Here is a 59,752-nt window from a genome sequence, read left to right as displayed (position 1 = left end):
GGAACTCCCAGTTTGGATCCCCCTGAAAAGTACCTATTTCCTTCAGTACTTTACATTTTTGATCTCAAACAAGCACCATGTGCCCTTCAACACTTTCCGGTTTGGATCCAAGTTCAATTCCCTTGAAAAGCACCTATATCCTTCAAAGCTGTGGAGGCGTCCCTCCAATTCCACTCCTCAGTATCCCAAGGATCTATCAACCTTACTTCCTTTACACTTGCAATCCTGCTCATGACACTAATTTGTTATGAACCCCAAAAGGTTCCTGTTCTTTTGTGCAGAGCGTTCAAGGTAGTTTAGACCAACGAGACATTTTAGAGACCAAATTTGGTTTTAACACTATTCCTGTGACATTTATTGAAATACAATCACCACAAAATCACATCAGAATCATATCGAGAGAGCTGTCACACACACAGGCCTTCTCTGGATGAAAATGATCAGCTTTCCTCCAAGAAGGTGCAGACGTTCCCGTTGGCCACGGATCAGGAAGCGTGCATGGGGTCCCCTGCATTTATAGGCCCATGGACTGGATGAACTAGCGGAAGTAATCTCGGAACCATTGGCAATCATCTTTGAGAGTTCTTGGAGAATGGGAGAAGTTCCAGCAGATTGGAGGAGGGCCAGTGTGGTCCTAATCTTCAAGAAGGGAAAAAAGGATGACCCAAACAATTACCATCCAGTCAGACTCACGTCGATACCGGGCAAGATTCTGGAAAAGATTAAGGAAGTGGTCTGCAAACACTTAGAAACAAATGCAGTCATCGCTAATAGTCAACATAGATTTATCAAAAACAAGTCATGCCAGACTAATCTGATCTCTTTTTTTGATAGAGTTACAAGCTGGGTGTCAGGATCCAGCTTCCAGGCCTTGGGTTTTGGCGCTGGAACCCGGGGTCCTGACGTAGAACATTGATAAGACTCTTACAACTGTCGACCTCGAAGGACAACGGCTTGTAGCTTGGTGGGAATGTTTGTGCGGGGTTTCGACTTGGCAGGTAATGTACTTTCAAATGAGGGGGTGTATATATAAGGAGGGACCAACTGGTGCCGAGCAATCTCGGCTTTTCACATGTCCATGTATCCAGTAGTAAAGTTTCTCGTTGATACCAGAGTGCATTCCTGTGTCTTCATTGGGAGCGGCTACTGTGAGCTGACACTGGGTAGATGCGGGGAATGCTATGGATGTAGCGTACCTGGATTTCAGTAAGGCCTTCGGCAAGGTCCCCCATGACCTTCTGGCAAACAAAGTAGTCAAATGTGGGCTAGGCAAAACTACAGTTAGGTGGATCTGTAATTGGTTAAATGGAAGAACCCAGAGGGTGCTCACTGATGGTTCCTCTTCATCCTGGAAAGAAGTGACAAGTGGAGTGCCGCAGGGTTCTGTCCTGGGCCCAGTCCTGTTCAACATCTTTATTAATGACTTAGATGCAGACAACTTAGGTGCAGACAACACCAAATTGGGAGGGATAGCCATTACTCCATAAGACAGGAGCAGAATTCAAAACGATCTTAACAGATTAGAGAGATGAGCCAAAATTAACAAAATGAAGTTCAACAGTGACAAATGCAAGATACTCCATGTAGGCAGAAAAAATGAAATGCAAAAATACAAAATGGAGAACACATGGCTCAAGAGCAGTATGTGGACAACAAGTTAAACATGAGCCACCAATGTGATGCGGCGGCAAAAAAAGCCAATGGGATTTTGGCCAGTATCAATAGGAGTATACTGTCTATATCCAGGGAAGTCATGCTACCTCTCTATTCTGCCTTGGTTAGACCACACCTAGAATAATGTGTCCAATTCTGGGCACCACAATTGAAGGAAGATATTGACAAGCTGGAATGTGTCCAGAGGAGGACGACTAAAATAATTGAGGGTCTGGAGAACAAGCCCTATGAGGAGTGGTTTAAAGAGCTGAGCATGTTTAGCTTGAAGAAGAGAAGGCTGAGAGGAGACATGATAGCCATGTATAAATATGTGAGAGGAAGCCACCGGAAGGAGGGAGCAAGATTGTTTTCTGCTGCCCTGGAGACTAGGACGCAGAACAATGGCTCAAACTACAAAAAAGGAGATTCTATCTAAACATTTTTGTAAGGAAAATGTTACAAAAATGAAGTCCTGCACAACTTTCTCATTTCTTACCGGGGATAAAGGACAGGTGTTGGCATGGTTGTGAAAGAAGAGGGGTGTTTAATCACATGATATGGGAATGCGATCAAATGCAACTATACTGGAGAATGATTGAAGGGGAAATCAATAGAATGTTAAATCTACAAGTAATAATAGCTAATAGAAATATATTGCATGCAAGAACAATAGGAGTGAATAATATACAAAAAGAAAAATTGGTTGACAATTTACCTATTCTCTATACTTGCTTTATGTATTGTATTGTGGTAATATACGAGGTAAAGTATTTTTTAAGTAAGGTCCGTTTGAACATAAGTACACAATGAAAGTTTATTTCAAAAAAGTAAATTTATTTTCACAAAGTACATACTCCACTCTATTTTTCGACATAGTTGCCAAGTTTGTTCAAACACTTATCATACCTCTGAACCAATTTTAAAATACCCTCTTCATAAAAACTTGCCGCCTGCTCCGATAACCAAGAGTTCACTGTAATCAAAGAAGGGCGACCGGAGCGGTCCTCATCATGGACGTTGTCACGGCCATCTTTGAATTGTCGTACCCACTTACGCACTTTGCTTTCACTCATAGCAGTATCACCGTACACTTCACAAATCTGTCGATGAATTTCTGCAGCAGGCAGGTTCCTTGCTGACAAAAACCGTATCACTGAGCGAACCTCACATGTGGAGGGTAAGTTGATAGTCTTAAACATTTTTGAAGCACAGAACAGAACCGTACAGGTTAGCTACAGGGCGGAAACTGAGCACAGTTGTTCCCGAGGCAATCTGCACAACGCACACGCTCAGTATGCGCACGAAATACTAGTGTCTACAACAAAACGGACCTTACTTAAAAAATACCCCTCGTATTATCTCCTGATCAGTACAATGAGTAATGATTTAGTTTTATACACACCTACTGGTAGTCTCTTGATCCCAGGTTTTGCAGTCAAACAATAAAATAAAACATTTAGGACTAGACCTCTTCCACAAATGGAACAAAGTCCAGATCTACTTAAATACAGTATGCTGTTATGATCAACGCTAATAAATTAGGAACTACTAACAAAAAGACCACAAATAAATAGATATTTCAGATAGAAACATTAGAGAACAAAATCCCTAAGCTGATTTTACAGTAACTTCTTTTTAAAAGTGTTTGGTAAAAATATAAGCATGTGTTTAAGCATTCCAGTTAACATATGTAAGAAAACTGAGGTTCTCTGTGTGTCCCGTCCCCCTCGCCCAAAAATATCACATCTTTTAAACATATACAGCCCAAACCATTTTTGTAAGTAAGGCAAATGTTTTTCGAAAATACATATTGTAAATAGGAATTGAAGCCTTTAAAGGTATTACTAATACAGTACTTGAGGATGAACTATTAGTCTGTGCATCAAAGAAATATCTGCTCCTCTTTGATTGGGAAATATTAGAGAGTCCACTGTATGTCACTGAGTTCTGCAGGATCACCCAGGCCACCTTCAGCTTCCAAGTAATTCATAAAAGCAGCCATGGCTGTGTCGTTTCCACACACGGCATCAAAATCTAGCTGAGAAGCATCACCTGGCAAACAGACCAAGAAATATCACTGCTTTATATGTCACAACAAAACCTCAAAACCAGTCTATTTTAAAATATCCTGCAATACTCACTTTTTTTTTGTATCTGCACTTGTCCACACGACCTTATAACCCACACTGGGCCAGAGGTCACTCCTGGACATCTGCACAATGTTCAGAGGATTTCAGTCCATAATGTGGGTAAAAACTCGGTTTTACCCAACATTAGGAGAAGTTCACCACAACTCAGAAGCAAGCGAGAGTCCAAAAGTGGCAGGCTCAAACCCAGAACCTCAACCAATGGCTGATACCAAATGAGAGACTCCCCCCTGGGCACACAGAGGACTGGGTGACTTGGAAGGCGCTGAACAGACTGCACTCTGGCACCACGAGATGCAGAGCCAACCTTCAGAAATGGGGCTACAAAATGGAATCCTCGACATGCGAGTGTGGAGAGGAGCAAACCACTGACCACCTGCTGCAATGCAACCTGAGCCCTGCCACATGCACAATGGAGGACCTTCTTGCAGCAACACCAGAAGCACTCCAAGTGGCCAGATACTGGTCAAAGGACATTTAATCAACTACCAAACTCACAAATTTTGTAATTTTCTGGGGTTTTTTTTTTTTTTGCATTGTTCTGTTAGAAATGTAATATAATCGACTGGTTGCACTGACACGATAAATCAAAATAAATGAATAGCCAAGGGGAGCAGAAGAGCATGTGTGTGTGCATGGGCCTCAATCCACCACCTATGGCAGCCCAGTTATTACATGGTAACTGATTACTTTAAAAGAATGAAAGCAACACTGCTAAAAATGAAGACATTTTTGCTTTCATATTATTATAGAGAGCCTTATGACCCCCCCCTCTCAAAAACAACAACAATCCAGCCAATCTTTGTGTGTAAATAGGGAAGCAATAGTGTTGTGGTCAGCTCCTTTGTATTGATAACACTGGTAAATACACATTCGTTGCTTCAAATGTTAGCCCTGTTTCTGGGTATATTTGATCTGCTGATTCCAAAAATGGCACAAGTTTTTTTCCCTATTAGCTCCGGGTTTTGAAATACAGAACATATGCCATTTACCAGTTGCCATCTGCTCACCTATAGGAAACCATGATAACCATATCTGAGAAATGAGAGCTGATGGGGTCTAGCCAATGCAATGGATGCAAAGGTCCACATGGACTAAACTGGGTTAGCCACACTGCCTTTGTAAGATTGTAAGTGTTGTTTGCTCAAATAATGACAGGGTGAAAGGAAGCAACTACAAGCAATAAAGAAAATTGTGGAACCACTATGTGCATTTGTTTTGGTCTAACTCAGGGCCCTTCCACACAGCCCTATATCCCAGGATATCAAGACAGAAAATCCCCACATATATCTGCTTTGGACTGGGTTATCTGAGTCCACACTGCCATACATTCCAGTTCAAAGCAGATATGGTGGGATTTTCTCCCTTGATATTCTGTGATACAGGGCTGTGTGGAAGGGCCCACAGTTAAAACACCTCTTGCTTTGTGTTTCTCAGTCCAAATAGCAGGAGGACTGATCATTTCAAATTTTTAAGAACTGAGAAACACTCAGTTTTGCAAATTTATCTCTTACTAGCTGTCCCCTGCCACGCGTTGCTGTGGCCCAGTCTGTTGAGCTGGAAAATAAAGTAATGAGAAAGTGTTGGTTTCTAATATATGTAATTTCTTTATGCTTGTGGGTAAACAGTATTTATTGCTGTTTCTTTGTCAGTGTTGTGGAGAGTGTCTGGTTTGCCTACTCTGGAACATGCAACATATAATTGTCCTTCTTCAGGGGTCCCTTTCAAATCTATGATACTATATCTGTGTGTGTGTGAATCATATCTCTATCTGTCTATCTATCTATCTATCTATCTATGGCTGGATGGCTCTTTGTCAGGAAAACTTTGATTACATTTTCTTGCCCTGATGAAGGTAGTTGGATTGGATGGCCTTAAGTATTTTCTGTTGGTCATGAGGTTTCTGTGTGGAAAATGTGCCTCGATTCTGTCGTTCGTGGGATTCAGAATGCTCTTTGATTGTATGTGAACTGTGAATCCCAGTGACTACAACTCCCAAATGTCAAGGTCTATTTCCCCCAAACTCCATCTGTGTTCATATTTGGGCATATTGAGTGCTTGTGCCAAGTTTCGTCCAGATCCATCATTGTTTGAGTCCACAGTGCTCTCTGGATGTAGGTGAACTACAACTCCCAGACTCAAGGTCAATGCCCACCAAACCCTTCCAATCTTTTCTGTTGGTCATGGGAGTTCTGTGTGCCAAGTTTGGTTTAATTCTATCATTGATGGAGTTCAGAATGCTCTTTGATTGTAGGTGTACTATAAATCCCAGCAACTACAACTCCCAAATGACAAAATCATAAATTTTTGAGTGATGGTCACTCCTTGTGTTGTGATACGTTTTGTTGCTAAATTTGGTGTGATTTAGTTCATTGGTTCTTTTGTTTTTAAGGTACTCATTATGCACAGAGCATTTATATATATATATATAGATGATGATTATGATTCATGAATGATGATAAAGATAGCTTACCGAGAAGAGGCTCATTTGTAGGAAATGAAACAGTGCCCTGATTTTGCCTTGAAGTTTCCAAATCCTCTATCCCTGAAGGGTATAACTGAGTAAGTTCTTTATTTGGCACCTGAGATCACAGGGAAAAAAATCAAACTGTTGATAATAATCAAATTACAGGTATTAAAAATGTAAATATTAATTATTACAGAAACATTAGCCAAATAAGGCAATTTTGTTTACAGAGAACTGATAAAATAGTAATTATTCTATAATTGCAAATTGAACGCTCACCTTTTTAAATTAAATTACAAAGCCAAAAGTGAGGTGCGCATTAGATTAGATGGTGCATTACCATCGCACACATAAATCCGCCTTCCCCCCTTGTTTCTAAATAACTGATCAGTTTAATTACATCAGATGAAAGGGAAATACCTAGGTCAGCTGCATTGATGGAAACATTTCTTCATTGTTATCCACAATCCCAATCTGTTAAGAACAGAAAATTTTATATGTGTACTCAAAGTAGGAGTGTGCAACTGTTGGGAGTTGGTAGACCTCCTTGATCCAAAGCATAATGCCTATTAGATTCAAGGAGGCAGTAGTAAGACCTCTGTTAAGGAAACCAGCACTGGATCCCATTCAATTGAACAATTACAGGCCAGTATCAAATCTCCCCTTTCTGGGCAAGGCTCTAGAGAAGGTGGTGGCCTTGTAACTCAAGAATTTTTCTGGAAGACACTGATTTTCTGGATCCATTTCAAACTAGTTTCAGGCCTGGTTATGGAACTGAAACGGCATTGGTCACCTTGGTGGATGATCTACGAAGAGAGCTAGACAGGGGGAGTGTGTCCCTGCTGGTTCTCCTGGAACTCTCAGCGGCTTTCGAAACCATCAACCATGGTATTCTTCTGGGCCGTCTCCCTGGGATGGGGCTTGGAGGCACTGTTCTGCAGTGGCTCCGGTCCTTCCTGGAGGGCGGACCCAGTTGGTGGAGCTGGGGGACACCTGTTTGACTTCCTGGCCTGTGTGGTCTTTCAGGGTTCGGTTCTGTCCCCCATGCTGTTTAACATTTACATGAAGCTGCTGGGAGAGATCATCCGGAGTTTTGGAGTTTGGTGTCAGATTTATGTGGATGACACCCAACTCCTTCCTACTTAATGCCAAGGATGCTGTTCTGGTCCTGAACATCAGTTATCAGTAATGGACTGGATGAGGTCCAAAAAGCTGAAATTAAATCCAGACAAGAGAGAGGTACTCTTGGTCAGACATAAGGCAGATCAGGGTGTGGGATTATACCCTGTGTTAGATGGGGACGCACTCCCCCTGAAGACACAGGCCCGCAATCTGGGGGTGATCCTGGACTCATTACTGACCCTGGAACCCCAGGTGACAGCAGTGGCCAGGAGCGCCTTCACACAGTTAAAACTTCTGCACCAGCTGTGCCCATACCTTGAGAAGCCTGACTTGGCCATGGTAGTCCAAGCCTTAGTCACATCCTGTTTGGACTACTGCAATGCTCTCTACGTGGGGCTGCCTTTGAAGATAGTTCAGAAGCTTCAACTGGTCCAGAGATCGGCAGCCAGGTTACTAACTGGAGTGCCGTTCAGGGAAAGAACCACTCCCATGTTGCGGCAGCTCCACTGGCTGCCAGTCTGCTTCCAAGCTAAATACAAAGTGCTGGTTCTTACCTTTAAAACTTGGCTGTTCCAGTGTGCCTTCAATGACTGAATGATTCCCTGAGCTGACCAAGCCCTGCAAATGCCCTTGCAAGCACTTTATTTCTCTTGTCAGTGAAATTAAATTTCACTTATCCCCCGGATCCCTTGACTAGATACATTAAACTGCTGTCTCACCAAGTGTTTTAATTTTTTAATTTGTTAGAAAATTGGTCCTGCCCACTGAGATTGATTTTATATTGTTGATGTGTTATTTATAATGTTTTGTTTCTGTATTTTATCTTCTATTTTATTTTTTATTGCTGTGTTTTATTGTATATTGATGTATTGTATTGTGGGCTTGGCCTCATGTAAGCCGCCCCAAGTCCCCTTGGGGAGATGGTGGCGGGGTTTAAATCATATTATTATTATTATTATTATTATTATTATTATTTATTAAAGCCCTTAATGGCTCAGTCCAGACTATTTGACAAACCGCATCTCCCACTATAGACCAACTCAGACACTGCGGTAAACGGAGGAGGCCCTCCTCTCAGTTCCACCCCCATCCCAAGCACGGCTGGTGGGAACAAGAGAAAGGGCCTTCTCTGTGGCTACCGCTCACCTCTGGAACCCCCTTCCTAAGGAGTTAAATATGGTCCCTTCCTTCCCCACTTTCAAGAAACAGCTGGCTTACTGGCTTACAAGGAGTAGTAGTAGTTGGTAATAATTAACTCTGATTAATAGTTACCATCCATATCCGTGCACTGCTCGTCCCACCAGCTCAACAGATGTCTTAAGCAATGATTAATCTATTTGCCCCAAGGAACTGGGAAATTGTTGTTTCTATTCAATATTTGATGTTTTGTCTTATGTGTGTTATAACAGGCTGTGTTAATTTAATTTTAGTTGCTATCATTCGTGTTTATATGTTGGATTGTTTAAATTTTGTTAATATGGATGTATTGTTGTTGTATTTGGGCATTGAATGTCCCTACAGGACAGAAGTTTTATTATCATTATTCAACAAGAATCGGCAGAGATTTTTTTAGATTACAAAACAGCCTTTCCTGGACAGAAAAAAGCCAGGAGGGTGGCAAAACATGAGAAGGGAGGTCGGGCGCACAAAATGTGAAATTAGGTCATCCCCGGGGAAATTAGGTCATCAACATCCCTCCTCTCTTTCAGAAGGAAGTTAAAAACCTGGATAAGGGACCAGATAGATACGCTTTGGGTACGCTGGCAGACAGATAAAAGACAATGACGACCAGAGTAGGAAAGGACAATGATAATGCTGGATGGATTATGGATTTATGAATTGGCGAACGTTGACCACAAGATGATTTTATTGCTGCTATTGTATTAATTTGATTGTTTTAACTAGTTATAATTGTTGTCGTTATATTGTATTTTGTATATTGTATTAAGTGAACTGTTGGGCATCGAATTGTGCCTTTTGTAAGCCGCCCTGAGTCCCCCCTAGGGGGTTGAGAAGGGTGGGGTAGAAGCAATCCAAATAAATAATAATAAATAAATTTGTCCAAGGAGCTGCTGATGTGGAGAGTTGTTCTTCATAGTTCCAAGCTTTGGCTGGCAACAGAATGTCAGAGGTTTATTTCTTCCTCTATTAATGGACCCCTTCATACACTAATGCATACAGCATGAGAAAGAAGTTAGAGAAATTTCAGCTACTGAGATTCAAAGCACAAATAATTCTTAATGGTCCATAGTTTATGCATACTCACGTTACTACAGCTTACTGTTAAAACTGGGGGAGAAGACTTCCTCATAAGATCCGATGGACTTAATTCACCAGTAGATGGAGAAGTACGTGACCTACACACACAAAGTAACATTTAATCCTCGCTAAAATGCCTTCAAATGATGATTTGAAATAGTACCTCTGAAACAGGACTTGATATTTTTCATTAGCACTGCCATGTTATAAACAAAGATAAAGATATTAACTTAAATATATACTAGGCAATTCTGTTTGCCCGGAAAGAATCGTAAAGTGAAATTAAAGCGGCTGAAAAACTGCTCCCACCTAAGTTGTTTGGCATTGAGTCGCCATGGGGTTTGCAATGAAAAGGATTCTGGGACCCCTCCAAAAATGGCACCATGTTAACAGGGCCATATGCACTGCAAACAATTCTTTCTGTGTCTGAATTTTGTCTTGATAGATAGGCGCAAGGTACCAACTTTATCTCTGAAGGTTTTCGCAACAAAATACACAAGACAAGTCTAAGGAATGGCCTATTTCCCTGGCTTATTTGGAAAAGGAAAGCAATACAACTTTGTTGGTCAGGAATTTTGGACATGACATTTGTTTACTGGTTGACTCATAAATTTATGGTAAAGGAAATGATACTTGTTAAGGCCTTGGTGGTGGGGTTATGTGTTTGTAAAATATTCATTGTTTCCAGCTGTTAATGTATGTAAATAAATTAATTTTTTAAAAGGCTGGGTAGCACTGCTATATAGCAATAACCATCTAGAAACAAAGAAGATTTAAGAACCAGACTACATACACTATATTGGCAACCAGGGGGAAAAGAAGCTCAATTTGATAGTTAATAAAACATGGTTTTAATTTGCCAAATACGGTCCTTTGTGCCACAATGCCTTCCATACTTAGTTAAGTACAGGGGCAGAACATTAACAGAAGTACTTGAAATATCAAGCTAGCACCTGTTTTATATTATTAAGATGCTTAAACAAGGGCAAATTCAATTTTAACTTCCATTTTTCTAAAGTAAGATTGATTCAAGAGTTTTAAAGCGAAACTGTATGATTGCTTACCTTTGTAAATCTAAGACTTCTTTTGCAATCTCAGTTCCTATGCTTCCAGCCCCAAGTACAGTTCCTATAGACATCCCTGGTACACTGAGGAATGATGGCTTCTGTGTATCTATGTTTTCAGAGAAAAAGAGAAGTTGTGTATTTTGGTTAAATACCGGTTTACAGCCCATATCTGTTTATTTAAGGAACTGATGTTGCTTCACTTCACTTGCATGCCTTTGCCATTTTCATTTGCAATCCAATGGCAGGTATTGCCTGTTTTTTTTAATGACCTGACCCAATAATTATCTGAAAACTAGGATAAAAATTACAACAAAATGATAATCAGTATAAGGGTAGCTTACTCCCATTGAGGTATAATGAGATACTTTAACTTAAGTGCAGACACAATGCAATTTCAAGTGAGGCAAATGAATTAAGTTATTTTGGTTCACAGACTAGGTTGCTATACTCCTCTGTTGATTCAGTTTACTGGGATTTATGGTATGCCCCCAAGTGCCTGTTTGGACTCTTATCTGGCCCAGATGCCAGGCGTCATTTTTTAAAAAAGCAAGTGTCTCTTCTGTTTAATGGCATTTATCTTTATTTCCCTCTGCATTTCCCCCTGTGAATCAGGTGGCAGTCACTCTTAGTGACTTCTTGTCATATTTTGATAGATTTGTAGCTTTCTCTCACAAATAAAAATCTGCTGGTAAAAAAAAAATGCAATATAGTGATCTGATAGGAATAAAATAGCAATACAAGTGTATATGCATGGCAACAGATTGCTGTTATTATAATTTACCATATATTTTTATTGTTTTTGCGTGCCTTCAAGTCATTTCTGACTTATGATGACTCAGATCACAGGGTTTTCTTGGAAAAATTTGCTCACAAGGGGTTTGCCTTTGATTTCCTCTGATGCTGAGAGAGTGTGACTTGCCCAAAATCACCCAGTTGATTTCCATGGCTAATCATGGATTTGAACCCTGATCTTTCAGTATGCTACGATCTCATCACATTAGGTCTGGGCTCCGTCCTAGGACCCTTCCAGGATGAAGCCCATAGGAGCCCATCACTTGACGCATGGCTACTTCCAGTGGAAGCTGTAGGATGGAGCTCTGACAACACAGGAGGCTTCCCATCTTCTCATTTGGTATACCGGGAAAATAATGGGGTGAATCCAAGATAACAGGTTCCCTCGCTGCCTGCCGAATATGCTTCACTGCCCCATGGATGTCCCTTCTTTCCCCTGGCTTGAGGACATCAATGTGATGAGGTCCCTAGTGTGACATTCAAACCACTACATTATGCTGACTTCTTCTATGATTGTCATAATATAATTAAATAAAAGTTCAAATTAATGCTACAAACAACTCAAACTACTATACTATTACTACTAATGATTGTTGTTGTTGTTCATTCGTTCAGTCGTCTCCGACTCTTCGTGACCTCATGGACCAGTCCACGCCAGAGCTCCCTGTCGGCCATCACCACCCCCAGCTCCTTCAAGGTCAGTCCAGTTGCTTCAAGGATGCCATCCATCCATCTTGCCCTTGGTCGGCCCCTCTTCCTTTTGCCTTCCACTTTCCCCAGCATAATTGTCTTCTCTAGGCTTTCCTGTCTCCTCATGATGTGGCCAAAGTACTTCAACTTTGTCTCTAATATCCTTCCCTCCAATGAGCAGTCGGGCTTTATTTCCTGGAGGATGGACTGGTTGGATCTTCCAGCAGTCCAAGGCACTCTCAGCACTTTCCTCCAACACCACAGCTCAAAAGCATCTATCTTCCTTCGCTCAACCTTCCCTAAGGTCCAGCTCTCACATCCGTAGGTTACTATGGGGAATACCATGGCTTTGACTAGGCGGATCTTTGTTGCCAGTCTGATGTCTCTACTCTTTACTATTTTATCGAGACTGGACATTGCTCTCCTCCCAAGAAGTAAGTGTCTTCTGATTTCCTGGCTACAGTCTGCATCTGCAGTAATCTTTGCACCTAGAAATAGAAAGTCTGTCACGGCCTCCACATTTTCTCCCTCTACTAATGGTAGCAGTATTTTATTTCTTGAATTTATATCTTGAATTTGTCACACAATGCCATTTCTGTGCCAAAGCAAAGTCTAAATGCCAGGCTGAAATATATCCAAGTAATTAACATAATTCAGTAGTGTCATGAATTCATTCAGGACTACCATTCCCTTCAAACATTTTGCTCCAAAACAGGATGGTACTAATCAGTCAATCCAGTTTTTTAAAGTAAGTGTGACTGCAGAAAAGACATGGAAGATATAAAAAAATGATTTGCCAGAGCCATTGTTATCCTCCACAAAAGTTTATGACAGCATTCAGTGTTTTGAACTCTAGACCGCTAAAATCAAAGTGAAATCCAAATGTTGATTTAAACCCAAACCAAGCATTTAAGAGCACTAAACAAAATTCAGATGCAATGTTTGTGAGATCGGTTGCATTGCATAGCAGGATATATACATATAAGCCATTCAATTGAATGGCTTATTGGCCTATGCATTTTGACTAACCCTGTATTATGCAGTTCATAATAAATTCTTCTAGGATTGCTATTTGGAGGGTTTATAGAAATGTTGCTCTCTTGAAACCAGTAAACGTATTCAATAGGTGTAAGAGACAGTAAGAAACACTTGTGAGGATTTGGGGAGACAGGAAGCTATAATTGGCAATGTATAGAAAAGTAGGCCACGAATATAATGCACTTGCAAGAGCGAAGGGGAGTGACAGTGTGTTTTCAAAGGAAAAAGCTGAGTGGAAGGAGGGAGAGAAAGAATCCTCGTTTGAAGGAAAGGAAAGAATCAACGTGACTTAAAAGAAGGGCAAAATAAATAAAATAAAGCATATTACATATAAGTTATATCCACAATCAAGAAGCAACTGTGGGACTGTACATTAAGAATTAATTTGACGGAAAAATAATCAGTTGAACTATTAATTAAGAAATTGATTGAGAAGCAAATACATAAAATACTAAAGAGCTATGCATATAATTAATTAACTAACTGCAATGAGGAAAGCAAGCCTTGACTGACCTTGAGGTAGAGATTGTTTTGTCTATGAAGTGCGGCAGACATAATAAAAGCTAAAACCAGGAAGAAGCAGGAGGGGGAGAAAGGAGAAGGTGGAGAAAGACGACAGAGAGGAAGTGATGCTACAGAGAGGCTATAGAGCTAGGCCAGACTCAGTAAAGGAAAGATAACAGGGATGCCACAAGAAAAAAGAGAGGAGGACCGGAAGAGAGAAGAATCTGAATACAGCTGAAATAAGACATAAAACAATGGGGTGAGGTCAACAATAAGATGAAAGACGTGTGGTGTAAGGCCTAAGAAGAAGATTTATAGATTAACTAAAAGTCCACAACCCGGAAGGAAAGAAGAAGGATTAAAGGAATAAGGATAAAACGAGACAAAGATACCGTGTAGGAACAACATAAGGTAAAAGGTAAAGGTAGTCCCCTGACGTTAAGTCCAGTCATGTCTGACTCTGGGGTGTGGTGCTCATCTCCATTTCTAAGCCGAAGAGCCAGCGTTGTCCGTAGACATCTCCAAGGTCATGTGGCCGGCATGACTGCATGATATAGCGAAGAAATTAATAGAACCAGGAAGCCTTTATAAAGGAAAGTGAAGGAGGCTTGGAAAGGGCTTTAAAGAAGATGGAAGAAGAAATGAAGAAAGCAGATAAACGGCAACTGAGGGGAGGGGAATAGAGAAATAAAGGAAAATAAAGGAAGATATAAAAAGAGAGACAAAGGACCCGGGAAGGAACAAACGGAGCAGACAGATGACAGGGCAGAGACTTATCTATAAATGACCAAAAAGGGGTAAATTTGACTGCCAAAGTAAGTGGGACAGACTACAACTGTATACTAGAAGTGGACAAAATAAGAAAACCATCCAGGGGTGAGTAACGCTGAAGTCAAAGAGACTTAGAAGCAAGATAGGGTAACAAGAGGATCTAACATCCAACTTTTGGAAAATTGTAGTGACAATAAAAGGAGAGATCAGATTAGTCTGGCATGATTTGTTTTTGATAAATCCATGTTGACTATTAGCAATGACCGCTTTTGTTTCTAAGTGTTTGCAGACCACTTCCTTAACAATCTTTTCCAGAAACTTGCCTGGTGTCGACGTGAGGCTGACCGGATGGTAATTGTTTGGGTCATCCTTTTTGATGACCCAAACAATTACCGTCCGGTCAGCCTCATGTGGATTGAAAAATAAACAAAGAAACCAGGAAAATAAGGAAATTCAGCAGAAAATAGAAACTATGAAGAAAGAGCTTAAGATACATCCAAAGAATAGTAAATTAAAGCAGGAATTGACGCTCCTTAACAAGACAGAACAATTAGCGGAGGAGCTGAAGTTTATTAAACAGTATCATTTCCAGAACGCAAATAAGCTGGGAAAATGGCTGACGAGGAAGATGAGGAAAAAGAAGCAAATGCAATGCATCACTCAGATAAACGTGGGGAATAAAATATACATGACAGATGGAGAGATTCTAAATCAATTCAACAGATTTTATGGTAAATTATATAAGAATTATAAAGAAGAAGTTGTTCACTACTTAGAAGAACAAAATATTAAAAGATTGTCGGAATCAGAGAGGGAAGTATTAAATAAGGAAATTTCAGAGGAAGAAATAGAAAAAGCAATAAAGAAACTGGACTCAAGTAAGGCCACAGGGCCAGACGATTTGACAGCAATTTACTATAAGACATTAAAGGAGAAATTGATACCCCATTTAAAAGACATAATGAATCAAGCTCTCCACACAAAGAAGATACCAAATTCATGGAAATCTGCAAACATTGTGATGAGACCTAAAGAAAATACGGACTTAACCAATGTGAAAAATTACAGGCCAATCTTACTGTTAAATACAGACTATAAAATCTTCACCAATATACTGGTAGAAAGACTGAAAATCTTCCTCTTAAATTGGATAAAAGAAGAACAAACAGGCTTTTTGCCAAATAGGAAAATCAAACAGAATGTAAGAAATATAACTGACATAATAGAATATTATAAAACCCATAGTCAGAAAGAATTAGCAATTATGTCTATTAATGCCAAAAAAGCATTTGACAATCTGAACTGGGACTTTTTAAAGCTGTTACTGAAAGAAATGGACACAGGTCATTATTTTATAAATGCAATTCAAGGAATCTATGAAGAGCAAGAGGCCAATATTTGGATAAACGGACAGAAGGCAAATAAAATAAAGACTCAAAAAGGAACTAGACAAGGTTGTCCACTGTCCCGACTTATATTCATTCTAGCATTGGATTTACTCTTGAATAAGATAAGGGAAGATGAAAATCTCAAAGGGGTGAGAATTAATGAGGAGTCTTACAAACTACAAGCATTTGCTGACAATCTTATATATACGGTGGAAGATCCCATAAGCAATGGGGATAAGTGGCTAAAGAAAATTGAAATATCTGGAATCAAGATAAATAAGGAGAAATCGAGGATTTTAAACAAAAATATGAACAAAAAAGGCAAGAAGAATTGGGAGAAATTACAGTGGGGAAAGACAGTGGGGAAGATAGTGGGGAAAATCAACTATTTACACTTAAGTATTATGGCCAAGAATTCGCAATTATTGCATAAAAATTATGAAAGTAAATGGAAAGAAATGAGGAGTAACTTAAAGAAGTGGACCTCCTTAAACTTATCCCTATCAGTAATTAGAACAAACATCCTTCCAAAAATGATGTACTTATTTCAGAATTTGCCAAAAAGAATGGAATAAGGATTTAATTAAATTCGTTTGGAAGGGTACAAAGCCAAGGATTAATTTCACAAATTTGACAGATGAATGGGAAAGAGGAGGATTTTGATTACTGGATTTAAGCCTACACTTTGAAGCAAGCTAACTTAACTTAATTGGATAAAAGACTGGATAACTTTACAAAACAAAAAGATCTCGACATTGGAAGGACATGATCTGAGGGCAGGTTGGCATGTGGATTTGTGGTACGAGAGGAAGAGAGTGGAAAAGAACTTTGGAAATCATTCAATACACTCAGCCCTGCTAAAAGCTTGGGACAAATACCAGAAAAGACTATGCAGCAAAATCCCATTATGGGTATCACCTCTTGAGGCATGTCAACGAAGGGAATTAGAGAATGGCCTATGCATCATCTTATTTTAAACAAAGGGAAAGAATTTAAAATAAAGACTCAAGAAGAGTTGAGAGGAAACTTTGGGAAATTATCCTGGTTCCAGTACCGTCAAATTAAAGAATATTACAATAAGAACTGTAAAGTAGGATTTGAAGAGACGCAATCAACTTGGGATAATGTGGAATAGAAAACTAAAAGATACCTATGTTTATGATTTAAAAGAGAACTGGCTAAAAATGATGTATCAATTGTACATGACCCCAAAGAAGATAGCAAAATTTACTAAATTTACTAAAGACTATAATTGCAATTGTTGGAAGTCTGAGAAACAAGATGGATCTTTTTACCACATGTGGTGGTCATGTGACAAAGCAAGAGGATTTTTGAAAGAAATTCATGAACTATACCAAAAAATATTGAAAGAAAAATTCCCAATGAGTATTTTTATTAGGGATGAATTGGAATACAAATAAAGACAAACTCTTCACATACGCAACCACGGCGGCGAGGTTAGTCTATGCCTGGGTATGGAGACAAAAAGACTTACCATCAAGAGAAGAATGGATAGAGAAAATGCTAGAAATTATGAGCATGGTTATTATTAGTCTTCAAGTCACAAGGTAGATATATAAAAATAGCAGACTGGACTCCTTTCACAGAATGGTTGAAGGAAAATAAAGTAAAATTATTGATCTAAAAAGAAGAAAGCTGACAGAAGATGCCATCACTGGAGATACAACAAAAAGGTCTATAAGGAAAATTAAAACCAATGGAAGCACAAACCCTTTTTGCACCTCCCCCATATTTTCCACCCCTTTTGACACATTCCTAGGGATTACCCCCCTCCTTTTCTTTTTTCTCTTCTCTTTTTCCCCTTTACTATTCCTCAACTACCCCCTCCCCTCTTCCCCTATGTTTAACCCTTTTCTCACTTTTTAAATGTAACTTGGAAACTTATAATAAAATATTATATACAAAAAAGAGAGAAAGAAAACCAATATCTGTTAAAGAAGAAAAACAACATCTGTCCAAAAAATGACAGTCAGCTTGTTTTTGCTGGAAAAACAAGCTGTCAGCCATTTACAACCATTTAGAACAACAACAGCAAAAAAAAATTGTTAAATAAGAGGCCTTTCTTACTATCAAAAAATGTGGTAGTGTGGTTACCTGCCTCTTTCTCTGAGGGACGGAGAAGATGGTGTATTGGCAGAATGGCAGATTTGCAGGGAACGCGATCTGGCCCACATTTGATTCTCTTCTCCAGGAGACAAAGGAAGGAATGGTAATGTATACATGTAGAGTGAATTTTTATATGTGTGTGAATGTGGAGTAAAATGTAATATCCCCTTTATTTGTGTAACCAATGGCACTAGCTTAGTCAGTGTGTCTAAGCTACCAAGATACCTATCTGACCGCATCTCGGCCTATGAGCCCACAAGAACTTTGAGATCGTCCGGGGAGGCCCTGCTCTCGATCCCGCCTGCCTCACAGGCGCGCCTGGCGGAGACGAGAGACAGGGCCTTCTCGGTGGTGGCTCCTCGGCTGTGGAACACCCTTCCCGTGGACATCAGACTGGCTCCCTCCCTGATGATATTCCGCAGGAAATTAAAGACCTGGCTGTTCAACAAGGCGTTCGAACAAGAAGTGCAATAATTGGTAATGACGACAGGAATGGAACAATGGAAAATGATACTGGATTGTGGCTCAAACGATGAGACGACGTGAATGGCTGTTTGTATTATTGATATTGCTGATGTTTTCGATAATGATGTTTTTGGTTACTGCTAGATTGATATTTTAGATTGTGTCTTGAATTTTGAACCTTGTTTTTCTATGTTGTACACCATTGTGAGTCGCCCCCGGGCTGAGAACAGCGGTATATAAGCAAAGTAAATAATAAATAAATAAATAATTTCCTTCTCTGTAAAGTACTTTGTCTTGCTAGAAATGGCATAAAATAACCTTTTTAATGTTTAAAAAGTATTCATGACACTGTCACCAAAATACAGCATAATGCAATGATAGAACTCATTTGGCTTTTATATTTATGCTTTATGTATTTTCAAAGTAAGAAAACACACTTGCCTTCTGACGACAGGGAACTGCAGGGTAGTAGTAGTTCTTCATTTGATTCATTATGACCTCTAAAAAGTATCAACATAGATATAAATAACTTCAGTTCAGCAGGCTACAATGAGAGACTAACGAAGATAAAAAGCATTCTCACATGTTGAAGAAGTGGCTAAAAAGTGACCTCATTGAATTAGCTTATCTCCCTTGCTTCTGTTACAAGGAACTGAATTGTGCATTATACAGGTCAGTGCCCCAGTATGTACTACCATCACCTTGACATTTAAAGGTTACAGTTTTCCAGAGCACATTAAAAGACATCTATCTAAAACATGTTTAGGAGAGAGCAAGTAGTCTTCAGAATCCACTGTGTACCCACAAGTCAGTGTATTTATTATACTTACTGAACCCAAAGTATGTGCGTTTGCGTGTGTGTGTGTGTGGGGGGGGGGGGTCCTCAGGAAAATACAAATGTTATCCAGCAAGATTCATGTAAGTTGATACAACAGAAAATAAAATATTTTAATGCTTCAATAAAATATAACATCTCTTGCTAGACAGCAGGAAAACCAACAGTTAGCTTAGAAACTAGGATAGGCATCAAAAAAGTGGGGCTCTAGCATACAAAGTCATTTCCACATTAGGAAGATTAGCAAGACAGAATTAAACTATGCTAAACAATTAAAATATAAACAGGAGAATAATGACTTCCATTAGCAAGCCAAAGCTAATTACTAGCAAATGCTTTTCTTCTTATATTTTATATATAGACAATTTATAAAAAATATAAAAAATGCAATTTATAAAAAATATAAAAAATACAATTTGGGTAATTTTGAATAACTTACAAAACGACTGTATTGATTGACACAATATACTCCAGTTCTTTGGTCCATGGATTTATGAAACTAAACCACTGACTTTTTAATGTTACAAACGAGCCATCTTTTGCTTTGAATTTATAGAAATCTGTGAATATTTTTTCTTTGCTCTGCAGCACTGGAGGGAGAAAATATATGTAAAGAAAACAAATAACAGATTATTCATTATTAGTCTCTCAATTTTAAACACTGTTCTCCTCTATGTATTACACAGATGACATATGGATTGCTTACCTGTAACCATGTTTACACATAAGCAACCCATACTTCTCCATCGTGGTCAACTGTGAATCGCACATATGGTAGACTAGTGAGTTATTAGCCTTGGCTGGTGGGCGTCATGCCACTGCAGAGAAGAGGACTGCCCATCAAAAGGCCACATCTCTCTTGGAGGAAGTACCCAACTTATAAAGAGACACAAAAGTCAATGGTGTGGACCAAGTTGCTGCCTGGCAAACAGCATCCAGTGGGACACCTCTCAGGAAGGCCGTAGATGTAGCCACCAACCTCATTGAGTGGGCCTTGACTTGTGAAGGTGGATCCCGACCAGCCAGAGCACAATTTCTAAGCTCCAGGTAGGGGTAACTAGGACTACAGAAGGCTTAATGTTTTTAAACCCTTTGAGACCCAGAGATATTAATGGGTCTGAGAAAAACAACAATAACCCAGCCTTCCTCCTGTACCAGGAAATAGCAGCTAAATAACATTTCAGAAAAGGTAGATAGGCAGATTCTGAGAGAAACACCAAAAAATCTAAAATTAAAGATGTGGGGGCCTTTGGGGGATCCAATCCTTTTTGAGTCACAAACTTAGAAAAACATGACCACTTATACACATAGGACCACCTTGTAGACACCCTTTGGGCAGCTTCTATTATGGCCCTGAGTTTCAAACAAGGATGAAAGGAGAACTATAGGTTGGGCAGAATACGCGAAGCCATCAACTTCAATCTGTGAACATCCGGGTAGAGAACCCAGTTGCCCTCCGAAAGGAGGAGATCTGACCTGTTCAGGAACCTTCTGAATATTCTCTTGCACATTTCCAGAAGAAGGGTGAACCACAGTTGGCGTGGCCACCATGGAGAATTGAGGCAGTAGCCCCTCCCACTGGTTATATATACTGTATGGGGATAGTGGGCAGGGCTACTGCCTAAAAGTGTCAAACATATCAATATCAATATCCTCTTATCAATAATCCCAAAAAGAGAATATGCATATCTTAAATGACTTGGCATTTGAACTGAATAGTGTTTGGCATTTGAAATGAAACATTAGTAAAAAAATGTAAATTTAATACAGTTTAAACCAGGGAGAGAAAAGCACATTACATTATTTATTCATTTATTTATTTGACTTGTATACCGCCACTCCCAATTCGGCTTGGAGCGGTTTACAGCAGTAGATTAAAACAATACAACCCACTTTAAAATACAATAAAAATGAGAACCGACATAGTCCCGAGTTATTCACTCATCGAAAGCTTGTCGGAAAAGAAAGGTCTTACAGGCTTTCCGAAAAGCAAGTAGCTCTCGGATGGTTCGGGACTACAGTATTGACACTATAAACCTCTAAACCTCAGAAGCAAGTTGGTCCATCATTTATACTTGGAATTTTTGCAAACTGATTACTTGATTTAATATGAAAATGAAAAATATAAATATAAAAGAATAGCCACCTCTCAATCTGGCTATATATACTGTATGGGGATAGTGGGCAGGGCTACTGCCTAAAAGTGTCAAACAGTGTCTAGAATATTCCGAAGCTGTCTGCGCAGGCACAGAATAAACCATATGTGCAATGCACAGTTGAACATGAGGGAGAAATTGTATTTTTCTAGCCTTAGGAATGTAAAGACTTTATTATCTGTTTTAGATTTCAATATATTTCAGTATAGAACCTCTGATGCAGTTCTAGCCAGAATTATACTATCAATGTAACTTCCTTCATGAAACTAATCAAGATTACACTGATTTATTTTCAATGCTATTTGTATCTCTGTCTTGTACCCACTCAATACAACAGGCTCCAAACATAAAATGTTGATTCAACTACAATGGGCAATACAACACTGTGGAGTAACTGCTGTGTTATACCTGCTTTGTGTTTTTCGGTTAGATGACTGTGATCATCTTGATGGAAGTATTCATAACAAGACGTTCCTAGAAGCTCCTGTGGCAAATATCCTAGAATTGCTGTGGCACTATAAAGAAAAATAAACACACTACAGGTTTTAGCTGAAATTATTTTCTTTAAATTACCAGCCTCATATCAATAACCCCAAAAAGAGAATATGCATATCTTAAATGACAGATGCTTGGCATTTGAACTGAATAGTGTTTGGCATTTGAAATGAAACATTAGTAAAAATGTAAATTTAATACATTTAAAACCAGGGAGAGAAAAGCACATTACATTTTTTATTAGACTACAGTATTGACACTATACAGTATTGACCTTGAAGGAGCTGGGGGTGGTGACGGCCGACAGGGAGCTCTGGCATGGGCTGCTCCATGAGGTCACGAAGAGTCGGAGACGACTGAATGAATGAACAACAACATTGACATTATAAACCTCTAACCCTCAGAAGCAAGTTGGTCTATCATTTATACTTGGAATTTTTGCAAACTGATTGCTTGATTTAATATGAAAATGAAAAATATAAATATAAAAGAATAGCCACCTCTCAATCTAGCAATTACTTATCTAACAATTCCTGAGGACTCCAAAAGATTCTACAAAACAATGATAGCTTAATGAAAGCTGTCCAGAATATGCACACTCAATACTGAAAAACTTTAGCTGATTTTAAGGGATATTTTCATGAAACACTTCTTAAAAACAAGCAAAAATACTTACCGCTGGTCTACAAAAACAAATTTCCCATCCATGGCAAAGCGTGTTACAAACTCTGTTGGCTTGACCTTTATCTCACTGCTTTTTTGAGGAACAGTATAAGGATGTAATCGCCCAATTGCAACAAGACAGTTGAAGCTACTGCTGTCTTTTTCAGCATCTTTTTCTTCTTCAACTCCCACCTCAATAGGAGGCCAGCTCTTCAAGTACCCCGTGCAATGAACAGTACAGTACTTTTTATGATCTAAATTAGTCAGAACACAAAACAATTTTTCATTTTCTTATTCAGAAACATCAATTGCTCTTCTGCTTTATGCTCACCTAAAGGCAAGAGTCCTACACATCTATACATAAGACTGCAGTGTTAACTATTTGAGTTGAGCTTACCTGTGGAATCATACAAAAGATTTGGGAAGGTAAGTCACAAATTAAAAGATGTTCTCACATATAAGAACAAAATTGAACAGTTTAGTAATAGAGACTTTCCTATATAATATGTTTTTATTTCAAACATGATATAAATCACATAGAGTTAAATCATACACAGAAGGAAGTTTAGATTGTCTTTAGTTGGAGCCTCCGGTGGCACAGCGGGTTATACTACTGAGCTGCTGAACTTGCTGACCAAAAGGTCAGTGGTTCAAATCCAGGGAGTGGGGTGAGCTCCCGCTATTAGCCCCAGCTTCTGCCAACCTAGTTCAAAACATGCAAATGTGAGTAGATCAATAGGTATCGCTTCAACAGGAAGGTAATGGTGCTCCATGCAGTCATGCCAGCCACATGACCTTGGAGGTGTCTATGGACAATGCGGCTCTTCGGCTTAGAAATGGAGATGAGAACCACCACCTGTTGACATTAAGTAAAGTTGGACACGACTTAATATCAACAGGAAACATTTACCTTTACTTTACCTCTTTAGAGATTGCATTAGCAGGTGCCCAGTTTAGCAGACTCACATAATTGTTGCTGGACTATACTATTTAAAACTATATAACCAATATTTACCCCTCCACATTTGCGAGTAAGGCTTTTGCAGATCTCATTTTTCATAGATTTCATTAACAGATTATCTCTACAAACATGGTCAATTTTTGCCAGAATCATGCTGGATGACCCCATATGCTGAGAGACTGGGCCCTTGTGACTCAGGACACATGGAGACAAGAGAGCAAGAGTGCCTGTTCTATAGAGATATTTGATCTCATCTCATTACACCATGGCTCTGGACAATTTTACATCTCCCTGCTGCTTTCAGATATGAACTTGGCTATAAGCTATAATATTGCCAAGTTCTGCACAGCAGCGATTTAAATCCGGCAGTCAATGATGAATAGAACCAGCTAGTACAAGTCAAGATTTCATACTAGCAGAAAATTGGGATTATAATCTTTTTAATTATAGTAATGGATGTTGCTCCCTTCTCTGTCTGACTGGACTTCCCTTCCCTGTGCTACATGAACACCCCAATCCCCTCCTTTCAGACACCCTCCCTTTTAAATCCATTCATTTTGATAAACTCTTATCTTGATGTTCTGGAAATGATGCACTTGTTTTAGGGTTTTAAGAGTTTTAAAATATTGAAGTTTTAGAGTTTTAAATCTCTCGACCCCTAGACCTGATGTGTTTGTGCAGGACTTTGTCCCTCTTCTCATGATCTGGTTAATGACTGTAATAAAGTACACTTGAACTTGAACTACTTGAAGTACTGAAATTTTAATTTTAGTTTTAAATTGGGTCAGCTGCCATAAATCTTGCCAACTGAAAGGTTGATACTTCAAAGCCAAGGCAGGGTTAGCTCCTGACCTTCAGTCCAGCTCCCTGCTCACCTAGCGGATCAAAAACAGCAGTGTGAGTAGATAAACAGGAACCGCATTAAAGTGGGGAGGTATTTTAGGCACGGCAATCAATCAGAAAAAGGAGGAAAAGTTTACGAACAAAGAATGCTCATTGGTAAGGAGATGGAGTGACAGCACTTCCCTGTGGCCGGAACCAAAAACAGCCTCCAAAGATGCAAACAAAAAACAAACAAAAACACACACACACACCCCAATGAGGAAAAGCCTGTATAATATCTCTATCTGTTGTCTGTTTTGTTATTGTATAGGTAAAGGTAGTCCCCTGACACTAAGTCCAGTCATGTCTGACTCTGGGGTGTGGTGCTCATCTCCATTTCTAAGCCGAAGAGCCAGCGTTGTCCGTAGACACCTCCAAGGTCATGTGGCCGGCATGACTGCATAGAGCGCCATTACCTTCCCGCCGGAGCGGTACCTATTGATCTACTCACATTTGCATGTTTTTGAACTGCTAGGTTGGCAGAAGCTAGGGCTGACAGCGGTATAATCAGCATTAAATGTTTGCCGTATATGTGTTCTGTGATCCGCCCCGAGTTCCCTTCGGAGTGAGAAGGGCAAAATATAAATACTGTAAATAAATAAATAGATACATGCATACTAATTGTGAAACAGAAACAGGATGTGCTTTGAAAATTACAAAAAAATCTACAGAAATAAATGTTCTGTTGAAAATGATTCAACCATATCTGTGTGCAAAATATGACTGAAGCCATTGCTAATTGTACTTTAAGCATTGTCCCTGCTACACTTTTGGTAAAATGCCATTCATCTCCTATTCGGATTAAACACTCTGTTCGCAAAATACCCAACCCACACTTGTAAGTAATATGTTATGTACAAAGAGTACAGTATACACAAATATCCAGATTAGTTTCCAATCACTCTTAGATGAGACTATATTATATGTATTTCCTTCATAATTAAGCATATGTATTTCCTTCATAATTAAGCATATGTATTTCCTTCATAATTAAGCATAATTAAGGCTATCGCGTTATCAAAAATATCAGATGATGAATTAAAGAATTTCTTATATTATTTCAGGTATTTTGATTGTAGATATTAAATGTATAACTTTATTGTCTAATTTAGCAAGGATAATTATATTTTCAAATACAGCATGCACTGGTATTTTGTCTTCATCACAATTTAACCCACATAAAGGATTGTTCTTCAATAATACCTTTCTTTGTAGAGTTTGGCAATGACTCCTTTTCCACCTTGATGTTCTTTCTTGTACACTTTATTCGACAAAAAAATGAACGCCGAGCACCAGAATTCAGACGAGAGGATCCTGCTTGAAAATCCGTGTGAATTTGCAAGCCCGCTGTTAAAATTAACAAAAGTAGAACACACAAAAAGCATCCTGTCATCATTTTAAATTAGTATGTTTTAACATGTTTTCATGACATTCTCTAATTGCATCAAAACATTTACTTCAAGTAAATATTCAATGATATTTAAAATTAATGTTATTAAAATAAAATAAATGGTTGTCAGATTTGGTTGTTGAAGAATGAGGAGATATTTTACAGCAGCTATAGCCAATTTTAAACACGACAAAGTATAATTTAATTGAACTTAAATAACACTAGTCATGTTTTTCATATATATATATGGCTAAAAAGTCCCCCAATTCTGGGGAAGATTTTGTGATGGACTAGGGGCCACAAAATGGAGAGAATTCTACACAACCTTATCTGAAAAAATTGATAGGGGGTACCTCTGAATTCTGTTAAAAGTATAAGCAAACATTCATAGATTTGGTCACACAATCGAAACATATTACCATATACAGAAATGCATCAACTAAGATAAATCACAACACCCACATGTTTTTTGGTGAATACTTACTTTTAGTATCTATTAGTTTCTCCCTTGGCAAAGCATCTGAAGCTGAAAGTTGCTCCTTGACTTTGGCAACATCTTTTGGATGCAGATAGTCAAAAAGACTTTGGTCTATCAAACTGGCCTGATGGAATACAAAACATTATTAGATATAAGCTGTGAATCCTGCAAAATGGGAAGTCTGATCTGGCCACAGTGGTCCACACCCTTGTTACCTCCCGAATAGATTACTGCAACGCACTCTGTCGGGTTACCTTTGAAGACTGTTCGGAAATTCCAACTAGTACAATGGGCGGCAGCCAGATTACTCAGCGACATACAGGGAGCACACAACCCGTTGTGTCAGCTCCATTGGCTGCTGGTCCATTTCAAGTGCTGGTCTTGGCCTAGAAAACCCTATACAGTTCCGGCCCAGCTTACTTGTCCCAACGTATCTCCCTCTACGTCTTGCCTCAGAGTTTAAGATCGTCTAGGGAGGCCTTGCTCTCAATCCCGCCTTCTTTGCAAATGTGTTTGACAGAGATGAGACAGTGCCTTCTTGGTGGTGGCCTCCTCACCTGTGCAACATACTCCCCAGCGAAATTAGGTGAGCACCATCCCTCCTTTCTTTCAGGAAGAAGTTCAAATCATAGTTTTGGGACCAGGCATTTAGATAACAGGTTTGATAGCAATTGCAATGTTTTGAGAAATGACTACGGACAAGCTTTGGACTTTTTATCCTAATGTTTTTACCTACTTTGTAATGTCATGCTATATTGTGTTTTCTATGTGCTGGCATCGATTTGTTGCCGTTGTATGAGTCTCCCCAGGGGTTGAGAAAGATGGGGTAAAAATGTTTGAAATAAATAAATAAGCATCTCTTTCCTATACACAACACAAAACCAATTTGAAAGCCTTCACTAAGTACCTTTCATTTTTTTTCTTGGCAACTACATCTTTTCAAAATAGTTCTATGCATGTTGGCTTGTTTACAAATGAGATTTTAATAGTGGTATGTTTAAAAGTGCACATTAGCACTTTTACTACACCATAGAGCACAGGCTACAATGTAAAAGTAAAACCGAGTGAATTTTCATCTTGAACACAATTTTATTGTCATCCCTTTCGTATTTCAAACCAAATACATTTATTCTTAGGCAAGAATAAACCTATTTGTGCATAAAAACTAACTTTTTTAAAAAAAGAGGGAGGCTTCTGACATGCAATGATAGAACCGATATATATTACAATAAGATATTCCATAACAAATGTCTATATATTGATTTTTCATATTTCATTACTTCAAAAGGAGCCCCTGGTGGCGCAATGAGTTAAACTCTTGTGCTGGCAGGACACAAGAGTGTCCTGCAAATCCAGGAGAGTGAGTTGAGCTCCCTCTGTCAGCTCCAGCTCCCCATGCGGGAACATGATAGATATCTCCCTCAAAAATGGTAAAACATCGAAAACATCAGGCAACGTCCTTGCAGACGGTCAATTCTCTCACACCAGAAGCAACTTGCAGTTTCCCAAGTCACTCCTGACACACACAAAAACCCTTCAAAATGGGCTTTTAATAAAGAATCTAAGAAAAGAAGACTTTTAACGTAACATTACGTACTGGTTCATAATCAAGTATTGCAGAAACAGATTCTGAAACAAACAGGATTCTCCCCCTGTCACATCCAACCACAAAGAGGAACCCATCTGCAGCCTGAAAATTAAAAAATATATATAAATTAATTATTAAATTAATTAGGAATACAAGTAACTAGGCATAAGAGTAAGAGCTTGTGCACATATAAGAAAGTTGATAAAATTGACATACTCTTAAGTATTCAGTTTATATAACTGAACTGAAAATTTTGCCAATGCTACAAAGTTTTAAATATCAGAAGGTACAGATCATTTTCTTTATCATAAAGCTCTTCTGTTCAAGGGAAAAAAATGTTTGGATCAGACCTGGGTGCCTAAATGGTTTCATAATTCAACATCAACCAACCTTTATGGTAACCATTTTCAACAGCCTTTCTCAAGAGTTTAGGAGGAGGAGCACCACAAAATTGATGTAGGATAACTTAAAACTGAAGAAACCATTCCACAAAAATCCTTGCCTGATGACTTATTTAAATAAAATTTGAGCAACCACTAAACACAGACAATCTCTCTTTCTGTCCTAATCTGCAGTTTAGATTCGGTAAAGGGGGGAGGGGCAAATGGAGGGATATGAGGTGAGAAGGAAAGCAACTGTCAGATGGAACTTTGCTTGCAACTGTACTGTATGGTTTGAGAAATAAAGCCCTTCCAGCCTGTCTGTCAGGCAATTTCTTCTCTAGAAAACTGCAGATCAGGACATAAAGTTCCATCTCATAAAACCACCTCTTCCTGGGGATCCAGTGAGAGGAAATTGCTTGAATAATGTCAGAGGAGGAAGAATGACACAAGCCAGGTAATACCACTCCTAAGGAAACATCTCCATGGGGAGAGGAGGGCTTAGCAGAGTAGCCTGCAGATAGCATGTCACTGCTGAAAGATGAACTTGGAACAGCATTGAGCTCAACCCTGAGGTCACAGCACTTTCAATTTACCTAGGTTTTTATTGAGGTCACAAATGTTTCTTGAGCAAAACAAAGATTCTGATCTTTAATTAATTGTGTGATTCATAAAATTCTGACTTTTATCATCCCAAAATAGCAAACCATCTAATTAAGTTAGCGTACTATATATTGATGACATTGTTGCCCTATCTTTGTTTTCTCTAATAGGCCTACCCAATATAGGTAGCAGATCAGTAGCTATGATAGATTATGTAAATTCTGAAGTCTTATGTTTGAGATATCGATATCATGCAGACTTTAGATAACACAGAAATGTGATTCTTCTTTTCTTAAAAAAGTCTATAAATATTGTACAGCCTTCACCTTGAGACATTTTAGTGCTCTACTGTCGATCTTTCGAAAAGACAAATGCTTAAGAACCCAACATTTTTGCCCAGTTCAACTTCAAATAGTTGAATATGTGTTACTGTACTGTTATTTATTTATATATATATAAGGGTTTTCATGTGATGTAAGCTGTCCTGGAATTCTCTGTATATACTGCAGATCAGGACATAAAGTTCCATCTCATAAAACCACAGCAACATTTCAAAAAAAATGATCCAAAAATCTTGACTTGCTTAGAGAGCAACACCTGTACTCCCATCTTGGATGGAACACTAAGCTTTTTCTTCCCACGTAGGTATTTTTTTTATTGGAAACACACTTTTGGTATTACAAATCAAGCTGTCAAGCAGGGGTGACCAGACAATGCAAACTAGTATTCCTGCTTACTGGTAATCAACAAGGGCCTTTTTCACACTATACAATCATAGAAATCTGATACCACTTTGATTGTCTGTGTGATTTACAGGTTTGTAGCTTGGTAAGACACTTGGTAAGGAGGGTGGGGTATAAATATAGGAAATAAATAAATAAATAAGACACTGGAGTCTCCTGACAAAATTCTAAATACTTCATGAATCTACTATCCCAAGATTTCACAGAGTACATCCATGTCATTATGTTTGTTATTGCTTTCTTATGTTCTGTGTATATTGTTTATTGTATTGATATGTATTGTCGAAGGCTTTCATGGCTGGAATCACTAGGCTCTTGTAGGTTTTTTCGGGCTATAGGGCCATGTTCTAGAGGCATTTCTCCTGACGTCAGGAGAAATGCCTCTAGAACATGGCCCTATAGCCCGAAAAAACCTACAAGAACCTACTGTATTGATATGTTTCGTATTTTATTTTATTGTGATATTGTTTGCGTTTTGGTTGCTATTTTACTGTATTTTATTTTATTGTGATTTGTTCTTTGGGCTTGGCCTCATGTGAGCCGCTCGTTGGGGGAGATGGTGGCAGGGTATAAATAAAGTTTATTGTTATTATTATGTCAGCTAATGTGGCATCAAAATGCTACATTAGCTGACATAATAATAACAATAATAATAATAATAATAAGTACTATAGCACTAATTAATTATTTTGCGCACATCTGCAATGAAAATACACTGCAAATTATAAAATAATGCAATATAAGCTTGTGGGAAAATCATGTGAATAAACATATTGATAAAATATTTACATGTAAACAGCGAGGAACTTTCTGTGACATATATTTGCAGCACTCAGAATATTCCCTAAACGGTTCTAAACATAATGATAGTTAATATTTAACTAGAACAATCTATGATTCAAAATTAGCAAACTCCTTCCTATTCCCCTTTGGGCTTGCACACACATTTCAAAGGGGTGGTGATGGTTCACCTGAAAATTCAGTTTTTAATGTTGCCAACATACCGCCTATTCTAGTGCTTTAAATAAGCTATCTTGCAAGTCTTTCATGAAGAAATAATGCCATGATGTTTTAATTTACTTGCCTTAAGGATTAAATGCTGGAGTTCACTATCTTGTAAAAATGAAGGCTTATAGCGGATTTCTGAGTAACAACTATTAGAACCTGCAAAATGAAAAGTTGCATGGAGCTATTACAGATCAAATAAAAAATTCTGAACCAATATAATATCACATGTGAACTCTCTACAAACAACTACCAGTATTTTGTAAATATACATGCTGTTAACTACTGCATTCAGCAGAAATTTATTTTCCATAACACATCACTACTGTCTCTTTGACTTCCCTTTAAAAACTATCTGAACTTGGAACAGAATATAAAAATCTAAAGTCAATCACACGCTCTATATCACATTATTCTTTTAAGACAATATAAGAAAAAGGGGACAAGAAGGGGCAGCAACCTGAAAGAACAAAACATTGGCAATTACAGCCATCATGCAATTCAATAAAACTATAGACAAATAGGGCCAAAAAAGATTTACACAAATACAGAACCTATTTCAAAATTTAACCAACAAGCCCAATGACAACAGAGTATATCCAGTGTTTGTGGAGTGCCGATTAGCATTTTGAAAAATAAAAGTGGAAAACAGGGGAAACAGGATGGCCTGCTAGAGGAAGGCATGGCTGGCTAGCTTACAAGACAAAAAAATCATTAGGCTAGAGCACACTACGGCATTTTACTGAGTATCCCTGGCTAGATGCAAACTGGAGCTGAGTCAAAGCATAGAAAAATGACCTTCTATGGTCTAAATATTCAGAATTTAACAATTAGCCATGTTAATTGGGGAATTTTAGGATCCAAATATATAGCTTGTTGAAAGCTCTGAGTGAAATATAACCACATCAGGCCTGCAAAGAAGGAGCATCCACCACACTCCAAGGCAGAGAGTTCAACAGCTCTCAGTCAGGAAGTTCTTCCTAATGTTCAGAATCTCCTTTCTTGTAGTTTGAAGCCATTGTTCTAGTCTCCAAGGAAGCAGTAAACAAGCTTGCTCCCTCCTCCCCGTGGCTTCCTCTCACATGGCTATCATATCTCCTCTCAGCATTCTCTTCTTCAGGCTAAACATGCCCAGCTCCTTAAGCCGCTCCTCATAGGGCTTGTTCTCCAGACCCTTGATCATTTTAGTCGCCCTCCTCTGGACATATTCCAGCTTGTCAATATCTCTCTTCAATTGTGGTGCCCAGAATTGGACACAATATTCCAGGTGTGGTCTAACCAAAGCAGAACAGAGGGGTAGCATTACTTCCCTAGATCTAGACACTATGCTCCTATTGATGCAGGCCAAAATCCCATTGGCTTTTTTTGCCGCCACATCACATTGCTGGCTCATGTTTAACTTGTTGTCCACGAGGACTCCAAGATCTTTTTCACACATACTGCTCTCAAGCCAGGCATCTTTGCATTTTGTTTTTCCTGCCTAAGTGGAATATCTTGCATTTGTCACTGTTGGACTTCATTTTGTTAGTTTTGGCCCATCTCTCTAGTCTGTCAAGATCGTTTTGAATTCTGCTCCTGTCCTCTGGAGTATTGGCTATCCCTCCCAATTTGGTGTCGTCTGCAAACTTGATGATCATGCCTTCTAGCCCTTCATCTAAGTCATTAATAAAGAAGTTGAACAGGACCGGGCCCAGGACAGAACCCTGCGGCACTCAGCTCGTCACTTCTTTCCAGGATGAAGAGGAAGCATTGGTGAGCACCCTCTGGGTTCGTCCATTTAACCAATTACAGATCCACCTCACCGTAGTTTTGCCTAGCCCACATTGGACTAATTTGTTTGCCAGAAGGTGATGGGGGACTTTGTCGAAGGCCTTACTGAAATCCAGGTACGCTACATCCACAGCATTCCCCGCATCTACCTAGCTTGTAACTCTATCGAAAAACGAGATCAGATTAGTCTGGCATGACTTGTTTTTGATCAATCCATGTTGACTATTAGCCATGACCGCATTTGTTTCTAAGTCTTTGCAGACCACTTCCTTAACAATCTTTTCCAGAGTCTTGCCTGGTATCGACATGAGGCTGACCGGACGGTAATTGTTTGGATCATCCTTTTTCCACTTCTTGAAGATTGGGACCACATTGGCCCTCCTCCAATCTGCTGGAACTTCTCCCGTTCTCCAAGAACTCTCAAAGACGATTGCCAATGGTTCCGAGATGACTTCTGCTAGTTCCTTCAGTACTCTTGGGTGTAGTTGATCTGGCCCTGGGGACATAGTATTCCAGATGTGGTCTAACCAAGGGAGAATAGAGGGGTAGCATGACTTTCCTGGATCTAGACACTATACTCCAGCTTCCAGAATTCCTGATCATTGAACAAGCTGGCTAAGGCTTCTGGGAGTTGGAGGCACAAACACCTGGAGGGTCGCATGTTGAAGAGACCTAATTTAAGGCATCATTTTCACTAGTATAGAACTGAGATGGTTGAGTGTCTAGCAAATTGGAAATAAAATGGAGTCAATTAAATACAAGTTAGGGGTTTCAAATATACTCAAAGGTTTCCCTAGATATGCCGAATGTTATGAATTTGTTAAAGAAAAGGATTTTATATTCATCCGAGTCCCAACAAGGGCTTGTAAGATTTCTGACTATACAGAGTAGAAAAGACTCTGTATCTTACAGCAAAAAAAAAAAAAAAAGGGGGGGGGGAGGGATAAGTGTTTGGAGAATGCATATGATGTGGCAACAAATATTTTCCCTTCTTGCATTATACAGAAATGTTTCTGCAGAAAAAGAAACAATGCATACATTGTGTAAGCTGGTGCCATCATCTTGCTAATACTACTGTATAAACTGGTCAGGTTTATGCTGGGAACCCAAAACTAAACTTCCAGGCATTGAACCCTGTTATATGGAATACTTGCTTTTATAAAACCAGCATTGTCCTCTCAAAGTAGCAACAACTCTATAGGATCTCAGATAGAGGTCATTCCCAGAACTGCCTAAATAAGTCTATTCCGATTCAGGATTCATACATAACCAAAGCATACCTCTAGCAAATCCTCTTTCTATACCAAATACATTGCTGGAGCAGTAAGATTTATACAGATCACTCATGTGATAGATGAAAAGACATATTAGTATTCACCCAAAACAATTTCTTTGACATCAATTTATCTTTACTCACTTTTTAATGACTTTAAATGTTGCACAGTCATTCTTAATACTGTAAGTTTGTCTAGCTTACGTGCCACAGGATTGCACTGAGGTATCATGGCAGATAATTCTTCTATCAGATTATTCATTTTGTCTCTCCTTCTTTTCTCTGTTTGACTATGAGCCTCCCTAGGGAAAATATAAAGTATATAACTTATGACTTTTCTAGCCAGTATAAGTTAGTTTCTGAAATGTAGAGCACTGGTTTTAGGTAAAAAATCAAGTTAAGGAATGTTTTGTAATGCTTTGTATCACACACAAACCAACCATTAATATGAAACAGTGAAAGAAATATGCTAAGGTAACAATCAAAACATACTACCGCCATAGCATAAATAATATAAACTATTAGCAACCTTATATATGTGTTTTCGCAACCTTATATACATTTATTATTTGTGATTATTATAATTTTGTTTTATACTTTGAAAAATGCAATATTCTTCAAAAACGTTTCAACAGTTTTTTGCCTGAAATATTTGTGCATGGTTTTCTTGTGTCAATCCAGAAATGCCAGAGCAAAAATGTACATCTATTTGCAACTGTGTCTAGCTTTTAAAATGAACACAAATGGACCTATTATATATAGATAGATAGATAGATAGATAGATAGATAGACAGACAGACAGACAGACTGAGAGTTGGTTTTAGACCATGCCCAGTATTTATAAATGTATATCTTAATGTAACTATTCCTATCCTACTGTAGAATGTATTTTTAAAATGTTTTTTAATTGAGGTTTTAGCAGTGATACATTAAAAACATTAAAAATTGAAAAAGGTGATGGGAAGGGGGGAGGGGAGGGTTTGTAGAATCTGAGAGGGAAGGGTAGGGGGAAAAATTGGTGATACTTCCATTCTTCTTTATAATGGTTGTATGAAGAAAAGCAAAACTTTATAGCATCTTTTTACATCTAACTTTCTTGAATGTTCAACATGGGTAGTTCTCCCTTCTCATCTGATCAGAGTAACATCTTGAGATTGTCTCTTTTCATCCATTCTTTTAAGGGGGTCCAATTCGTTGTTTTGATATATTTCCTTTGTGACTTTGCTAGTAGGAAGGTCAGTTGGTCCATATTCATTATATCTAATATATTTTCTATCCCTTCTTCCTTTGTTGGTATTGTGTACTGTCTCCATTGTCTGGCATACATGATCTGAGCTGCAGTTGTCAGAAGGAAGGAAGGAAGGAAGGAAGGAAGGAAGGAAGGAAGGAAGGAAGGAGCCCAGTTCAGGCTCCTCATTGATTCCAGGTGAGCCGGACATCCAAGCAGCTCCCAATGTCATTTCCCCCCAATTTCAACCAGAATTCACCTTTGGGCATATTGAGGATTCATCCCAAGTTTGGTCTCGATCCATCTTTGAGTTCACAGTGCTCTCCGGATGAACAATTTCTCCTCCTCCTCCTCATTCTCTCATCCACCCCAACTTCTCCTTCCCTCCCTCCTTCCTTCCCTTCCTTTCTCTACTTCCCTGCCTTCTCCTTCCTTTAATTCTTTCCCTCCCTTCCCTCCTTCCTCCCTTTCCTTCTCTCCATTACTCCTTCCTCCCTTTCTTTCCTTCCTCCCCCAGCCCCAGCTTCATCCTCCTTTATTAAATCTACAGTGTAGATGCACCCAAAGTCACCCCTTCCACACTGCCATGTAAAATCCAGATTATCTACTTAGGACTGGATTATATAGCAGTGTAGACACACACACACACAGATATGGATGGATGTAGGATCACTGGTTGGTGATATATATCTATATCTGTCCATCTATCTATCTATATATACATATACACATATATATAATTACAATATTATATATATTGCTATTATATACACTGCTATATAATATATATTATATAATTGTTATATATATTACTAAATAATATGTTACTACTATATATTACTATATTAAATAGACTCATAGAATAGTTAGAAGGGACTCTACCATGGTATTGGGGGAGAACGGACAGGAAAGAAGGAGAGAAGGAGGGAGGGAAAGACAGAAGGAGGAAAGGAAGGAAGGAGAGAAGGAAGGAGAGAAGGAGGTACTGGAGGAAGGAAGGAAGAAGATAAAGTAGAAATGAAAGGAAAGGCAAGAAAGAGGTAAAGAGGTAAAGAAGGAAGGAAGGAGAAAAGGAAATAAAAATTGAAAGAACCAAGAAAACAGGGAAGGAAGAATTGAGACAAAGGAAGAAGTAGAGAAAGAGGGAGGGAAGGAAGGAAAGAGAGAAGGAAGGATGAAACCAAAGGGTTAAAGAAGGAATGAAAGAAAGAGGTAGAGAAGGAAGAAAGGAGAGGAAGGGGAAGGGGAAGAAAAAGGGGGGAAGGAATAGGTTGTTGTTTTTTTTGCCGTGTCAGGAACGACTTGAGAAACTGCAAATCGCTTCTGGTGTGAGAGAATTGGCCGTCTACAAGGACGTTGCCTAGGGGACACCTGGATGAATTAATGTTTTTATCATCCTTGTGGGAGGCTTCTCTCATGTCCCCGCATGAGGAGCTGGAGCTGATAGAGGGAGCTCATCCACCTCTCCCTGGATTCGAACCTGCGACCTATCAGTCTTCAGTCCTGCCGGCACAGGGGTTTAACCCACTGCACCACCGGGGGCCCTAGGTAGGTACCTCTCTTTCATAATAGTCCAGATATCTACCTCTACTTTGAAAATTCTTACTATAGGCCACAGCAACGCGTGGCAGGGTACAGCTAGTCTATGTATATAAGGTGTATAGGAAGCATAATATTATATTCAAAATTGCCTTTTAGATATTTGTATAAGGTGCATAAGAAACAAATTTAATTGTATTGTCGAAGGCTTTCATAGCTGGAATCACTGGGTTGTTGTAAGTTTTTTCGGGCTATATGGCCATGTTCTAGAGGCATTCTCTCCTGTCATTTCGCCTGCATCTATGGCAAGCATCCTCAGAGGTAGTGACGTTTCGCCTGCATCTATGGCAAGGTACCTCTGAGGATGCTTGCCATAGAAGCAGGCGAAACGACAGGAGAGAATGCCTCTAGAACATGGCCATATAGCCCGAAAAAACTTACAACAACACAACAAATTTCATGTTTAGATTTGGATCCCCTCTCTAAGATCTCATTACATTTGTACATGCAAATAAGGTATCCAAAATCCAATACACTTCTGGACCCAAGCATTTCAGATAAGGAATACTCAACTTGTATTTTAATTAGGTTTCTTTTTTCATAAAGTGATTTTTCCAAGTTGCAGTACCTGAAATACTTAATTTTTACATGTTCTTCATCTTCACTCCTAAGGGAAAAAAGGATTACAATTAAATAAAATGCAAACATTACAATTAACCTTTTTTGCAGGTAAAATATGCATTTGCACAATGCTAGTATTCTTGAAAACTGTTCCAAAAGTTACACAACTAAAGAAAGCGACTTATGGTAGCTGGTGGCTTATATGTCAATAGAATGCTAAGTATGGTATAGTCTAGCCTTTAAAGGAGATGTCTAAGGTGCTGAACACTATTTTAAAAGTGTTTTTGCCTTTAAAGTTTTAACCCTCAGTAAATTCACCTCTCTACCCATACAGAAAGCAGCAGTTGTCATGCTAAACCAATCATTCCACAAGGCAGGCCTACTCCCCCTCCCTAAAGCAGAAGGGAATGAAATTATTTGCCCCATCACATGTGAACCAACACAGCAGGGGAGGGGAGTATAGGAATAATATGATGAATAATAATGTTTTAAATGTAACTTATTTTAATGTTTTATCTTTAGTATAATGTTGTTTGTAATTTGTTTTTGTATACTGTGGGCATCGAATTGCTGCCGTTGTAAACCACCCTGAGTCCCCCATTGGGGGTTGAGAAGGACAGGGTAGAAATGTTGGAAATAAATAAATAACACAATGAATTCATTGCAAAGCTTCAAACCTAATATCAAGGGGAAAAAAGTTGCACAATCTCCAACTATTTCTATAAATACCAAATTTTTAACACTTTCTAAACATGGCACTGTAATTTATCTATTATACTAGCTGTCCCCTGCCATGCGTTGCTGTGGCCCAGTCTGTGTATATGTATTTTGTGTGTGTGTGTGTATGTATATATATGTGTGTGTATATATTTGTGTATATGTGTAAATATGTTGTTTTGTGCATGCATTGTAATTTTTTTGCTTTTTTAGTCTCTTGGGATGTGTTTTTCAGTGTTTTTATAAGTGATGGTCATTTGTTGGCGTGATATATGTATTTTGTCCAAATGTGGTATCTATTCTCCCAGTGGTTTTTTTTTTATTCATTTATGTTAATCATAAATACACAGACAGTATTGTATTTATTTGTATAGGATGTCATTAGCAGTGTTTCTAAACTTTTTTTTAATGCCACAACCCCTTAATGCAATTCCTCATGTTGTGGTGACCCCCAACCATAATACTATTTTCGTTGCTCCTTCATAACTGTAATTTTGCTACTCTTCTGAATCATCATGTAAATATCTGATATGCAAGATGTATTTATGTTGAAAGTCTTCGACAATACATTGTATTTCTGTTCTTATAAATTGAACATAATTAAAGCATACTGATTAATCACAAAAACAATAAGTTTGGGGTGTATGGACAACGGATGATGGGGTTTGGAGTATCTTCAACCGATTCAGCTCAGACTTCCACACACTACTAAGACCCCCGTTAATGACAGATCTGAACCAAACTTGGGCCACAGAACCTTCATGGCCATCAGAAAATACTGGAGGGGTTTGGGAGGAATCCACACGAATAGGATCCTAGTGTTGCAAGAGACCTCCAAGGGCTATCCAGTCCAACCTCCCTCTACCATAAGGGAAAAACACAATCCAAGCACCCCTAACAGATGGCCATAGAGACTCTGCTTAATATTATTATTATTAGTAGTAGTAGTAGTAGTAGTAGTAATAGAATCCTAGAGTAGGGAGACCCCCAAGGGCCATCCAGTCCAACCTCCCTCTGGCATAAGGGAAAAACACAATCCAAGCACTCCTAACAGATGGCTACAGAGACTCTGCTTAATATTATTATTATTAGAAATAGAATCCTAGAGTAGGGAGACCTCCAAGGGCCATCCAGTCCAACCTCCCTCTGCCATAAGGGAAAAGCACAGCAAAACACTCCTGATAGATGGCCATTTAGACTCTCCGTAATAATAATAATAATAATAATAATAATAATAATAATAATAATATAATTCATTTCTTCCTCCCTTCCTTCCTCTCTTTCTCTTCTTTCCTTCCTTCCCTCCCCCATCCCTGCCTCCTTTCCTTCCTCTTTCTTTCCTTTTACCTTTCCTTCCATTCATATCCTTCTCTTCACCAGTCCTTTTCTTCCTGTCTTCTCTCCTTTCTTTCCCTTCCTTCCTCCCTTCCTTCTGTGGCAGTTTGTAAGGGGTTTGCATCCTCCCTTCACCCAACGGTCCTGAGTGAGGGGGGGGGGGGTATGTGCAGCTGCTCCGGCAGCCAGGCTTCCCTTTCAAATCTCTGCCAGGGCTTGCCTTCCATCTCTCCTTTCTTCCTTCCCTCTTTCCTTTCCTCAATCTCTCCCCTCCCAAAAAGAAAGAAGAGTCTGCCTTCCTGCTTGGAAAGGGGCTCCATGGCGAGGCGAGGCAGCCTCTTTCCCTCTCAACGGTTGGTGCCTCAGGCTACTCACATGCGTGCTGGGGAGAGGGCCTTTTGAGCATGCTCAGTTAGGTACCTTTTTGGGGGTGATATTAAAGTTATTTCCCCTTCGTTTTTAAAGATTTTTTTATTTGGAAGACATAGATCAGATAAGAATGTGTTTTGCTGCCAAATTTGGTGTCAATTGGTCCAGGGGTTTTTGAGTTCTGTGAATAGCACAAACTAACATTACATTTTTATTTATATAGATTTATTTCGTGTGTGTGAAGCATTATACCTGCTCTGGAGATCATCAATATCAATGTCACATGCATACCTAGAGAAAGAGAATTTAAACCAATCAGCAGACATTCAAACGGAAAACAAAATATCAGTATAATAAAAAATAAATCAGGGCAACTTCTCATGCTGCTGGTTTTACAGATGAGATCTAGAAAGAGACAAAGGCACACAAAAGTATTCTCTATAGCTTGAATGTTGGCCATAGGGTTTAATAAATGATGGGATTATAATAATGCAATTTGAAGCATATGTGTATATGTGCTTACAAGTTGCCTACTGACTTAAAGAGAACCCATGCATTTAATAGGATTTTCTTGGGCAGGGAACATTCAAGTTTTGCCAGCTTCTTCCTCTGATATATAACCTACAGCATCTGGCATTAATTGTCAGTCTCCCATCCAAGCACTAATGCAGATTAGATATAGTGCTTTAGTGTATTTAAGCACTTACAATTTCAAAACCCTCATTTTTTGCCATTATTATAGGAAATAACATGGTAAAAAAGACTAGGCAATTGCCTAGCACACATTATGTTGTGAGACAGCCAGCATGATACATGAGTTTAAGTTTAGGACTCCAGGAAACTAGGATTTGAATCCCTACTTAGCCATGGGCTACATGGGGTAACCTTGATCAATAAGATGCTGTCTGCATCTGAGTTTATCAGATTACCCTAACAGACTTGTTTCAATCTTACACTGGAGATGAAACCAAAATCTGACACCTTTTCCTGCCACAATTTGAAAGCTGGAGAAGCAATAAAACCAAGTTAAAATTAAAATGTCCCAATTAATATTGGTAGGTTACTCACCTGTAACCATGTTTCTTCGAGTGGTCCTCTGTGAATGCACACATATGGAGTATCTGCACCTGCGCAGCCTCCAACGGAAAACTTCCCAAGTTGAAACTTTTAAGTTTTGGCGGTAACCCTGCCCAGCCGCCCAGCAGAGCATAAAAGGCACCCTTGCACGCACGCTCCGCAGTTCCTACGCAGCCATAGCGAGGAAAAGGGGAGGTTTGCAAGAGGAGGCAGCCGGGCGGGTTTGTGTTGATTCACAGAGGACCACTCGAAGAAACATGGTTACAGGTGAGTAACCTACCATTTTTCTTCATGGCCTCTGTGAATGCACACATTTGGAGATCTAGCAAGCTAAGGTCCCGGATGGTGGGAAGCAAACCGACACCAATTAAGGGCCAAACATGACTTTATTGAAAGTTCTGACACAACAATGCAAGGCAAGAGACATTTATCAGAATAACAAACCATACTATAATGGTTATGGCGGAGGCATAAACAATGGCGGAACCCGAAATGCTGCGTCTTTTATGCCCTGCTGGGAGGCTGGGCGAGGTTACCGGCAAAACTTAAAATTTTCAACTTCGGAAGTTTTCCGTTGGAGCCTGCGCAGGCGCAGATACTCCATATGTGTGCATTCACAGAGGCCATGAAGAAAAAACATCTCTTATTATTTAATATGTCATCCATATTGTAAATTTTATTTTTAAAACACGTTGAAAGCTGATGTGAATTCTTGCAATGCAATACAACAACAATTTATGTAAATGGCCCTGACACCAAAAAACTACTCAAACAAGAAAGTTTCCAAACAGTTCTAGAAAATGCGCACAACGTTGTCATCATTAGCACCTTCTCCTGTAGTCAGATTTGTTTGTAATATAAAGAGGATATATTAGGAAATATGTTTTGGAGAATGTAGACTGAACAGAATGGTTCAGAAATAAGACAGAAAAGGAAGATACTGCCTCATAAGAATCTGGAGATGTTTTTAATCCAAAGCTGTTTCTTAGTGGGAAAATGGATCCTTACGAAATGATATATTTTGCATATGTTGCACCAGAGAAAATCCTCCTGGTGCCAAATCAAATGGCTTTTAGGTTCTGGAAAAGACATGTCCCATTACCCTAAAAGGAATCCCTTTGAATTAAAGCCTCTCTGTTTTATTTACTAAGTTTATTATTTCTACCATGTTGTGTTGATATCACTACCAAGTTAAATAGAAGGTAATACAAAGTGATAAAAGGGAACAATGAGGACAAATTGAAGGAGCTGAGAATAAGAAACATATATAGACATTCTAGTCATTTACTAAAATTACCCAAAGGACTCAAAACACAATTGCTTTCCAACTCGCCTGAAGATAGTGCTGAGGGATTTCAAAAGATATTGATTTTTAAAAATGTTTTGGGGGTTGAGCATAATGGAGTGGTTGTTTCCACCAATACTTAGGTAACCAATGACCTCCAAGAGATGTCCGCTTCTGATCTAGAACCAGGTTTCTTATTAGTGGATCTGAAGGCATTTAGCTATGCTGGAAAGTACAGAAAAACACAGCTAAAAGATATACTTTTAAGTGTTCAAAATATATCACAAAAGTGGTTGGGAACAGAAAATATATATATAGGAATTCCCGACTTACAAATAACACATAGTTAATAACAGTGGTGGGACAACAGGAAATTAGAGAAAACTGCTCTAAAAAAGGGAAATTCACTCCTAAAAATTGTTATCATGGGAAACAGGTGTTCCCACTGAAGCTTTGTCACCAATCCTTGTTTCCACAACAAGTCAAGTTTTTCGAAATCCAATTTTCACAGGGACAAAAAGTGATACGAAATCTTCTGAACACAGACAGCAAAACCAACACCATGGAGGTGCTAACCCCTTCATATGCTATCAAAGGCTAAAAACTATATATTTTTGGCTAGAGTTACACTGAAAAAATGTATGCATTCTGACTTATAAAAAAAATTCAGTTTAAGAACAAACCTACAAACCCTATCTACTTCACAACTTGGGGACTGCATGTATATGCAAACAGATTATTATAACTCTCTTGTCATGCATATTAATTTCCTAACACAAGTGCAAAACAAAAATGAGTCCCAAATTTAGCACTGGCGGCAAGCTGAATATCTTTGCCAAAATATTCCTTTTCCCAAACAGGGAAGTTAGATGAGTAATAACATGTACACACAAATGTAGAAATAAAAGGAAAAATCCACCAAAGCTGTGATTCTCGTAGGGGGTATAGACAAGTAAGTCATTTTACTTACTGGTTATCAGAAACACTTCCTTTGCGTTTTCTTGGAAAGTCTACCACAAATGTGTTGACTGAACTGGCAGTGGCAGGCTGGGCTGAAGGGCTTATAAGGCCTGAGACTACAGAGGTGGCACACTGGGTTCCTTCCATCTGAAGATTATCTACGAATAGGAAAATAATACCCATGCTGAAGATATTCTGCTGTATTCGCTTTGAAAAATCCAAAGGCAAAAGAAGAAACATAACTGATGTTGCCAGTCCTAATCTCTAGATGACTCTGGGTTTATCCACAATGCACATATATAGCTGTTCAGCACCACTTCAATTGCCATAACTTCATCTCATGGAATCCTGAGCTTTGTAGTTTGATGAGATACTTAGGAAAGTTGTATTGCTGTAGTGTACGAAGTTGACTAGAGCTCTAATGAAGTTTATTTTAAGTGCCTCTCAAAACTATAAATCCCAGGATTCCATGAGAAGGAGCCATGGGGGTAAAACAAATATCACACTGCTGTAATTGTGTAGTGAGATATACCTTCTGATACCAAATAAATGAGACCTCTCAACACAAATGTTAATATGCTCCTTGTCATTAATCAGTTTTTGGAATAACTGTATCACTGCTACTATAAACCAATTTGAACCAAATCACTGCAGAACATAACCTGGTACTCTTCCAATGGCCAGGGATCATGGGAGTTGTAGTTCAAAGCACACAAAGGATATCAGGTTACCTATTCTCTCACACAGAAAACTATAACTCTTGCTTGGTATTATATTATATGGAAGCAACATGTAATCAAAATGTTTTAAGCAGCAATAGAAATAATAATGTTATCTGGTTATGATGGCGAGCCAGCCAGGAGCCCGTTTGAAGCCGATCTGACCTGCAGCAGGGAGTTCCACAGTTCTCTGTTGCCCGCTTGAGCCAATATCAATGGGAATGTGGCCACAGCAGCAGCTCCAACCAAAGACTCCTTTCCTGCCTTGCTTTCGTCCCCTCAACCTGGAGCCCAGCTGTTTTTCCAAAAACGTTGCCTCACTGCCACCATTTTGTGGATGTCTAAGGAGCCTGCTGATCTTGGAAGACTGTCGCGGTTGCCTCCTATGACTCCCAAGATGTCGGCAGGCGCCTTGGTCCTTGGTGTGGAGGGATCTGTAGTTCTCTCCATGTATCTCGATCTCCAATATTGGCAGCCGACTCATAAGGACTCTGTGAACGCTGGGACACCCTTTCCCACTTGCCTTTACTGGATTTTATAACTTTGTTCAATTTTCCCAAACTTTCAAGGACTTTTGAAAACTTTATGGAACTTTTTCCCCAAGCCCTATAGACTTCCTTCTCATGATTAAGGGGTGATATGATTTCATGCTTATGAATGTATTCTTTTGGACTCTGGTGGGTGGGATGGATGTATATGAAATTCCTTTATGCTTCATTATCCCTTATGTATCTCCCTTGAACCTTGTGTTTGTGTCTGTATATGAAATACGAAGTGCCACTCCCTTGACCCCAGCAAGAAAAAATCCCCAGACTAAACTTCTCATTTTTCTGAGGAAGATGATCCCTTGATTTAAAGGACCTAATAGGAACTTCTTGCATGGACAATACAAAGGACATATGCCCCAGGCCTCGGAGTTGGCCCATCTGGGAAGAAAGCCCCATGGCTAAGGTAATCACTCCTCAAAGGGACAACTGGTCTTTGGAAAGCCTTAAATTGTCCTCCAACTGCCTGATCCTTTGTTTCCATTCCCTGGACGAAACCTCGATCAGAATCGCATCTATTGTCTCCATATCCAGTCTTCAGGAAAATCCGGAATCTGGTGGTCCTGCCAGACACAGATGTTTATCTCCACCCACCAAAGACCCAGCTAGCTAGAGGACCCTTCAGGGTTATCGCCAAGCCCATGGACAATCATTGAGCCATTAATCCACTCATTTCTTCATTGTTTCTCGCTCGGACCGCCTTCTCTCCCCTGATTGGCCAGGAGGCCAAAGCAGCGCTGGCTGGCTGATTGGCTATGACACGCAGGAGGCAGCCAAGCCTCCTCCCCAGCTGTTAGCACCAGCCAATCAGCCTCAAGCTGGCAGAGGGAGGCGGGAGCAGGAAATTCAAAGCTTACCACCCTGTTTTTTCATATAAAATGTGCTGTAATGTATTGTGTGGTATGTCTCTCCTGACGAACTATCGTGGTTTGGCATCCGTACCAGCTAGACGAAATAAATACAACTTGGTGGCTTTTCTTCAACTTTGGTGAGATTTATTTGGGAAAAATCAGGGAAAATCCTTTGGCTCTCTCTCTTTTCGCTCACAGGAGTATCGGATCCTCGTTGTTGGGTCTGAGGGCTTTCCTCTCCTGGGTGGGAGCCTCTACATTCTAGCTCGATATCAGTTATAACATGCTATTTTTCAAATAACCAGGATATGTTGTTATATTACTTTTTTAGAATTGCATAATTACACAGCGGGAGTTGTTTGGAGAAATGTATTCCATTTGGTCATTTCTGTTTTTAAAATAAATCATTTTATAATTTCTCAGGCTATATATATGAGGAGTTGTTAAGACCAGAGAGGGTTAGCAGTACGAATCTCATACAAATTCTTTCCAATCTGATTAAGAAATTAAAAATTGTGTCATGTTTATGGTGCTCTCAGAATCTGCATATTTAATTTCAAATAAGATAACAATTTGGAAATCATCAAAATAAATGAATAAACATTTCAAAATGAGAGTTCCTATTTTTTTGTTTTTGTTTTTTTGTGGAAACATTTGCCTGAAGGGTTTAACTTGTTCATTAATCAGTATGTACCATATAACAATAATATTCAAAGTGCATGCCAAAAAAGATGTAGACAATATTTAGAAATAAAGTTATTAACATTTGATTTGTTTTTCTCTATTCCAGTAATAGGATGGTGATCATTTACGTGTAAAACAAGGTTTCAGTCAGGCATTAACCTAATCTCCTACATTTTTAATTATTCAAAGATAACTTCTAGCAGAGCAACCCTATCCCCTTCAGAAGGCCCCTGGTATGCTTGCAAATGTAAAAGTATAGCCAAAAGCATCCATGCTGCCAGCAAGCATTAAAACAGGGTCTACCAGGACTGCCCTTGAATCTACAGGACACCAAATCCTTTATTCTCCCATGATCAGGCCCTGCATATCACAGTTGTATACAGATGGGAGGAAATGTAAAAACACAAATCTTCAAAGAAAAATAGAAGCAGGAAAAAGTCTGCCTTTCCCTTTCTCCTCTAGCCAGAGTTAGCCTGTGGGGCTTTGAAAATAGGTTGTTCATAACCACTTGGGCATTTCAGATGAATGTCCATAAAAGAACAAAAGAATGTCCATAAGAATTAAAACTCCTCTAGTAACTGAACAAAAACAGAGAAAGGTTTACATCAAACCCAATGTGTTTTATATAATCATTTGCAAGAGCACTGCAAACCATCCTTTTATATGCCAACAAGCAGGAAGCGACGGTGGAGATTGTGAAAAGGACTAAAGCGGTGATTTAAAAAACCCCATAAAATGGATCACTGTTTCGGTTTTCCTTCAAATTGCATAGACTAAATAAAGAGGAAATTCTTGCTCATGTAGCTAAAAGAAGCAAATATTTAAAAATTGGGATGTACAAAAAAAGTGTCTCTATTGGGGATTATATTTCTTTTACTCACAATACAGTTTTGTCATAGATATTGTCTATAACATTGCCTTTTAAGCTATCTGATGTGGGAAGCCAGCATCACATACACGCTCTCTCTCTCTCTCTCTCTCTCTCGATGTACCAATGACTGGTACCATATTTGTGTTCAATGGCTACAAATGACTCGTGGTTGGCAACGGCCCATGGACCATTTCTTTGACTGGAATTCTCCCTTCTTCCATACACCAATGTTGAAGTATTCACATCAAATGACAAACAGGTCATATACAGTACATTTCCATATTGACTGGGAGTGACTTTTTGTACTCTACTGACCTTTGGGTCTGTATCTAGCGCTCTCCCTATTTTCAGAAGGGAAGATCTAAAACAGCCCTCCAGAATGTCCCTACACCAGGTTTTGTTCTTTAATAATAGATTACAATTTGAAAGTTAATGCAAGCAAAGCTCCAGTCAGAAAGCACTACAGGATCAAAGGAAACACAAACAAACCCTGACCTACTTTTTTGGGAAACAGAATTTGCCGGCACAATTTTGCTAACGCAAAATAAAACAGAAGTGACGAGTACAAAAGACTCATCTTTGTGTCTAAAATTGGAAGACCAGCAGCCATATTCAGAAGTGTGAAGACAATGTGCCTTTCAGCATTGTTTCATGAACCACCTGAAGTATATATCGGAAAAGAATGGAATACTAAAGCACAAGAAAGATGATTTAATCAATCTGACATAATATAGTAAAAAATAAAATGTATGTACTTTGGTCCATGGTTACCCAAAATGCAAACAAAAAACAAAACCTATTCTTTAAAAACCTTGTGTAGATAGAATAAAAAAACATTTTGCTCATACAGAAAACTTTAAATATCAGTTAAGGTGTGCACGCAAAATAGGTCAAAAGGTAAATGATATCAGCATTTAAAATGAAATTATACATAATGGAAAAAAATCAAATCAACATGCCCTATGTATTTCTTCCAGCTTCCTGCCGACATACGGTTACCCATAAAATTTTATAGAGTTCTTAGAGGTAGTTTTGCCAGCCCTTTCCCCCATGACCTTCTGGCATACAAACTAGTCAAATGTGGGCTAGGCAAAACTATGGTTAGGTGGATCTGTAATTGGTTAAGCGAATGAACCCAGAGGATGCTCACCAATGCTTCCTCATCATCCTGGAAAGAAGTGACAAGTGGAGTGCATCAAGTTTGCAGATGACACCAAATTGGGAGGGACAGCCAATACCCCAGAAGGAGCAGAATTCAAAACGATCTAAGAAATTATTGCAGTGGTTCTCAACCTGTGGGTCCCCAAATGTTTTGGCCTTCAACTCCCACAAATCCTAACAGCTGGTAAACTGGCTGGGATTTCTGGGAGTTGTAGGCCAAAATACCTGGGGACCCACAGGTTGAGAACCACTGGATTAGAGAGATGGGCCAAATCTAACAAAATGAAGTTCAACAAATGCAGAAAAAACGAAATGCAAAGATAACAGAATGGGGGACACCTGGATCGACAGCAGTATGTGTGAAAAAGATTTTGGAGTCCTCGTGGACAAGTTAAACATGAGCCAACAATGTCATGCGGCAGGAAAAAAAGCCAATGGGATTTTGGCCTGTATAAATAGGAGTGGTGTCCAAATCCAAGGAAGTCATGCTACCCCTCTATTCTGCCTCGGTCAGATTCTGGGCACCACAATTAAAGGGAGATGTTGATAAGCTGGAATATGTCTAGAGGAGGGCGACTAAAATGATCAAGGATTTGAAGAAAGAGCCCTATGAGGAGCGGCTTAAAGAGCTGGGCATGTTTAGCCTGAAGAAGAGAACACTGATGGCCATGTATAAATATGTGAGGAGAAGTCACAGGGAGGAGGAAGCAGGCTTGTTTTCTGCTACCCTGGAGACTCGGACACATCCTTCTCCATCAATTTCGCTGGAGTGGCCACATTGTCCGAATGCCTGATCAACATCTCCCCAAGCAGTTACTCTACTCTCAATTCAAGAATGGAAAAAGGAATGTTGGTGGACAGGAAAAAATATTTAAAGAGGGGCTTAAAGCTAACCTTAAAAACTTGTGACATAGACACCGAGAACTGGGAAACCCTGGTCCTTGAGTGTTCCAACTGGAGGTCAGCTATGACCAGCAGTGCTGTGGATTTAGATATAGAGAACACAAGGAAGGAAGGAAGGAAGGAAGGAAGGAAGGAAGGAAGGAAGGAAGGAAGGAAGGTGCCGCCTCACCTGGGGCTCCGGGTCTCCCGCTGGCCTCCTCAGCTCCTGCCGCCTCCGCCATGGCCCGCTCCGCAGAGGCAGCAGGAGCAGCAGCCGCGGCCCGCCACCCGCCGCCCGCCGCAGAGGCATGGGGAGGGCAGGCGAGAGAGAGAACGAGGTGCTCCGGCAGCGGCCGCCGCCAAGCGAGCCCCTGAGGGAGGGAAGAAAGAGGGAGGCCGGGTGAGAGGCTACACTTCAGGCTGAGGAGGAAGCGCCCGGCATCTCGCGAGAGTTGCGTTGGCCAGAACACACCCGGGGACCCTTCGTAGAACAGTTCCTTCCGAATGCCTCAGCTTTGGACGAGAGGATTCTGGGAACTGAACTCTCAAACACTTGAAGGAGTCGAGGCTCGCGGCTTTCTTCATGTTGGGAGGCTTCCCGGGGAGCGCCTCCCTCAATCCCTGCCTTCTCTCGGCAGGCACGTGCGCCCGCGGCACGCGACCCGTGACGCGCCAAGCTCCGCCCCTCCTCCTCACCCACTGACCCAGATACGAGGCCGCGCGCCGCCGCCGCCTTGGAGCAAGCGCGCGCTGACTCTGCGCCTCAGGTTCTCGCGCCCACGCTCTTCATTAGCGGCGTTGCTTCAAAGGCCCTTCCCAAGCTTACTTCGCCAAACATTGATGGGGCGTCCAAGTTCCAGATACCTCCGCCAGGATGGTCGGGGAGGGAGGGGGGGCTTGTAGTCTAACCAATATCTTAGGCCCCTTTTACACAGCTGTATAAAATCCATGATAATCTGCTTCGAAGTGGATTATATGGCAATACACTCACATAATCCCGTTCAGAGTAGATAATGTCGATTTTGTCGAAGGCTTTCATGGCCGGGATCACTGGGTTGTAGGTTTTTCCGGGCTATATGGCCATGTTCTGGAGGCAATTTTTCTCCTGACGTTTCGCCTGCATCTATGGCAAGCATCCTCAGAGGTACTGAGGTCTGTTGGAAGTAGGAAAAATGGGTTTATATATCTGTGGAATGACCAGGGTAATGTTTCAGCTGATCACCTTGATTTGCATTCAATGGCCAGGAAGCGCCTGGGGGGAATCTCTTGTTGAGAGTGAATTGATGTGCCTGATTGTTTACTCTCTGTTGTCGATTTTATTTATCGTGTCAGGAGCAACCAGACATTTGTATTACATTTTTAACAAAACAATCAGCCAAAACAAAGTTTGCAAGCTTGGTAGTTGATTAAATGTCCTTTGACCAGTAGCTGGCCACTTGGCGTGCTTCCGGTGTTGCTGCAAGAAGGTCCTCCATTGTGCATGTGGCAGGGCTCAGGTTGCATTGCAGCAGGTGGTCAGTGGTTTGCTCTTCTCCACACTCGCATGCCGTGGATTCCACCCTGTAGCCCCATTTCTTAAGATTGGCTCTGCATCTCGTGGTGCCAGAGCGCAGTCTGTTCAGCGCCTTCCAAGTCGCCCAGTTTTCTGTGTGCCCAGGAGGGGAGTCTCTCATTTGGTATCAGCCATTGATTGAGGTTGTGGGTTTGAGCCTGCCACTTTTGGACTCTCGCTTGCTGGGGTGTTCCAGCGAGTGTCTCTGTAGATCAGTGTTTCTCAACCTGGGGGTTGGGACCCCTGAGGGGGTCGCGAGGGGGTGTCAGAGGGGTCGCCAAAGACCATAAGAAAATACAGTTTTTTCTGATGGTCATGGGGATTCCATGTGGGAAGTTTGAGCCAGTTCTATCGTTGGTGGAGTTCAGAATGTTCTTTGATTGTAATGAACTATAAATTCCAGCAACTACTACTCCAAAATGTCAAGATCTATTTTCCCCAGACTCCACCAGTGTTCACATTTGGGCATATTGAGTATTCATGCCAAGTTTGGTCCACATCCACCATTGCATGAGTCCACAGCACTCTCTGGATATAGGTGAACTACAACTCCCAAGCTCAAGGTCAATGCCCATCAAACCCTTCCAGTGTTTTCCATTGGCCATGGGAGCCAAGTTTGGTTCAAATCCATTGCTGGTAGAGTTCAGAATGCTCTTTGATTATAAGCAAACTATAAATCCCAGCAACTAGAACTCCCAAATTACAAAATCAATCCTCCCCCAACCCCACTAGCATTCACATTTGGGTGTATTGGGTATTTCTGCCCAGTTTGGTCCAGTGAATGAAAATACATCCTGCATATCAGATATTTACATTATGATTTATAACAGTAGTAAAATGACTGTTTTGAAGTAGCAACAAAAACAATATTATGGTTAGGGGTCACCACAACATGAGGGACTGTATTAAGGGGTCACGGCATTAGGAAGGTTGAGAAGCACTGCTGTAGATCTTAGAAAACTATTTCTTGATTCAATTCGTTGATGTGCTGGCTGATACCCAAACAAGGAATGAGCTAGAGATATCACTGCCTTGGTCCTTTCACTATTGGCTGCTACTTCCCGGCGGATGTCAGGTGGTGCAATACTGGCTAAACAGTGTAGTTTCTCCAGTGGTGTAGGGCGCAGACACCTCTTGATAATGCGGCATGTCTCATTAAGAGCCACATCCACTGTTTTAGCGTGGTGAGATGTGTTCCACACTGGGCATGCGTACTCAGCAGCAGAGTAGCATAGCGCATGGGCAGATGTCTTCACTGTGTCTGGTTGTAATCCCCAGGTTGTGCCAGTCAGCTTTCGTATGATATTGTTTCTAGCGCCCACCTTTTGCTTGATGTTCATAAACAGCATAGATGCTGTTGCTAGTACTAGGGCATTCGAGCATGACCTCAAACTGCTTGAGCAGATGTACACAACTAGTATGAAGCTGAGCCTCCCCATCTCCATAGAAACACCCCCACAGCAACCCCGGCAGTCCTCTGAAAATGGTGATATAGAATCATTTTGAGTGAACAGAGGAGAACTGATGTATTTGGATTCTGTGGTATTTCTGGGGCTAGAGTGGGGGTAATTTGAGGTGTTTTCGTTCGCTTGAATGGAAGAAATTTCCCCCAGATTGCATTGAGGGATACATGGAAGGCTTTGAGGCCATATGTGGTTCACAGACTGCATTACGCCCACCCTACTTTATAGCTAGAGGGATCTACCATCTTTTTTGTAGAACAGTTACTCTAAGGAACACTTTATCCAGGAAAAAATTGACAATCGGTTAGGGATCACTATGTAAACGTTAGCTGGTGTTACTGACCATTATCAATATACTGAAACTGGTTATGTGTCATAACATATCCAACACAAATACATTCACAGACCAGGGCACTCTTTCCTTGGTGCCTTCTAGATGTGTCGATCCACAACCTTCATGATTCACCAGACAGCACAGTATAATGTATTATCAAAGGCTTTCATGGCCGGAATCACTGGGTTGTTGTAGGTTTTTCCGGGCTTTATGGTCATGTTCTAGAGGCATTTTCTCCTGATGTTTCGCCTGCATCTATGGCAAGCATCCTCAGAGGTAGTGAGGTCTATTGGAAGTAGGAAAATAGGTTTATATATCTGTGGAATGACCAGGGTGAGACAAAGGACTTTTGTCTGCTAGAGCTAGGTGTGAATGTTTCAACTGACCACCTTGATTAGCATTTAATGGCTTGGAAGTGCCTGGGGGGAATCTTTTGTTGAGAGTGATTTGTTTGTTTGTTGAGAATGCTAAGTTCAGCAAAGGACAAGAGGGATCCTCTCACCTCTGCAGGAGTCTACCGTATTCCATGCAGCTGTGGAGAAGTCTACATAGGGACCACCAAACGTAGCGCCCAAACACGAATCAAGGAACATGAAAGGCACTGCAGACTACTTCAACCAGAGAAATCAGCCATAGCAGAGCACCTGACGAACCAACCTGGACACAGCGTATTATTTGAGAACACAGAAATGCTGGACCACACTCACAACCACCATGTCAGACTACACAGAGAAGCCACTGAAATCCACAAGCATGTGGACAATTTCAACAGAAAGGAAATAACCATGAAAATGAACAAAATCTGGCTACCAGTATTAAAAAAACTCAAAAATTACAACAGCAAAACAACAGAGAGTAAACAATCAGGCACATCAAATCACTCTCAACAAAAGATTCCCCCCAGGCACTTCCAAGCCATTAAATGCTAATCAAGATGGTCAGTTGAAACATTCACACCTAGCTCCAGACAAAAGTCCTTTGTCCCACCCTGGTCATTCCACAGATATAAAAAACCATTTTCCTACTTCCAACAGACCTCACTCCCTCTGAGGATGCTTGCCATAGATGCAGGCGAAACGTCAGGAGAAAATGCCTCTAGCACATGGCCATATAGCCTGGAAAAACCTACAACAACCCAGCACAGTATAGCTGGCCATGGGATTATGGAAACCATAGCACAACATATCTTGAGGGCAGTGAATTGGCCAAACCTGTGGCAGGTGAAAGAACAGGGCTCCAAGCCTTTATTTTCACTTCCCCAACAGTAGTTGCCACTTGCCACGGACATTGGAAAACATTCTAAGGGAGAGGCACAAAAGCTAGAGGAAAAACAGGTTGGTGCCAAACTCTTAGCAAGGTACAATAGTAAACTGCGTAGTAAAAAATACAAACAGGAAGTCTTCATAATGGTAGCACTGTTTTTAAGGATGATCTGTAATTCCATAAAGTGTTCTTTGTCTAACTGCACAAAGGATTCTGTTGTTCAAAACAGCAATTTCGAATGTAGCTTTTCTTAAACTGTGACTCCAAAGAAAGAATGGACAGAAATATAACAATCACAACAGCCACCTGTTGTGAAGAGATTTGCGAAAGAATGAAAACATCTCCTCCTAGAATGTGCCTTTCTAGTGTTTGCCTTTTACAAAGCGTTTACTTTTGTTATTTCCGTCTCTTTCATCCAAGTAAATTAGCCCAATCAGATATCACAAACACACACACCATTTTGAAAAGTATTTTTGGTGGTAGAGTATTTCCTTGCCCATGCTAATATTACTACTCTTTACGCATTTAACTAGTTTGGAATATTTATTTGCCTTCACTGGATCTTAAAACATGAACAATGAATATAATCCAGGTTTTAAAAATGCTCAACAGGATTGTAAAACATATATTCACTAGGCATTGCAGTTCAGCAGCCTAATTTGGCAGCTACCAGAACGGTGGCTGTTCTGTTGTGCGCTGGGCCTGTAAATAGTTGTCTTTAAAACAGGACGTGCAACCTTTACCCAACAAAAAGCCAGGGGGGCCAAAGAGAAGTTCTCAGAGGTTTCCACCACAAACAGTCTTTAGATGGCTTTAGATGGCGGGGACGAGAGAGCGAGCCTTCTCGGTGGTGGCCCCCCGGTTGTGGAACACCCTCCCTACTGAAATTAGACAGGTGCCCTCTTTGATGGCCTTCCGTAGGAGCCTGAAAACATGGCTCTTCGAGCAGGCCTTCAACTGAGTGTATCATTGGAACGACTCTGGAATGGACTATGACTACGAATTTGACTATGACCCCAGGATTGGACGAAGCGGATTTTTAGCATATGTTATGTAGTTGTAGTTGTGTATGTATTGTCGCCATTTTTTGTACACTGTCTTTATATGTTGTTGTTCACCGCCACGAGTCGCCTTCGGGCTGAGAGTGGCGGTCAATAAATGCAAGAAATAAATAAATAATAATAAATAAAGTCTTTTATTAATGAACAATCAAACAGAAACTTCTCTTGTCTTTAGTAAAGTTAAGCAAATGATTCCAAGCTTTTAGGTGACTGGTGAATTCCTATTCTTGCCCATGAAGGACAGGCAAATTTTCTTTAAAGGAAAATTTAAAGGAACGTCTTCTTTAAAAGGATAAATGAAGGCACTGAACGTTTGGAACTTTGCAGTAGGCAAAGTGTTGGTTACGTGCCCTGGGTTTTGCTGCTGTCGCTTCTCCTGTTGGGTTTGGGTCCATGTAATATAAAATATACATTATATATTACATGTTATATTTATACCCCACTGTTATCAATGCTGGTTTACCAACTGCATTAAAACACACAGCAGGAAGCTTAGGGATTAGAGCCAGGTAGAATGCCTGAGGGTTTAAGAAAAGTTTGAGACCCAAAAAATAAACACAGCAGCCACACTTTCTCCCCTATAAAGAAATATGCATGCAAATAACCAGCTTGGACACAAAAGTAAAAGGCAAAAAGAAAGTTTACTTATAAAGCTGATGTAATTTCATGCAGGTAACATACTCTTTGGTTACAGCTGGAGTAATGAATCAGGCCTTAAGGTGGAGAGCAGGCCGTCTTTCCTCCAAAAGTTACATCTCAGCCAAAAAACAAAGAACCAAAGGTATCAGAGGGAGAAAGAAGCAAATGGGGGGAACAAAGGAATACATCCTCTTTATATAGCCTTTAAAACATGTGCCCAGAGGCTTACGTGACCTAATACAAGTTTCAAATGGTGGTCATGTCATTAACATACATGCATATTCAAATGAGGGGCAATAAACTGGTATGTAAAGAGGTTGCATTACAGCAGGGACAAAACAGGAAGTGTCTCTTCAGAAATGTGCATAAGATTGCTTTACTCCCAACACTCATTAAATTTTACTCTCAGCTCACCTATCCTGGTCGCCATGGATAATTGGGTCCTTCCAAGCATCCCCAATGGGGCCCTGTCTCCTCCTCCGCAAACATCACCCAGCCCGAGGCCCAGGGTACCGTTGCTCCTATCCCAAAAGTGAGGGCCCACCCGGGTTCTCTCTCCACTGATGCTCTGATAGACACAAAGTCAACATCAACACCGAAATACAACACCGCCTGAGCTCTGCGAGTGCAGCATTTTCCCGAATGAAGCAGAGAGTGTTTGAGGACCAGGACATCCGTAGGGATACCAAGGTGCTTGTCTATAAAGCTATTGTCCTCCCAACCCTGCTATATGCCTGCGAAACGTGGACTGTCTTCAGACGTCACATGCAACTCCTGGAACGATTCCATCAGCGCTGCCTCCGGAAAATCCTGCAAATCTCTTGGGAAGACAAGCGGACAAACGTCAGCGTGCTGGAAGAAGCAAAGACCACCAACATTGAAGCAATGGTCCTCTGCCATCAACTCCACCGGGCCAGCCACATTTTCCGGGTGCCTGACCACCATCTCCCAAAGCAGTTGCTCTACTGTGAACTTAAGAACAGAAAATGGAACGTTGGTGGACAGGAAAAGAGATTTAAAGATGGCCTCAAAGCCAACCTTAAAATCTCTGGCATAGACACTGAGAACTGGGAAGTCCGGGCCCTCGAGCGCTCCAGCTGGAGGTCAGCTGTGACCAGCAATGCTGCAAAATTCGAGGAGGCACAAGTGGAGGGTGAAAGAGAGAAACGTGCCAGGAGGAAGGCGCGTCAAGCCAACCCCGACCGGGACTGCTTTCCACCTGGAAACCAATGCCTTCACTGTGGGAGAAGATGCGGGTCAAGAATAGGGCTCCACAGCCCCCTATGAATCCACAAGGAAACCCATCATGGAAGACCATCTTATTCATCCAACGAGGGATCGCCTAAGTAAGTAAGTAAAGATAGACACAGCCATTTCTCATCTCATCTCATCCATTTGAGACAAAAAGGTTTGTACATCCTCTCTATAGTGACATCTTTTTCTCCAGATGTCACGTTTCTGAGGTAAAATCTCCAACTGCCTCTCCAGTTTCTCTGGAGGGTTCTTCGCACCATCACTCCTTTCCCCGGCAAGCCTTGGGTCGAGTTCAAAGGCAGCCCGGTAAGCCGCTGTTCCTCTCTCACTTCCCTGAGCCAAGATATCTATTTCTAGTGCAGCTGCTAAGGCCTCGGTGGCAGTAGTTACCTCCAAGGCCTACCACCTCAAGATCCAGTTGCTCTCCTTCCTCTGAGGTACTCATTGGTAATCTCACCACTTGTGCAGGAAAATTAATAAGAGAACTGTCTTAATGCCAGACTCTGGAAGATCTTGGGAGTCAAAATCAAGCTCACAGTATAACGCCGGAGACAAGTGGTTAATTCCTTCTTTCCACAATCCTAAAAAGACAGTTCTAAAGTTTTCCTATTCAGACCTCTTGAATAGATCAGCCCCCACTCCCACCCGCCCCCGTGTGGCCAAACACTGTGCCCTCAGTCTGTCAACTGCAATTTCAATTTCCCTCACAAAACAGATGCCTGATCTACACTACCTTCCCTAACTGTACCCAGCCTCCCTCCACTTCCCTTCTTTATGGTAGAGGACCAAAGCAGCCAGTCCCAGGCTGATACAGTGATCATGACACTATAACTGCTTCATGAAATGCAAAGATACAGAATGGGGGATGCCTGGCTCGAGAGCAGTACGTGTGAAAAAGATCTTGGAGTCCTCGTGGACAACAAGTTAAACATGAGCCAACAATGTGATGTGGCGGCAAAAAAAGCCAATGGGATTTTGGCCTGCATCAATAGGAGCATAGTGTCTAGATCTAAGGAAGTAATGCTACCCCTCTATTCTGCTTTGGTTAGACCACATCTGGAATATTGCGTCCAATTCTGGGCACCACAATTCAAGAGAGATATTGACAAGCTGGAATGTGTCCAGAGGAGGGCGACTAAAATGATCAAGGGTCTGGAGAACAAGCCCTATGAGGAGCGGCTTAGGGAACTGGGCATGTTTAGCCTGAAGAAGAGAAGGCTGAGAGGAGATATGATAGCCATGTATAAATATGTGAGAGGAAGCCACAGGGAGGAGGGAGCAAGCTTGTTTTCTGCTTCCTTGGAGACTAGGACGCGGAACAATGGCTTCAAACTACAAGAGAGGAGATTCCATCTGAACATTAGGAAGAACTTCCTGACTGTGAGAGCCGTTCAGAAGTGGAACTCTCTGCCCCGGAGTGTGGTGGAGGCTCCTTCTTTGGAAGCTTTTAAGCAGAGGCTGGATGGCCATCTGTCAGGGGTGATTTGAATGCAATATTCCTGCTTCTTGGCAGGGGGTTGGACTGGATGGCCCATGAGGTCTCTTCCAACTCTTCGATTCTATGATTCTATATTCAACTCTAGTGATGATCATGGGTTTTATCTAGTTTCAGACAACAAAATGTGGCTTAAAGAGAGTAGAATTTACACTAAGCAGTCTGGGAATGGGAATACTGAGCAAAACAATGAATGTTTTGGGCAGAAGAACTTCTTCCATCTTTACTATTCATGGTAAAACGTCTTGGCAATATCTGACCCACTTAGAACTTATCTTTCAGAAGTACAAATGTGAAGTTGCTAGGCAGCAATTCAGAAACTCTTCCATGAAAAAGTGCTATGGGCAGAGAAAACATACATGTCCAGCTGTAACATACTTGTCCATGATCGTGATGTTGTTGTGTATTTCTGGGTAGGAAACTAGACAACCAGACGTTCCCTGCGGAAGTGCTTCATCAGCGTTGCAGATGGGCGATGAAAGCGACAGCTCCCCTGGTGGCCAGAAAAAGTTAAATAGCCTCTGTGTATGTCTGTATATGTTTGTATGTCAAAAATTGGCATTGAACGTTTGCCATTTTAAAGAGGATGAATTGGGACCCTCTCGATAACTATCTAGAAAATTTGCAAAAATGAAAATAAATACAAGGAACAATTTTTCTCTTTGAGAAGTAATTTTTTTATTTTTATAAAAGACTACTGCCAAGAAGATGGAATGGAAGTCATCCTTTTTTGTGGTTTTTTCTGCTTTGTTTTTGTTTGCTTGTTTTTTGTGTGGGAGTTTTTTACCCTACCCCCCCCCCACCTCTTTTTTTTGGGGGGGGGGTTCTTATCCCCCTTTATTTTTTTTATCTCTTTTCCTTTCTCTCCTTTCTCACCTTTCTAATATCTTATTGTTCTCACTCTTTCGTTGTATCCTTCTTATAAAATTTAATAAAATTTCTTTGAAAAAAATGGAATAAGAAATAATAACAAAAATAAAACCAGGATGAAGGAATAAAGCATGCAAAAGATATGTTATGTATTGATTTTCAAAAGCATCTTCTTCTGCTACATTGTCTAGCATTGTTCCTTTTTTCCTAGTTTAGACATTCTAGGCTGTCCAGCTGAAATTTATCCATGAATCAATGGATGTTCTGTAACTTACCTATTAGCAAAAAGGAACCATTTCCTTCTCTGAGTAGAGTAGCAAAATGCAAGAGCGTAGTCTATCCTAGGAGATCTTAAAAGGAGAATAGACCTCTCCTCTCTCCAGCATGGTGCTGCTTCTGCCTTCTTGAGTATCTGGACAGAAAAATAGTGGCAGCAAAGGGCAGCTGGCCCACTGAAGTAGCACAGATAGTTTGCTCTCTTTACAGAATGATCCTCAGCTTATCATATCAAATCCTTAATCTTGGCCTGCAAACTTGCCCTTGATTTTTACATGACATCAGCTTATGTAAAAGTATATATGGTAATCATTTTCTAATTTAACAACAGTGCCATTTTCCTCCTAGAAAACAAAAGACTTAAGTTCTCTCAAGTGTGGTCTATTATGCTAAGTTCACTGTGTCACAGGTCCCTGTTCTACACCAATTAGACACAGATGCAACCTGATGTACAGCCTTTCTTTACTGTTGTATCTATGAACCCTGAGCAAGCATAAAGCATTACAGGCAGTCCCCGAGTTACAGACATCCTACTTAAATCTAACTCGTAGTTACGAACAGGGGTGAGACAATAATTAATAATAATAATAATAATAATAATAATAATAACTTTATTTATATACTGCTCTATCACCCTTAGGGGACTCAGGGCAGTTTCCAAATAGCAAAACACCAACATACAGAGTACGCAAAACATAAGCATAGAATTATCAAAACAACACAAATACATTAAACAGTCCCACCCAATTCTTCATGCAAAAATTACTGTTAGGGCAAGAATTTCTAAAATGGGCCTAGGTAAATTAAAACAGAAATTGAGAGGAAATCTACTCCTAGGAAAGGAAATTCACTCCTGTAAAGGTAATTGTGAGGGAAAGGTGTCTCCACTGAAGCTCTACTGCGAATCCTTGTTTCCATGACAACCCAAACTTTTCAAAATCCAATTGTACCAGGGACAGAAAGTGATGTGCAATCTTCTGATCAGCGAA

General features: G+C 40.1%; 1 protein-coding gene across 7 annotated transcripts; it reads right to left on the bottom strand.

Moving 5' to 3' along the window:
• Positions 1-326: 326 nt before the first annotated feature.
• Positions 327-49,235, bottom strand: BMAL2 (basic helix-loop-helix ARNT like 2). 7 transcript variants are annotated; one of them, XM_060778250.2, is made up of 17 exons: positions 48,747-49,235; positions 42,854-43,001; positions 39,774-39,812; positions 37,108-37,146; positions 33,857-34,014; positions 30,749-30,828; positions 27,948-28,040; positions 26,357-26,474; positions 25,686-25,829; positions 22,653-22,893; positions 21,890-21,996; positions 19,765-19,915; positions 18,932-18,990; positions 10,713-10,821; positions 9,656-9,746; positions 6,274-6,382; positions 327-3,705 (listed from the first exon to the last, which is right to left on the bottom strand). In XM_060778250.2, the coding sequence occupies exons 1-17, from the start codon at positions 48,796-48,798 to the stop codon at positions 3,572-3,574; spliced, it is 1,872 nt and encodes a 623-aa protein (XP_060634233.1). In that variant the 5' UTR covers positions 48,799-49,235; the 3' UTR covers positions 327-3,571. The 7 variants fall into 7 exon arrangements, with proteins under 7 accessions (XP_060634233.1, XP_060634235.1, XP_060634234.1 ...); XM_060778252.2 differs by lacking the exon at positions 37,108-37,146; XM_060778251.2 differs by lacking the exon at positions 39,774-39,812.
• Between the last annotated feature and the right edge of the window lie 10,517 nt (positions 49,236-59,752).

Source organism: Anolis sagrei, chromosome 5 (assembly GCF_037176765.1).
Source record: "Anolis sagrei isolate rAnoSag1 chromosome 5, rAnoSag1.mat, whole genome shotgun sequence".
Taxonomy (NCBI): domain Eukaryota; kingdom Metazoa; phylum Chordata; class Lepidosauria; order Squamata; family Dactyloidae; genus Anolis; species Anolis sagrei.
Note: the sequence above shows the minus strand (reverse complement) of the source record. Positions and strands in the feature narration are given on the sequence as shown.

Bases quoted from the DNA above. Each gene is read 5' to 3' on its own strand.
- BMAL2 (XM_060778250.2), bottom strand. From the start codon at position 48,798: ATGGCGGAGGCGGCAGGAGCTGAGGAGGCCAGCGGGAGACCCGGAGCC. The intron at 19,916-21,889 runs GTATAACACAGC...TTCTCCCTCCAG, and splicing joins AACCGAAAAACACAAAGCAG to TGCTGCAGAGCAAAGAAAAA. The intron at 10,822-18,931 runs GCAAGTGTGTTT...CTGAAAACATAG, and splicing joins CAGTTCCCTGTCGTCAGAAG to ATACACAGAAGCCATCATTC.